A 58,807-nucleotide genomic window follows, 5' to 3' on the forward strand; every position below is an offset into this window, starting at 1 on the left:
AAACCTCGGGAGTTCACTGTGTGACCATAGTAGACTGGGCATCTACTCTTTCATATGGCCCATTCATTGTAATAAGGGGTTAATCCTATCTGCTGGGACAAGTTAATATATTACTGTCCACCACCCACACGTTGGAGTGGAGACAGAGGACAGTGAGTGCTAGGAGACATCACATTTCTCTTTATTTTTGCAGAGACTTTCAGTTTTTTCAGTTAAGATTGCAGTGATTGATCATGCTACGCTGGAGGCTACCTTATACATTCATTGCCGTGTTTTTTTTTACTAATAGAAGCTGCAAACAGCATGTCTGGCATTGTGATTTCTGAACATTTACTTTATTATTGTTTATATAGCACCAACAAAATCCACAGCGCTCCACACTCACAGCATGGGGATAACTGTCAACAAGCAATTTACAGGCCAGATAAAAATAGACAAGAGGTTAAGGCAAACCAGCTTACAATCTATGAGGAAGAGAAATAAGTAAGGATGTGCATGGGCAAAGAATTCGGTTCGGAAATTCGGGTAAGTAAAAAATGTTGGCACTTCGCCAATTCAGTTCGGCACTTCCAAAATTCAGGAATTCGGACATTCGGAAGCATCCCTCTCTTGCCACCACAACCACTTACACATTGCATGGCTCCCAGTGCCAGAAATTAGCTTATTGGTCTAGCTTCCTGTCATCATTCATGTAATTTTCCCTCCCACTCTTGTTTTGTCACTTTTCAGAAATCCGAAGCACTTCGGCACTTCCAAAATTCGGACATTAAAACTGACTTCCCGTGCGGATATTTACACAGATTTTTAAGACGACCTGTTAATGTCTTGTTTCTATCACTAGCTGCTCACCCATTGCCATCATCTGGATTTTCTCATTGAGAACTGCTGACCCCATATTTTTAAGAGTTACACAAGTCAGAAAAAAAATATTCACTATTATAGAAAACTATTTGAAAAACGTCACCTGAGAGGGGATATGATAACATTTTACAAATATATCCGGGACAAATACAAACCATTGTGTGGAAATCTATTTACAAAACTGGACTTTACATAGGACACGGGGCCATGCGTTTAGACTGGAAGAAAGAAGATTTTGTCAGAGTCTGTACAGATGTTTAAACAGTAACTAAATGCATAAAAATAATGTTCTAGGATGTCATTTTTTAATGTAGGGTAATAGCTTATTGATCCAAGGATAAATCTGACTGCCATTCTGGGGTCAAGAAGGAATTTTTTTCCTAGTTTGTTGCAAAACTGGAAATGCTTCAAACTGGGTTTTTTTGCCTTCTTTTGGATCAACAGCAAAAACCAAATGTGAGGAAAGCTGAACTTGATGGACACGTCTCTTTTTAGCCTATGTAACTATTGAATATTTAAAAACATGAAACCCACTACTCACATTGTTTCACTTCAACAAATATTTAACCTAGAGCTTTGTAAGGTGAAGCAATTTTCCTGAATATCTATCAATATATTAACCCTTTCTGAGGGGATAGTGAAACCATGCTCGTGAATCTCTGCCACCAAAGATACTCTATACTAATATGTCCTGCAACTAAGCTGGGCACTGTTGGCCAATCAGCCCACGCATTGAAGATTATCTATCTATTATTTTCAGTAGGGGATGCGGGGCTTTAAGGCTACAGGGTATTTTTCTGCCATGCAGTGACTCCAAGCTAGGGGCCACCCTCCAGCGCTGTAGATTGGGGACAGATGGTAAAACACGGGCTGAGACACCCCACCATTTCACCACATATTTTAGGAACAGGATTTAAAAGTCAAAGACCATTTCCTTAATGTTCAACAGTAGTAGGATGGTATTTAGAATTTGTTTTAGCTGAATGGTAATTGTATACGGAATAAAACGTGTCCACCCGGTTTATGGTTTTACTGGTTAATGAAAGATTACAATGTACAGGCTGATATAGGAAATCCATTAGTATTTTTCTGATGTATGAACCTTTACTATTCAGTGTATACAATAACTGATGGGTATGTTCTAGCGGTTAATGCATCTTACATACCGGGTGTTACTGTACAGCGCCCTCTCCTACTGCTGGCTGAAACTACCTACCTACCCCTTGTGTTTAGCTAATGAAGTTAACACGGTCACATTAGACATGTCTTACTTCTGGGTTTAATAAGAGTTCTGTATAAATGTACACATCCAGTAGCAGACGGACAGATTCTGTTCTATTCCTTCTGCATACAAACGTTATTTAGTGAAATGAGACAGGCAGACATCACCATTGATGATTTTATGTCCATAGTGTGTTCTTGGTTTTGCAATAAAATGAGGATTGGAAGTGATTTTGCAGGTTGATTTTATAATGTGAAATGTAAATATTTTGTGCCGGTAGTGGTTTATGGACAGTTCCCTGTAATCTCTCTGTAAAAATCACTAGAACGTGCAGTTATTGAATGAGACTGCAGCACACAAGTCAGCAAAATGACAGGAATGAATGATGATGGCCTGAAGAGCTTACAATCTATTGACAGAGCTGATGTTGACAAGTATTCTGTAAATTTTACAATGACATGGATTGTTTGGGGTAAAGACAGCAGGTCTAAAGACTATCAGCTACGAAACAAAATCAAAATGTGACAAGTGCGTCTCTCTCCTTCCAGTCTCCAAACGGCACCACTACGTTTTAATCCCTTAAAGGAACACTATAGTCACCTAAATTACTTTAGCTAAATAAAGCAGTTTTAGTGTATAGATCATTACCATTCGGGAGACGAATCCCGCTGCTTGCCACCAGGGTAACGAATCCCAGTACTCCAGGTGAGTACCTCTGTGAAGAATCTCCCAAGTTCCAAGCGCAGTAGTGATTAGTTGTGAATATAGCTCCCAATCCCCCAAACATTAGCCTAGACTTAATGAAGGGGTAAAACGATCTGTTTAATCCAGGCTCAATGGCCTGCTTTTATACAATACAGGGAACGACATTATGTCCCCCCCAAGCCCCAAAATTATAATGGGGGTGGACCCACTGTCCCATCCCCATTGGAGATTAGACCTATTGCCCCCACTCCCTCTACCCATTGGTGGCTAATACAAATTATTCTCCATCGTGACTAAGGGTTCCCATGCTCCTTATCACCCCCCATAAATAATACCCACCTATCGCCTTCATCCTAATAATAGTGAGGGAGGGGCAAAGTGCATTTGAATCTGAAAAATCAGAAGCATCTTAAGAAGATATAAGGAAGCCAAGACATGCATTCACAATTGCCTGACCTTTTAAATCCTTCAGACGGACCCACCCTCTTGCTGGGCAGTGCCAGTGTCATGATTTACACCACTGGTCTACCTCATTTCACTCAGTCTACCAGACACTGCTGTTAGGGGGTATGGATTTGGTTGAGAGATGAAAGTGAGATATTCGCATTGGGTATGTGTTTTCTTATAGATGCATACTGCGAGGTTTACAGCACCACCTCCACCAGACACATGACACTTGGGAGGTATGACTATTTTAGTGTTTTCTGTCAATCAGATTCTGTATGATCAGAAAAAGATAAAGCGGAAACCACCTTCACAATAATAATAAAATACAACCTGAGGAATATATCCAAAATTGGAATATTCTCTATGAATATGTTATACAATCTGAAATAAAAAAGTGTATATCATAGCGTAACACAGTAAGATAATAATAATAAAATGTGGAGTAAGTAATGCACTCACAAACAAAAGTGTAAATCAGGCCTCTCACCCCCCTGGGGTATATGTAGTATGGAACTTGATAGTAGATCCAGGTGTTAGAATGTCTTCAAAGATATGTAAAGAAAGAGCCATACATAGTGAAAGTACGTAAAAAGTATCAAAAGAGAATTTATTGGTACACTTACAAACATGAAGTGGTTATAGGCACTAGATTCTGTATGATTATTGACATTATCAGTACTGGGTCCAATGGGTTCTTAAGCCACCCCATGCCAAATTATTCCTACATTGTCTTAGCTTTTAAAAAGGAATACTTAGCAAATACATACAGTAGGTGGAACACACGTCTGTTGGTTCTACAGAGAGAGACAAAACATAGTATAATAAAGCCAATAGAAAGAATAAAAAATAATATAGATACCAAACATGGAGCCCAATCTATACATATGGCTCTCATGGGTACATAGAAACATAGAATGTGCGGTCCAACTTCCAGCTAGCCTGGAGGCAACCGTAACAGGTGTCTTGTTTGTTTGTGTTACTATTTCTTTGTTTATAAGTCAGTAATTGTTCTCTTGGAATATTTCTTGCTTCTTCCATTGCTGTGGTTAAAACGACATCATCATATCCCTTTTCAATAAATTGGCCCTTGATCTTCTTTGCCTGGTTCATGAAATCTTGTTCATCTGAGGAATTATGCCCAATCCTTAATTGTCCCTTAGGTGCATTACTGAATCATGGTTTATGGTGACAGCTGTTTCTTTCGATATATCCATTAGCGTCTACTGGTTTTTAAAAAAAATTCCTTGTCTTTATTTGATTTTCTTTTATAAAAATGTGTAAATCTAAAAAATGTATATCTGTTTGACTGTGGGTAGTAGTAAGGATGATTCCCCGTTCATTCTCATTTAAAAAGGATAAAAAGATCAATGGAATTTCAAATAAAAAGTATATCATCTATATATCGGTGCTCGGACACCAAATTTGCCACCCATGTATGTTCTGAAAATATAAAAACTTCTCAGTATGCCATTAAAAGGGTTGGCATAGCTTGGTGCAAATTTGGTGCCCATCGCCGTGCCTCGAACTTGGAGGTAAAAATCTTGAAACCAAAAATAATTATGGGTTCAAATCTGTAAAATACCCTCTAAAATGGACCCGGTTCTTCTTAAAAAATTAGATTTCATTAAAAAATGTTTTACAGCTTTCAGGCCAGTATATTGGGGAATATTACTATATAAGGATGTGACATCACTAGTGACTAAATTATATTCTTTGTCCCATTTGATTGTCTCCAGGAGTTGTAGCAGATGAATGGTGTCCTTTAGATGAGCTTTTTTTTATTTTACTACTAGAGACTGTAACAGGGTATCAATGTATTTTGAGACTCTAGAAGAGATGGAATTGATCCCTGATATAATTGGGCGGCCTGGTGGATGTAGAGGGTTTTTGTGAACTTTAGGGAGGTAGTCCAAAACATTTGGACTTGTTTGTGCTATTCTGCACTTTTGGACCTTACACCATTATCTTGGACTTTTTGTCCATGTCCGAAAAAAGTTGTTTTTTTTTATTCCTGCACATAGTTCACTGTGCTTATTAAACCAATAAAGGGTTATTTTACCAGAGAAGGATCTCTCATTCAGTCATCACTACAGACTACATAGATATCAGCTGGATGAAGGATTGAGGACATCGTTTTAAGAGTCCCTCTGCACTACCCATGAGAGCCATATGCATAGATTGGGCTCCATGTTTGTGATCTATATTAATTTGTATTCTTTCTATTGGCTTTATTATACTATGTTGTGTGTCTCTCTGTAGAACCAACAGACGTGTTCCACCTACTGTATGTATTTGCCAAGTATTTTTTTTTTTTTTTTTTAGAGTGATATGAGGGGTTCCCACTCAGGCGGTTCATCACAGTTATTGATAACATACATCCATATTCTGTGTATTCTATTTCTTTACGATTTTATAAAGGAATAGCTTATATTTAATAAAAAAAAAGTGGACAGATTGGGCAAGAGGAAAAGAAGAAGAAACAACAGCAGAAAGGCAAGCTTTAGGTGACAGAGCCACTTTAAATAACAATAGAATGCCAAGGCGAGGTGAAGATCAGTTACATAGCTGAAAAGAGACTTGTAACAACACAGGTGTAGGCGCTCTCTAGAATGTATGGATGGACGGCAGCAGTAAACCAGCAGGACTTCCCAGTACCTGCTATTACCCAGAAAGTGCAGAAAACAAAGTGGTAGACCGCGCCACACGATAAAAAACAGTATAAACAAAATTGTACATACATACATACAAGTAGTCCCAGTATTGAGGTAGTAAATGTAAACCTTAAAGGATAAAAATAAAATAATAGTGCAATATGCCAATGTAAAGAGATACAATAGTGCTATAATATAAAGAACCAGTAGAAGGGCCAACTCACACTTTACAGAGCTGCTAAGAGCTCTGCTGATTAGCGCCTGGACGGTATGATCCCCGTCTAAGGATATGGTGGTGGTAACTGGTATCCAAGGCTCCACAGGCGTGTATAAAATAGAAACACAGAGAAAATCCAATAGTGTATTATGTATAAATATTGGAATAAAAAACAAGGGGTAAATACCCTACTTACAATTTCCAGAGCACTAAACTTGCTCTGGTGGTGAGTGCTTGTGGTGGTATAATCCCCACCAAGGGATATAAGCAGGATCCAAAGTGCACAGGAATGAGAGGTAGATCAAAAAGCTGGAAACAAACTGCAACTTTATTGTAAAATAAAATAAAAAACCTTTGTATATAAAATCTTCGGTAAAAATACAATGTCCAAAATTCAAAGTCCAGACTTCTTGATCCACTTTACGCGTTTCGCCCGAATAGGGGCTTCTTCAGAAGTGTAGATAGTGGGGAATGGCAGTTCCGTCCTTATATAGGGCATCTGTCTTGTAATCCCAGTGTGTGCACTCTTCCTGTTTCCGGCCGGTCGCGTGCGCCAACCGGAAGTGACGTAACGCATGGCCTACATAGACGTCAATAAATTCGTACGTAATGCTACTTTAAAGAGATTCTATATGGGTAAAGATAATACTACAAATAATAAAATTCTAGAGAGTAAGGAAAACCATACCTATGTAAACAGTTTTCTCAAGAACAAGTCTAAATTTTACCCATCGTATTGCAAATCTAGTGCGATAGATATGTTTGAAAAAAAGGTAACTAGAAGCATAAGAGAACTAAATGATAAGAATAAAGGTGACAAGTATAATTTTACAAAAAAAGAGAGAGAGGGCCTGAAAGAACTACAGAGAGATGAAACAATAGTTATTAAACCGGCCGACAAAGGGGGGGGCCTAGTGGTTTTATCAGCAGAAATGTATGAGGAAGAAGCATTCAGGCAACTAAATGACAATAATACATATACAAAACTATCAAAAAACCCTACCCCGGAAGTTAAAACTCTATTAGAAGATTTCCTCAATCGAGGAAAAGAGAAGAATATACTAAGTGTTGATGAATATAACTACTTGAATAAAAAATGTCCAAAGATTCCAGTCATATATTTCTTGCCAAAAATCCACAAAAATGTTGAAAAACCACCTGGCAGACCCATTGTCTCCGGTATAGACTCTGTTCTTTCCAACGTATCTGAGTACATTGACATAATGTTACAGCCATACGTCAAATTGAGTCAATCATATCTAAAAGATACGATACACCTTCTCGAGAAATTGGAAAGTATAGATTGGAACGAGGAATATATGCTAATCACCTGTGATGTGCAATCACTCTACACTATCATTAAACATAATAAAGGATGTAGAGCTGTAAGAAAAATATTAGAGAGAAATGATAATATGAAACCAGAGCAAATAGATTTTATAATTGAGGGAATCAATTTAATTCTCAAGAATAACTATTTTTGGTTTAAGGACTCTTTCTACAAACAGAATAACGGTACAGCAATGGGGACCAGGTTCGCACCCAGCTATGCCAACCTCTTCATGACAGAATGGGAAGAAAGAATGGTATGGAATGGACATGGCTGGGTGGGAAACCTGGTTTCCTATTTTCGCTATATTGATGACCTCCTCTTCATATGGAAAGGTCCCCCTTCTACCGCTCATTTATTTTTAGAATTTTTAAACGATAATGAGGATGGTATCATTTTAAAAGCAGATTTTAGTAAAACCAATGTTACCTTTTTAGACCTTGATATCTATATTAAAGACAATAGCATCCACACTAAAACCCATTTTAAAGAAGTACACGTTAATAATTTTATTAAAACAGATAGTTGTCATTATAAAAGCTGGCTCCAGAGTGTCCCTAAAAGCCAATTACTGAGACTCAAAAGGAACTGTTCAGAATGTAATATCTTTGAGACTCAAGCTAATGAGATGAAAGAGAAATTTATTGAGAAAGGGTATAATAAAGGAGTAATAGAAGATACCATAAAAGAAATATCAAGTATGGACAGAAATTCTTTAATCAAAAAGAAAGACCAAAGTAAAAAAGATGGAAAAGAATTCATGTTACCGATAGTCTTAGACTACAATAATAAAAATAAACAATTAAAGAAAATAATAAAAAAGAATTGGCATCTACTAAAAGAAGATAGAATATTAGGGAAAATTATTCCAGAACAACCGAGAATAGTATTCAGAGGGGCCCCTAATTTAAAAATGCAACTCACAAAGAATTACACCAAAAGAGAAAACTCCAATGCTCCTAATAGCTTTTTAAGTAATAAGAAAGGATTTTTTAGATGCAATTGCTGTGTAGCCTGTAAAAAAACCCAAAAAATTAATAGACATACTATGGATTTTAAATCAAATAAAACTAACAAAAAGTATGAGATCAAAGACACTATCACATGTATGAGCAAGAATGTCATCTATTTATTAGAGTGCCCATGTGGTCTACAATACGTAGGAAGGACTATAAGACCTCTAAAAACGAGAATCGGGGAACACTGTAGGAATATAGAAAAGGGCTTCAAAAATCATCTTGTATCCTCTCATTTTGCACTCCACAATAATGACCCACGCCTACTTAAATTTATTGGCATCACAAAAGTATCCCAACATTGGAGAGGTGGTGATATGGTTAATAAATTGGGTAAAAAAGAGATGGAGTGGGTGTACTTTTTAGATACACTACAACCCAATGGACTTAATGCTGAATTTGACCTTTTTAATTTTTTATAATTTTTTACATATATATTTTTATATACATTTCTTTTTTTATATTTATATATATGTTTTTATCTTTTTCTCAACTTTTAATGATACCATACACCGCTCATGTTGCCACTATATACAATTTCTCTTGCACATATAATTCCTAATGTGATTGGTGTTTTTTCACTGTTTACAGTTCTTAATATATACCTCTATGGCCATATATACTGGCCCTTTAAGAATCTGCTATACATGTATGATATCCTGATTACTATATGTTTAAGTGTATACCTCTATGGCCACATATATTGACCCTCTAATAATCTGCTATATATCTATATAATCCAGTTCACTATATGTATAAGTGTATATTTCTGTGGCAATATTTACTGGCCCTTTAAATACTCGTTCATTCAGAATTCCCTGACCACTATATGATCAACTTATAAACTTCACTATATATACAGTCATGTAAACAAATTAAGATTGAACAGCTCTCTATAAACATTAATGTATATGTAATTGCTTTTTTTCTCATTTGTTTGAGGATGCTGTAAAGGGTAGTGTTTAAAACCACTCCCTCCACAATGCACCGCTAGTCGCGTGACGTCATTTCCGGGCGACGCACGCGACTACCGGAATTAGCAACAACATTAGAACTACACGTCCCATCAGCCCCTGCTGATTGCGTTACGTCACTTCCGGTTGGCGCACGCGACCGGCCGGAAACAGGAAGAGTGCACACACTGGGATTACAAGACAGATGCCCTATATAAGGACGGAACTGCCATTCCCCACTATCTACACTTCTGAAGAAGCCCCTATTCGGGCGAAACGCGTAAAGTGGATCAAGAAGTCTGGACTTTGAATTTTGGACATTGTATTTTTACCGAAGATTTTATATACAAAGGTTTTTTATTTTATTTTACAATAAAGTTGCAGTTTGTTTCCAGCTTTTTGATCTACCTCTCATTCCTGTGCACTTTGGATCCTGCTTATATCCCTTGGTGGGGATTATACCACCACAAGCACTCACCACCAGAGCAAGTTTAGTGCTCTGGAAATTGTAAGTAGGGTATTTACCCCTTGTTTTTTATTCCAATATTTATACATAATACACTATTGGATTTTCTCTGTGTTTCTATTTTATACACGCCTGTGGAGCCTTGGATACCAGTTACCACCACCATATCCTTAGACGGGGATCATACCGTCCAGGCGCTAATCAGCAGAGCTCTTAGCAGCTCTGTAAAGTGTGAGTTGGCCCTTCTACTGGTTCTTTATATTATAGCACTATTGTATCTCTTTACTTTGGCATATTGCACTATTATTTTATTTTTATCCTTTAAGGTTTACATTTACTACCTCAATACTGGGACTACTTGTATGTATGTACAATTTTGTTTATACTGTTTTTTATCGTGTGGCGCGGTCTACCACTTTGTTTTCTGCACTGAAAAGAGACTTGTGTCCATCAAGTTCAGCCTTCCTCACATATGTTTATTTTTGGGGTTTTGTTTTTTTGTGGTTGATCTAAAATAAGGCAAAAAACCCAGACTGAAGCGCTTCCAATTTTGCAACAAACTAGGAAGAAATTCCTTCCTTCAGTCGTTTTGCTAGTTTTTAAGGCTATTTAGTCCAGAGCTCGGCTGAAGTGAGTCTGTTCAGCTTGGCTGCCAAGCTCCGCCCCCCCTTCTCTGGAACTTTTAATAATAATTACATAGTTACATAGCTGAAAAGAGACTTGCGTCCATCAAGTTCAGCCTTCCTCACCTTATGTTATTGCTGTTGCTCTAAAAGAAGGCAAAAAACCCAGACTGAAGCGCTTCCAATTTTGCAACAAACTAGGAAGAAATTCCTTCTAGACCTCAAAATAGCAGTCAGATGTCTCCTTGGATCAAGCAGCTATTACCCAACTAATTAGAAATGATATCCCTGTATGTTATGTTTTTTGCAAGTATTTATCCAATTGCAGTTTAAACATCTGTATGGACTCTGATAAAACCACCTCATCAAAAAATAAATAAAACAAAAAAAAAAACACACCTTTCTTTGCCTTAGATGAAATTTCCTTTCTTCCAGCCTAAATGGGTGACCTCGTGTCCTATGTATAGCTCTGTTTGTTCATAGATTTCCAGATAATGGTTTGTACTGGCCCCGAATATATTTGAATAACGCTATCATATTTCTGAGGCACCGTTTTTCCCAAATTAAAGATTTAAATGTTTTAACCTTTCTCCAAAACAAATGCTCCATTCCTTTCAAATTTGTATGCCCTTTTTCTAGTGCCATATCCTTAATATCCAGTTAGAGCTATATGAGCCCAATAAATTAAAATTGGTATGTCTATACTATGACCCTATAGCATCAATAAATCTGGTCATGCAAGCGGTATTGTCAGGAAGCAAATCTGGGATTTAAAAAATAGTGACACTGAAATTCTCTACAAAAGAGAAAAATGTAATAAACCGCAAATCTGTTGCACATGTTGGTGATAAAATAGGTAAATTAAAAAAGTGTCAAAAAGCACTGACAGATCCTGTACTTTCTACAAATGTCCTTTTGTGTAGTGGTTTTAGATTCTAGTGCAGAGTTGGAGAATCGCCAAAGTGATGCTGGAAGATGGGCTTCCATTAAGGACGGGACCCGATTAGCAATATTCCTGCTCCCTGCCAGCCACGTGTAGATCCAGAGCACAGTGTGGGTGTGGCAGCGGTCAGAACGCTAGCTGTACAGACCAAGAAGTAACGTTATACACAAAATAGACCTTTTATTGAGCTGTATACTTGTATTCCATTTGCCTTTACAGATATTAATTTTACAAGTAAATAGTCTTTCTACTTATGTCTTTTTTTTTTAATAAAGCTAGAGGGGAAGGCAATCTTTTTCACTTTTACTCCAGATGGCTCGATCCTGTACAGCAGTCAGCTAGTGTAAACCTAAATCAGAGGCTGGATAAATCAACATCTACAATAAGCAACTGTCTCCAGCGTTATTGAGAACCGCAAGATACAAAATATTTAGTGAATAATTTGTGTAAAGGAAGGAGAAACCCACGCTGTCAGTTTCACAGATTACTGGGGTAATCCTATACTGAATGAAAAATAATACATTGATTTGGGGGACAGCAACTTGAAGTCAGTAGCTAAATCTTAAAGCCAACATTAATAATGGCTTCATTTACAGTATGATCAGGCACTTATTAAAATGTTATACAGACACCTCCCCCGTCCATTATTAAACCACAAACTCTTCCATAAAGGAGCCATACAGGCCAGGAGAGCACACCTTCAGCCAGCAGTTAATGGAGTCCTTGAATTGTGCAAACCCCTGTATGACCCGATTAGAAGACAAACCATTGGGCATTATCCACTTTATCACAGATAACTTTTCTGGAAGCCAGTATAAAGGGATCTGTTGCTCCTTATAACAAAAGGTCATAGCTGCGTCAAATTAATCATCTCTGAAAATCTAGCGAGGAGAAACACCCGTAGGAAAGAAACCTTTAAAGACAGCAGTTATTTCATTTACATACCCAACAGGGACTCCAACATTAAAAATAACCAATTTTAACGTTACAAAGTTCCTTAAAAAAATAAAATAAAAATAAATAATCATCATAAAAAACCATTAAATGTACTAGTTCTGGTGGTTAGTGTATTCATTTAACATGGAACCCATTTCAAAAGTCAATCATACCACACTACATTGTACAGAGAAACACATTGTATGGTTAGATCACAACAGCTGGCTCTTATCCAAACACACTGCCAAAACAAAATCAGTAAAGCAACTCTTCTAGTACCAACACAGACTCTGTTGCAATGATGGCCCCGCTCAGTTCGGTAGCAGCAGGCATGGTGGTTTCCCGGTAAGCAGAGAGCAGGATAGTCCCGCTGAGTCAGGCACTAGCTGGGGGCTGTAGCGTGTTATAGACTGTACAGACAGAAGAAGTGTACTGGGTCTAAACGGCTTGATCACATGGAGCAGTCTCATCTGAGATTAAAGCACACGTTGATCACCAACTAAAAGATCGCTGTGGCTTGGCTACATTTCAATTTATTTATATTTTGTTTAATAATTAACATTACGGTTTATACCTTACACCGTAGCCCTGGCAAGGCAGGGCAAATGACAATTATGTTACCGCTGTATTGTACCGCACTCATACATTACTACTGAAGGCAAGACCACGCAAACCTGCATTGACACAGCTAAGCAATGCCACACTGAAAACAGGAGAGGAGCAGCACAGATAATTTCCCTTACCAGAGCAGCACCGCTGTAGGAGCTATATTAGCATTTACTGGGCTGGGGAAGGAGACCGTGTCACGAGCAGAGGAAAGACGCACAGGGGTAAAATAATAAACGTGTTTCATAGTACAGAAAAATCACCAGTTCTGTTTCAACGTCACTGAACATTACATACAAATGACAGAACCTAGCACCCCTCAACCGACAGCAAAAGTCACATTTCACCCTACCCAAAATATGCACCTGTTCAGCTATTAAGCTGCTACCTGAAACAGCCCAAAACCCCTTCATACAGTGAGCAATCTGTGCCCATTATACATACAGCAACTTTCACAGTCCCAAAATGTAATGCACGTCACATATTTAGCAAGTGAGAACAGTCCAACAGAGAAATAAATCCTTAAAGCTTGTTTTCATCCCGCGTTCCACATCTGAAGCAAGCCAAGGAGGGGCCAGTTTGGCTACCAGAACAGTGCCAGGATGCAAGATACACTGCTCCACAAGAACATGTGTGGCGGCATTTCATGTGTTCAGCCAGTGGCTGGTCCATCTCACTACAGCTTCCACCGAACATCAGTTTAGAAAAAATAAAAAAAATCTACAGGTACAGACCAAATTGTTAAAGCTTTGAATATAAAAAATAAATATCTTATGATATATTTTAAATAGTTCACTCATGATCTAAAGTATCACACTTGCTGTAGAAATTCAGCACAAACCAAGTCTAAGCGGAGTAAAGCTGTGGCATGCTCTCGCACAGCGGCCACTAGGAGGCGCTCCAGGTGTGATTCCAACTGCCATCACCAATCCAGGCTTTCCTGCTGGTATGAGAACTGTGGGCTGTTTTCACTGTAAAACTGTGAATACCAGCGTCTGTGCTTCTGTATAGCAGCATCCTCCTTCACCAACAGAGGTTTGGAGACATATTTCTTATTGTTCCAAACCATGACGTCCCTCTCGAACTGGGAAAAGAAAACATACGCAGGATTTAAGTTTGACAGTTTGAAGACCATCATGTGGTCAAACCAGGAAGCGCTCTACATCCACCCCACACAGCAACCAACGGGAGGCGCTCTACATCCACCACATAACTGGCCATGGGGAGACACGGCAGCCTTCACATTCTCAGAGTAGCAAAATAGTGACTTTAAACTTCACTGTCCCATGAGAAATGGCTCACTCGCTAGAGCCAGGGATAGGCAACCTTTGGCACTCCAGATGTTGTGGACTACATCCTCCATAATGCTTTTACACCCATAATGCTGGCAAAGCATCATGGGAGGTGTAGTCCAAAACATCTGCAGTGCCGAAGGTTGCCTATGCCTGCGTTAGACCCTCAGGTGAATTAGACAACTGGAGCTCTGATCTTGTCCTCCCACTAAGCCAGGTCAGATCTTACCTGAATACACTCTGCTTTCAACATTAACTTGGGGACCAGTGTAGGAATGTTTCTCTGGTAGTAGATGATGTGAGTCACTTTCTGCAGCAGAGGTTCCACCGGGGTAACAGACTGCAAGATTACTCCTGTACCAAGAAAGTTATGATTAAAGGTCAGGAACACAATCCCAGGTCCGACCTGTAAAAATACACAAGAGAGAATTAAGGACGATGCTGGACACCGGCATACCATTTATAAACACAGGGTGATCACAGACTAAACCTGTGATAGCCCATCCCAAGTAATATTTATACACAGTCTCTTAGCTCAATATAAAACATTAGCAATTGCATCCACCCGTGTAAGTTGAAGTATCCCTCTTATCATGACTCCTGCTGGGCTCACTCTTCCGCAATATTGTGCAGCACATGATGGCTACGTCAAATATCACGGAAACATCGGTAAGCAATGCACAATTATTCAAATAGAAAAACAACTTTATTGCTGCAATTTGAAATTTCACAATATGACAGCAGGCTTCACATTTTGCATTCTTTCTTTACTGAAGGCTCCAATAGCAGCAATACAACCGACAAACAATCAGAAGGGGGGGAAAAAAAATCAAAAATCAAAAAGGCATATTACACCACTTCCTGTTTCTTTTCTGCTCCGCCTCCAAATACAGTGCTGTTCTTCCACATAAGTGGATATTTCTTGTTTAATTTGCCTTTAGTTATTGGACATTGTGTATAAAAAAAAAAAAAAAAAATATTATAGAGATTACTGGAGACATTTCTTCCACTGAGAGTGGGATTCCCTAATTAGTGGGACTTTGTTTTCTGTATATTTTTCCTCTCCACATGGTTCTGGTTGGTTGATAGTCCCTAGTGGTGACGGATTGCAGCACAGCTGTGTCCTTGCTTCCCAAGCCTTGCTTCAATATGCCATCCTAAGACAAGGTCAGGGCAGATGTCCCTCTCCCAGCCGACGGTTAATCACCGTAAATGGTGTTACAGGTGTTTATTTGGCAGTGTGTGCCAATATTATTGCACCTTTAAAAAGATATGCTTGTCTTCATCTTTTAGTCCTATAAGGAGGCCCCCACGATGTATAAGGAGGTGGCAGTGTATCCTGGTACACAGTGTTTTAAGATTTTGAAGATTTTAAATAAAGTTAACATTTTAACTTTGCTCCACAGAAATGTTTGCAATTAATTCACAATGTGATTCAGACTTATTCTGTTGGCTTCCCACTTTTAACTTCCCTACTTTAAGCAGACCCTTCATCAACTTATGTTCTTGTAAGCTAAATGTCCAGAATGTATTTGTATGTCTTGTCCACCCATTGGATGAGAAAAATATTGAACAGGGATCCATAAAAAAATAAGATATAGGTGTCTGCCCACTTTATACAAGGTCTTACCATTACCACCACAAGGATGGGAGAGAAGAGACTGGTTACATGTTAAAACCTGCTGTGCAGCTTTGCAGGGACAGTCCACACAAAACAAATGCTAAAATTAAAGCCATCAGATTTTTCATTCTCTAGGACCACGGACAGAAGACCAGGCTTCACTCACCTGTCTGGCAACTACATTAAAATCCAGCATGGGGACATGCTTTCCAAAAAGGAGCAGCTGGTGAACTAGCAACATCTGGGAGCAGTGTTTATTGGGAGGTGGCTCCAGCATCCACTGAACCTGAAAAACAGCACAGATATCTTCAGTTACCAATGGTCAATGTGTCCCTCAATATTTCTGGACATTCTAAATGAAAAATACAAGTAAACATTTAAAACACTGATAAGCACAAAGTTTGCTCCAGCTGTGTGTCCCCAGGTGTCCAGCAGGTGGCAATATTGCACCTATGAGTATATTTCAAGTTTGTGTTCTCGTACAGTGAATTCTTACCTCACTACCCTAAATGTCCTGTTCTATCTTACAGAGGTCATGAGTGCAGTAAGCTGGAGTAAAAGGGTTACAGAGATCACTGTTCTAGTTTAACCTGTGCCCCATTAGAAAAAAAAAAGATACACAGTGTGAAGCACAGCTAGCTGATCCAAGTCAGACCCATTTCAGAACCCAGTCCAGGGGCGATGATCCCGATCCATAAGCACTTAACACAGTAAGGGCACACTGGAAATATCTACAAACCCACCTTCCATGTATGTTTGACAAAGTCCCATATTCTTGACTTTGTGTATCTCAAGTCTGTGCCAGTGATAATGCCCGGCTCATGCAGAAATGTCAGGTGTGCAATATCAGCAGCATTCTCCGGAATTTCCTGCAAGACACATAACAGCCCACCCATCAGACATTGTGCAAAGGAATCCCTAGTTCGAGTTACAGCTAACATGCAACCTACCTCGATGTGGGCATTGACGAAGTGCTCAGTGCGGCCGCGATATACCCACTCCTTGGCTGTAATTTCAGGCTGTTCAGGTACAGACCACGTGGGCTCAACACCATCACAGTGAAACCATACAAATATCATTCCGTTTATCTCACAGGATGGCCACGTCTTTATCTTGGCAAAATCCGGAACTGGAATTCAAAGGGAGATTAAACAATGGCATTCTCAGCTCCATTTACACACTTCAAAACGTGTACAGCATGACTGCTCCTGCTGCCACATTAACATTAGTCTGGCCATCGTTGGAGGAATATATTACATCCCACCACCTACAGCTACCCTGCCCCCAGTGTGCTCAGCCCATCCCTGCTGCCAACAGTTTATTCTGAGTAGCAGACAAGGGGCTACGCTTTAGGTGACAGCAACAATGTTTGACAAACCGTATCAAAAACACTACAGCTTGTTGTGGTTATGTGCAGAGGGGTCCTTAAAATTATTACCCACTAGGTAAATAGACTAGAGCTTGGTAAGAAGAAAACAATCAGCTGAATAACTCTCCCCAATCCAAGTAAAGGTTTCTAGCAGTTTAAATTGTTACCTGGTGTCTGCTAGCATGGCACTGCTTCTCAGAGTCGGACACTCTCTGCCTGAGCCCAGAGGACTCCAGGTAATAAGTGACCACTTACATGAAAGGGGGCCCTGGGCACTCTTATCACAATAACCACTACAGTGCGTTGTATAGATTATAGTGCTTGGAGCTTTCCTTTAAAGACCAGCTCAGATCACAGAAGCCACACATTTATCTGTAGTCGGGAATGATGGATGAACCTGCCTTTTTCTGCATACGGGATCCGAGAACATTTCCCGTCTTCTCCACGGAACTGCCAGCCATGGAAAGGGCACTCTATACAGTCTCCCACCACTTGACCTCCTATGGCCAAGTTGGCCCCTAGGTGAGGACAGTATGCATCTACCACGTACACCCTGCCATCCTGAGTACGGTACACAGCAATCTGCTCACCTGCAGAGTAAACAAAATTGATTAAAACATTAACATTTAGTTACGAAAAAAAGTTTTAAAAATTTTAATCTCTGCAGTTTGTAAAAACAGCACCTCAGAGGGGATATGATAACATTAAACAAATATATTCGGGGCCAGTACAAACCATTATCGGGAAATCTATTCATAAACAGGTCTATACATTGGACACAAAGTCACGCATTTAGGCTGGAAGAAAAGATTTCATCTAAGGCAGAGTAAAGGTTTTTTTACAGTAAGAGCAATAAGGATATGGAATTCTCTGCCTGAAGAGGTGGTTTTATCAGAGTCTGTACAGATGTTTAAAGGAACACTATAGTCACCTAAATTACTTTAGCTAAATAAAGCAGTTTTAGTGTATAGATCATTCCCCTGCAATTTCACTGCTCAATTCACTGTCATTTAGGAGTTAAATCACTTTGTTTCTGTTTATGCAGCCCTAGCCACACCTCCCCTGGCTATGACAGAGCCTGCATGAAAAAAAACTGGTTTCACTTTCAAACAGATGTAATTTACCTTAAATAATTGTATCTCAATCTCTAAATTGAACTTTAATCACATACAGGAGGCTCTTGCAGGTTCTATCAAGCTATTAACATAGCAGGGGATAAGAAAATCTTAATTAAACAGAACTTGCAATAAATAAAGCCTAAATAGGGCTCTCTTTACAGGAAGTGTTTATGGAAGGCTGTGCAAGTCACATGCAGGGAGGTGTGACTAGGGTTCATAAACAAAGGGATTTAGTAGTGAGGCTGCAGGGGCATGATCTATACACCAAAACTGCTTCATTAAGCTAAAGTTGTTCAGGTGACTATAGTGTCCCTTTAAACAGCAATTGGATAAATACATTGCAAAAACATAACATACAGGGATATAATTTCTAATTAGTGGGGTAATAGCTGCTTGATCCAAGGATACATCTGACTGCCATTTTGGGATCAAGGAGGATTTTATTCCTAGTTTGTTGCAAAATTGGAAGCGCTTTAGACTGGGTTTTTTGCCTTCTTTTAGAGCAACAGCAATAACATAAGGTGAGGAAGGCTGAACTTGATGGACGCAAGTCTCTTTTCAGCTATGTAACTATGTAATTATTATTAAAAGTTCCAGAGAAGGGGGGGCGGAGCTTGGCAGCCAAGCTGAACAGACTCACTTCAGCCGAGCTCTGGACTAAATAGCCTTAAAAACTAGCAAAACGACTGCAAAAACTGCAAATTCTAAGCATTTCAACCCCAAAGTCAGGGGTCTACTATCGAGACGATGTACTGCCGAGTCCAGGACAGAAAAAGGCGACCACTTCCAGGGAATGGATCTGAGGCCTACCTGCGGACTAGTCAGAAAGCATGGGGGAGACGGCCGATCCCTTAGCCGACTGCAGCCTGTTGTAAGGGATGTCTACCCGGAACAATCTCTCCTCCTCCCCCTCCCCTGCCGGTGAGGGATATCCCGGCAACCAAAGCAGGCAGATCAGGACAGAGACACCGACCCCAGCTCACTTGTACTGCCGGACCGCCGACACACAGCATGGCGGACGCCACGTGGGTTCCAGCACCAGAGCCCTGTTTACCCCCACTGTCGGAACGACTAGACCGCCGATTCAACGACTTTTGGGCCAAGATCGCCAGCCGCAGAGACACCTCGGCGAAAGCCCCACCGACACTAGGCACAAAGGATACTGCACGGAAGCCGGCAATAACGGTGCGGACCCTGAGAGGGACCAGGATAGCGGGGAGAGGAAGGCGGAAGAACCGTCGACCACTGGTGAGTTGCCTAAAGCCTCAACAGAAACGCTCTCCGGGGCTGCCCCCTCACCACACCTCTCTCCCGCGTAAAGCTCCTTCTAAGAACCAGCCCTGCACCAGCAGACAGGACTCATCCCAGAAAAGCACCCCTTCAGGTTTACAGTATCACACAGGACTTCCTAACACTCACCAACCTAACCCATCAGGAGACCCAGGGACGGTACGGGGCCAACGCAAAAAAACAACAACAGGGACACTGTCACCTAACTCCCCCAAACGGTGGTTCCCACACCAGCATGACTCCAGGGTCACCAGGGAAAGGCCCACCAAACGGGCCCGCAAGCACACCGACCCCCCAACATCTGGCATACCATCATGGGAATCAACGGCCGGGACTCTCCTCACTGGGCCAGCTACCCCAAGACGCCACGCAGGACTATACCTTTTCTACGCAGGGAATAGGCTGACCACATCATGAAAACACCAAGCCTAAGGTCCTGGGAGGTACACTGTCTCTAACACGTATGGGACCTGAGTATACACCTCCAAGCACACGCCGAATAACTGTCCTTGTTCTACTACTGTTGGTTATATTCTTGTATTAACACTATACCTACTGAGACAGCTGAAGCAAGTATAGGGCATTGGGGGGGATGTAGGGAAAACTCATTATTGACAAGCATCACAGCCTGATAATTCGCTAGACCACTGTTATACCTACCTTTAGAGGGGTAAAGGAGGGGAGTGTCTGACAACTCCATTAGTATTATCTGTCTAACCCGTTTGTTTTTTTTATATTTGCCAGCGATAGCTGAACCGGTTCATGAATAAATGCATGATGTTAATGCTTTAGACTCCTGACTTTCACACACTCATGCCCATGTAGCATGACTCACAGCGACAAGCCCACAGACTAACCTGCAGAGCATAAGCCATACCTTAATAACAACAACAGCACACACAATGGGAATAGCACACCGTGCAATACTTTAAACGGGCCCAAAGCGACATAGTACAACAGCGAGGCACTAGCCTCATTGAATATATCACACTCTACTCACTATCATCCACTTCAGCTTGGCTATAATATGCTAGAGTTAATTGACACCTCAAAAAAAAAAAAAAAAAAAAACTTGAGGCATTAACAATCTGGAAATGTAATTAACTAAATATTTTGCTGTATTAACCCTACGATGTAACTCATACATGCATTTTCCTATCTTCGTTCTGTATCCCTCACGTATGCCTTACTAAAATAAAGAAGAATTAAAAAAAAAAAGTTCCAGAGAAATGGCAAGCATTACAGATACACATTACCATTACCCTCATCACATGCTGGCATGACTGTTTTAGAACATACCTCCCCTTTATTAACTATTATACATCACCTGTTCTGATTTATTATCCCTTCTAGCTTTCAAGGACCTTATTTCAGTCTGAAAGCTCCCCACCTTCTCTCAGGCCATGGAGAGGCCCCACATTTTAGACTCCTTACGTTCAAGCCTCACTTCCTTTCACGGTTACAACTACTGGAGTATATTCGAAGCTTGGGCTTTAATATTTTTATTAGTGATCTTGCAGAAGGTCTTGATGGTAAGGTGTGTCTTTTTGCTGATGATACCAAGATATGTAACAGGGTTGATGTTCCAGGAGGGATAAGCCAAATGGCAAATGATTTAGGTAAACTAGAAAAATGGTCAGAGTTGTGGCAAATGACATTTAATGTGGATAAGTGCAAGATAATGCATCTTGGACGTAAAAACCCAAGGGCAGAGTACAGAATATTTGATAGAGTCCTAACCTCAACATCTGAGGAAAGGGATTTAGGGGTGATTATTTCTGATGACTTAAAGGTAGGCAGACAATGTAATAGAGCAGCAGGAAATGCTAGCAGAATGCTTGGTTGTATAGGGAGAGGTATTAGCAGTAGAAAGAGGGAAGTGCTCATGCCATTGTACAGAACACTGGTGAGACCTCACTTGGAGTATTGTACGCAGTACTGGAGACCCTATCTTCAGAAGGATATTGATACCTTAGAGAGAGTTCAGAGAAGGGCTACTAAACTGGTTCATGGATTGCAGGATAAAACTTACCAGGAAAGGTTAAAGGATCTTAACATGTATAGCTTGGAGGAAAGACGAGACAGGGGGGATATGATAGAAACATTTAAATACATAAAGGGAATCAACACAGTAAAGGAGGAGACTATATTTAAAAGAATAAAAAACTACCACAACAAGAGGGCATAGTCTTAAATTAGAGGGACAAAGGTTTAAAAATAATATCAGGAAGTATTACTTTACTGAGAGGGTAGTGGATGCATGGAATAGCCTTCCAGCTGAAGTGGTAGAGGTTAACACAGTGAGGGGGTTTAAGCATGCGTGGGATAGGCATAAGGCTATCCTAACTATAAGATAAGGCCAGGGACTAATGAAAGTATTTAGAAAATTGGGCAGACTAGATGGGCCGAATGGTTCTTATCTGCCGTCACATTCTATGTTAACTTTCCAAATTTCTACCATTTCAACACTTAAGTCTGTTCCATCATACAAGATGTCTGAGCATTAGAAGGAGCCTGTGGACTATACCACCACAAACCTATTTTAGTCTAGTTTCCCCAATTAATGGCACATTTAAATAGTTTGCAAATAAAAAGAAATGAAAGATTTTATTTTGGCCTTTAAGTCTATCATTCTATAACCAATTTTAAATGTCCCACTACTGCCTGTTAAACAAGGTCCATTGTCAATTTTGTTTTTAAATAATGCAGCATTTACTCATACTGACATTAACGAGAAAAGTACGCAATCTGCAAATTAGACGTGTGGAAATACGGATTTTAAGCAATTAGTTTGAATAAAATGCCTGATAACAAAATAAGTCATTTTACCTGTGATATCAATTTGCACTGGTAATAACAGAAATTTTATTATGATGAATCCCCCAGCCACCACTGCACAGCTTCCAGGGACCGTCCACATCCTGATCTAAACCTCTGGATGTGCTTATTAGAAAGTTATAATTCCACGACATACAATGGAAAAACAACAAATAAGTGGTGGAAACGTAGGTGATGATGAGGATGTGGTGACAGGAGCCATGCTTACATTACAGGAAAGTGCCATTTATGAAGAGAGGTACAGTGCGTAACTGGCAGTTCCTACACCTCCAAGCTTGGTAATAAATCGCTACATACTAGCCACGTTTATCAGAGCACTGTAATGAGGGGAAGAATGTGCTGGACCATAACTTTATAAAAGGCACTGAGAAGGGCTTGAACATGTCCGTACTGGGCTGGCGTCCTAATATATGAAAAGTAGAGACTCCCTCGGGGTATAAATATCAAATAGCAGCTGTGAGTTAATGTCACAGCCACACCAGCGCAGCATTCAGTCTTAACAAGACAGCCGAATAGAAATCATATATACCTGCCCAAGGGGTAAAACAATAGTCTAAGTTACTTGTCCTGACAAAATTCATTAAACAACAAGTTAAACCTGTGTGTAAATAAAGGAAAAATGGAGGGGGGCGGGGCCGGACCGCCGACGGGATCAGACACGTTTTGTCTGAGCTCCCGCTTTGAGGCCCGAAAACGGAGCAAACTGGGGGCACAAATCTTAATAGCCACCCGCACCAACTACCACCCTGATCCCCAGAACCTGGGGTTCGAGGGGATACCCCACATGCTGCCCTCCGTAACCCGATGAAGGCCCGAGGCATGAGGAGCTTGAGCCGGGACGAGACGGCCGCTCTCCCGGGTCTCCAGCCGGTGTCCGGTGTCCCCCCCCCCCCCTCTGGACCGGGGGGGTCATCCCGGTCTGCCCGCACAAGCAGCAGCTACTGTCATGTATCCGACACGCGGGGACGAAACAACCACCCTGCTGCAGACAACTCACCAGCGGTATTTCCCAAAATGGCCGACGCCCGCCGGCAACAGGTACGAGCTGGAGAGATCAAAGCTGACTGACGGGAGGCCCCCACTGAGGAGACTGATCAGGCGGTGCGGTTCAACGACAGGCAAGCTGGCGCAGAGGCATTAGCTGTCACAAGTGGATCCCTTTTAACCACTCGGCATTTCTGGCCTCCACATGCGCCCAAAGTCCTAACCCCACAAGATGGCGGATCATCGTGCAGGTGCACCACAAGACACCCAGACGCAGTGCAGCCTCCTACTCTTAAGAAAGGTGCATATCTGCATGAAACATGCCCATTGCAGAGCGATCGACAGGATCAGTGTGAGGACCTCACACAAGCCCAGCTCCCACCAGCAACCGTCTGACACTACCTGACAAGCCACACCACGACATCTTTATTATGACAGAGCTGAAAAACACAGAACTGTGGCCTGCCAGTGATGGGAGTTAGCTGCTCTCTGCATGAGGACTGGGGCTGCCTACTCTCTGCCTCCTGAACGGCTTCAGTCAGGATCAAGTTCCCCTCTCCTCTGGGAGAGGAGTCTCTGTCCAGAACCCAGGGCTATTTGTTACTCACGGTGGCATAATTTTTCTTTTTATATTTTAAGCAAACGCCAACCGTGCCATATTGCCTAGCATATTTGTTTTCCTCACCTAATCTACTATAACTATGCTTTAAGTTTTTGCCTTTGTTCCATCTCTCAAGCCTGTTATCAGGCAGCGAAATGCAGATTTAATATAAGTAACCTAACAGCTAAGCAAGACTAGCCTGCAAAAGATTGTGTTATTCACAGATTAAAATGCAAATATGATTATACTGCATGTATACATTCTGATAGCTTGTGACACAGCATGCCAATTATGAGTTTAGATAGAGCAGCGAGGTTACCATATGTACCAAGCAAGCCTCGGATATTTTCAGCTAGCATGTTATTCCCTAGGCTGTAAGATTAATCAGTATACTGCATTACTAAACTCTGAGACAGGCAGATTTTTTGTGAAACTATGATCCATTGTTTAACCTTTAACTTGTCTCTTATCTTGAATATAAAAAAAAACTGTGCTATGTATTTCAATGCCATACCTATGTTAATGTATGTTTTCAAACCTGCTTGCACCTGCTATTGTGGCGGTGCAGACATGATTGTTCAAGCCATGCACAAATAAAATAAAGAATTAAAAAAAAAAAAAAAATAAAGGAAAAATGCAGAATTGAAAACATTTCCCAATTTAGCTAGATTGACAAATTGGAACGCTCTGCTTTAATTTTGCCATTCAGACTTCATTTGCAAAAATTCAAAGTTTACTGAATACGGCTTAATATTTCACCCACTGCCTCCCTACAATCAAACATTCTGTCCCCCCATAGTGCGATGTGTGTAATATGTGCTCTGGATGTGCAGAACACGTTCTGGCAGTACCCAATGTGTGTGGTGGAGCTCTGTCTGGTGTTCCCGTGTGAGAGCGTTCAGACTGTACCTCCAGTGGGTGCAGACCACAGTAATTGCTCCCACACTTTCCCAGCACCCATCAAGTGAAAATACAGACTAGGGAAAATATTATAAAAAATGGTGGCTGCTCTGACTTGTCAGTCAGCATCAGGACTGTCAGGGAGCAAGTACTGTAGTCTGCACCTGCCGGAGGTGCTGGCTTCATGCTCCATATCTGCCTGCCCTGTGCCAGGATCTACCTGTCCCAGGTGTCACATTTCATACCACAGATAAAAGGTTACAGTGAGATACATTCCATGAGATTCCACATGAACTAAACGCAGCATTAACCAACACTTCCCAAATTCAGTGTTAAGGGTCTGGCCAGTGGCACAGAACAAGAAGCTAGAGTGAATGCACTGCCACCAAGCCCACTAGGAGCAGCCATATGTGGTGACTTAATTCGGTCACTTCCCCTGGCACTGTGACATGGAAGCCCCAATCGTACATATTTGGGTATATCTTTAAAGAAACATTTCAAGAACCATAACAACCCCATTTACTAGCTCACTTCCATGACTTGTTACTTAAGGAATGCCCGCTGTGCCTAGCCATGCAGCGATCGGCAGCCATGCTAGCACCTGATTAGAGCCATATTCCAGGCTAGATATGGCCTAACCGTGCAGCGATCGGCAGCCATGCTAGCACCCGATTAGAGCCATATTCCAGGCTAGATTAGGCCTAGCCGTGCAGCGATCGGCAGCCATGCTAGCACCTGATGAGAGCCATATTCCCTTTTAGATTTGGCCTAGCAGTGCAGCGATCGGCAGCCATGCTAGCACACGATTAGAGCCATATTCAAGGCTCGATTTGGCTTAGCCGTGCAGTGATCAGCAGCCATGCTAGCAACTGATGAGAGCCATATTCCCTTTTAGATTTGGCCTAGCCCTGCAGCGATCGGCAGCCATGCTAGCACCTAAGTAGAGCCATATTCCAGGCTAGATTTGGCCAAGCCATGCAGTGATCGACAGCCATGCTAGCACCTAAGTAGAGCCATATTCCAGGCTAGATTTGGCCAAGCCATGCAGTGATCGACAGCCATGCTAGCCTGATTAGAGCCATATTCTAGGATAGATTTGGAGGGCTTTATATTAGAAGGAGTGCAGGGTAAAGCCAGGGATCAATAATGCAGCCCATTTACCCCAGGGGCATTACTGGAGGCAGACTAGCCAGGAAAAGGTGACATGGCGAAGTCCTTCACCTGCTGTCCATCAGGGCTGTACAAAACAGTACAGTAGTGACTTGTTTGTTATGAACTGGGGTCAGGAAGCAGGTGACATTCCAACGGCTGAGATTTTATCAGCCCACAGTATGTGCAGCACTGCACAGCCTGCAACCTTCCACTGAAATTCCATTCAAAACCGGTTCGAGAATGGGCTCTGAATGCCACCATACCCGTTTTACCAGTCAGAGCCGCTCGGTATGTGCAATGTGACACCGTTTCCACGGCATCCTATAGTACATCTAAAGCAAAACGGAGAAGATAGATCGGCTCACATGGACTTCACTAAGCTGACATTCACAAGGAACGCACATGTTTGTTCTAAAATTGGTAAATAAAGCTTGAGTAAACCGAAATCTAACAGTATAGTGCCTACCAGAAACGCAGCCAGATACCAGCTCTCACTGACCCCTGTCTCCAGACACAATACGTTCACAGGGTATGTCTTAAGACCTGTACAATTAATGAAGAGCTGTCCGCGAGTTTTTTATATTTTGCCACAAACCATTAACTAAAAGCTATTTTCTGAATCTCCAAGTAGAATCACGCAGGTTGGATCATTGTGGCTCAATCATCAGAAACTCTGCACTGGTTTCCATAGTGACTGCTCCACTTTACACACATTTGCCAACAATGACAAGTGGTCATTTTAGCTTCAAAAGAGGCCCAAACACCACGGCTCGCCTTACACAGCAATCTCAGCCCAGAATAGGACTGTTTAAAACCCAATCACCTGTCCATTAAACACGGCTTTAAAACAGACACTCTGTGCTTTGGTGCCACACACAGACAATCCAGTTCATACCACTGAGGTCACCAACACCCTTAACCACACAAAAAAATACAAACTAAATCATGGGCCGCACGGACCTGCCGTGTGTAAAGTACAGGTAGAAATAAATGCACCATCCGGTCTTAAAATGCAGGTCAAAGCCACCTCGCCTGCGTTCTAGCAATGACAGCCAAGGAGAATTCAGTATAAAGGGCAGCACGTCCATCATGTTTTAACGCAGATTCTGCCCTCGCCAAGCGTTCTGTAATACATTCACAGTAATAACAATGTGAAGATAAACCAAGAAGAGCATTGTGCCCCCCCAATAACCAATACACCCCATACAGCGCCGAGAATGCAGATTCAGGCAGGAAACATTTATAGAGCAGACAGCTTCCAGCCATGTGTAAAACATGCACTTCAGGTCTACTCTATCTATATCGCCACTCACACAGTCACTCCGTCTCCCCCCTGCCACACAGAGTGCTCGCTCTCCCCCCCCCCAGTCACACAGAGTGCTCGCTCTCCCCCCCCCCCAGTCACACAGAGTGCTCGCTCTCCCCCCCGTCACACAGAGTGCTCGCTCTCCCCCCCGTCACACAGAGTGCTCGCTCTCCCCCCCGTCACACAGAGTGCTCGCTCTCCCCCCCCAGTCACACAGAGTGCTCGCTCACTCCCCCCCAGTCACACAGAGTGCTCGCTCACTCCCCCCCAGTCACACAGAGTGCTCGCTCTCCCCCCCCCCAGTCACACAGAGTGCTCGCTCACTCCCCCCCAGTCACACAGAGTGCTCACTCTCCCCCCCCAGTCACACAGAGTGCTCACTCTCCCCCCCAGTCACACAGAGTGCTCACTCTCCCCCCCAGTCACACAGAGTGCTCACTCTCCCCCCCCAGTCACACAGAGTGCTCACTCTCCCCCCCCCAGTCACACAGAGTGCTCACTCCCCCCCCAGTCACACAGAGTGCTCACTCCCCCCCCAGTCACACAGAGTGCTCACTCCCCCCCCAGTCACACAGAGTGCTCACTCCCCCCCCAGTCACACAGAGTGCTCACTCCCCCCCCAGTCACACAGAGTGCTCACTCCCCCCCCAGTCACACAGAGTGCTCACTCCCCCCCCAGTCACACAGAGTGCTCACTCTCCCCCCCAGTCACACAGAGTGCTCACTCCCCCCCCAGTCACACAGAGTGCTCACTCTCCCCCCCACCCCAGTCACACAGAGTGCTCACTCTCCCCCCCACCCCAGTCACACAGAGTGCTCACTCTCCCCCCCACCCCAGTCACACAGAGTGCTCACTCCCCCCCCGCACACTGAGTGCTCACTCCCCCCCCGCACACTGAGTGCTCACTCCCCCCCCGCACACTGAGTGCTCACTCCCCCCCCGCACACTGAGTGCTCACTCCCCCCCCGCACACTGAGTGCTCACTCCCCCCCCACTGAGTGCTCACTCCCCCCCCGCACACTGAGTGCTCACTCCCCCCCCACTGAGTGCTCACTCCCCCCCCACTGAGTGCTCACTCCCCCCCCACTGAGTGCTCACTCCCCCCCCACTGAGTGCTCACTCCCCCCCCGCACACTGAGTGCTCACTCCCCCCCCGCACACTGAGTGCTCACTCCCCCCCCACTGAGTGCTCACTCCCCCCCCACTGAGTGCTCACTCCCCCCCCACTGAGTGCTCACTCCCCCCCCGCACACTGAGTGCTCACTCCCCCCCCGCACACTGAGTGCTAACTCCCCCCCCACTGAGTGCTCACTCCCCCCCCGCACACTGAGTGCTCACTCTCCCCCCCAGTCACACTGAGTGCTCACTCCCCCCCCGCACACTGAGTGCTAACTCACCCCCCACTGAGTGCTCACTCCCCCCCCGCACACTGAGTGCTCACTCTCCCCCCCAGTCACACTGAGTGCTCACTCCCCCCCCGCACACTGAGTGCTCACTCTCCCCCCCAGTCACACTGAGTGCTCACTCCCCCCCCGCACACTGAGTGCTCACTCCCCCCCCGCACACTGAGTGCTCACTCCCCCCCCGCACACTGAGTGCTCACTCCCCCCCCGCACACTGAGTGCTCACTCCCCCCCCCGCACACTGAGTGCTCACTCCCCCCCCCGCACACTGAGTGCTCACTCTCCCCCCCAGTCACACTGAGTGCTCACTCCCCCCCGCACACTGAGTGCTCACTCACCCAGTAGAGTAGCAGGGCGGACTCCCCCGAGTGGGAGCTCACAGGATAGCAGGACATTGTACCAGCCGTTGGGGTACACCGGGGGCAGGTCCCCCTTCTTTCTCCGTCTCTGTACCATGTTGGCGGTCTGTGCTCGGCTCCTGCCCGGCTCCGGGACGTACCCCACCTCCTCCGGGGCCCGCAGCAGCAACAGAGGGGCCCCCAGGAGCCGCCACACCCACACAGCGATGGGGATCCCGGGGAGCAGCAGGAGCAGGGCCGCCCGGGGCAGGACTGAGGGCAATCCGGCCAGAAACAGAGTCCCAGCCCCGGCCAGCAGCCAGGCTCCCAACACACAGACCGCGGCCATGCCGAGCGCGCAGCGCACAACCAGCTCCATCCCCGCCGCTCCTCGGACTGGCGGGACACGCCCCCTGCACGACCTTATATAGCGCTCCCTAGCAACCGCCACGGCGCGTCTGTCACCAGGGGCCACTACCTCCAAGGCAACTGCATCTCCGGCGCGTGACCCGCCCAGCCTTCCCGCCAAATACAGGGCACGTGCTGCCAGAGTACCACCCAGCCCAGGCGGCAGACCCCCGTCACTACTACTACCGAGCTTCATTAAATACATTAATAATGCACCGTGTGAGACCCTGTACCCCTCCTTAATAATAAACTACACTGTGTGAGACCCTGAACCCCTCTGTAATAATAAACTACACTGTGTGAGACCCTGTACCCCTCTATAATAACCCTGTACCCCTCTATGATAATAAACTACACTGTGTGACACACCGTAGCCCTCTATAATAACCCTGTACCCCTCCTTAATAATAAACTACACTGTGTGACACACTGTACCCCTCTATAATAACCCTGTACCCCTCTATAATAATAAACTACACTGTGTGACACACCGTACCACTCTATAATAACCCTGTACCCCTCCTTAATAATAAACTACACTGTGTGACACACCGTACCCCTCTATAATAACCCTGTACCCCTCCTTAATAATAAACTACACTGTGTGAGACCCTGTATCCCTCTGTAATACCCTGTACCCCTCTATAATAATAAACTACACTGTGTGACACACCGTACCCCTCTATAATAACCCTGTACCCCTCCTTAATAATAAACTACACTGTGTGAGACCCTGTATCCCTCTGTAATACCCTGTACCCCTCTATAATAATAAACTACACTGTGTGACACACCGTACCCCTCTATAATACCCTGTACCCATCCTTAATAATAAACTACACTGTGTGACACACTGTACCCCTCTATAATAACCCTGTACCCCTCCTTAATAATAAACGACACTGTGTGAGACCCTGTACCCCTCTATAATAATAAAATACACTGCGTGAGACCCTGTGCCCCCTATAATAACCCTGTACCCCTCTATAATACCCTGTACCCCTCTATAATAATAAACTACACTGTGTGAGACCCTGCCTGTACCCCTCTATAATAATAAACTACACCATGTGAGACCATGTACCCCTCTATTTTAACAAACTACACAGTGTGACACCCTGTACCCCTCTATAATAACCCTGTTCCCCTCTATAATAACAAACTACACTGTGTGAGACCCTGTACCCCTCTAGAATAATAAACTACACTGTGTGAGACCCTGTACCCCTCTATAATAACCCTGAACCCCTCTATAAAAACCCTGTACCTCTCTATATTAATAAACTACACTGTGTGACACCCTGTACCCCTTCATAATACCCCTGTACCCCTCTATAGTAATCCTATACCCCTCTATAATACCCTGTACCCCTCTATAATAACCCTGTACCCTTCTATAATAACCCATACCCCTCCATAAAAACCCTGTACCCCTCTATAATAATAAACTACACTGTGTGACACCCTGTACCCCTCTATAATAACCCTGTACCCCTCTGTAATAACCCTGTACCCCTCTATAATAAAAACGAATTGAATACATCTTGCTTAGGTACACTACAGAGAAAGGGGGATAACCCCTAGTAGAAATTAACACAAATAAGTGGGGATAGTGTACCAGTGTAAAGGGTACTGGGATCAACTGAGGAGGTGTTATAGATATACTGAAATGCCAGTAAAGGGCTTAAGAATTGAAAACAAAAAAAGAGTTTATTGAAACGATATAATATTAAAAATTGTATAAAAATGGCAATCACGGGGGCGTGGCCGAACCGTCGATGAACACGGACGTGTTTCACTAGTGCTCCGCACTCACCGCGCCTTAAAGCCCACTAAAGCGACCTATCTATACGCAAATTACCCCAAAACGGGTCCCCAGACATGGAGAGGAGGATAACGAAAAAGCAGGGGGAAAAAACAGCGGAATCCGGGGCCTCCGTCCTCGACCACTTCGCCATGCAACGGCCTGGTCGGACAGGGAGCCAAGATGGCGACGGAGGATCTCCGCGCACCCCGACCCGGGCCGATACTGAGGCGTCGACCGCTGAACAGGATACTGTCCTGGCCAAGCTGGCTGAAGTCAGGGCCTTTCTGGCGGGAGAAATAGCCAGATCCACGGCTGTACTCCAGGCAGATATCGGGGCCTTGGGGGAACACACTGCAGCCCTGGAGGACCGCATGGATACCACCGCTCGAGCCCACAACGACGTAGTCGAAAGGGTGAATCGGATGGCGGCCCGCATGGTTGATACTGACCTGGCACTGGAGGACATGGCGAATAGGTCCCGGAGAAACAACCTCTGCCTTAGGGGACTCCCTGAGGTGCGGCACGAAAATCTGCGGGAGACCCTGCTTACTCTCCTACGGCCTCTCCTCCCTGACCTCCCTGAAGAACAGTGGCACATTGAGCGGGTGCAGAGAGCCCTGCGAGCCCAGAGGGCGGACATCAACACCCCGCGGGACGTCATTGTACGCTTCCTCTACTTCAGCACCAAGGAGACCCTCATGAAAAGAAGCCGAGATGCGCCCATCCAGCACGAGGGGGCTGTTGTCTCCCTATACCATGATCTGGCGCCCTCGACACTGCAACGCCGGAGGGAGTGGCGGCCGATCACTGAGGCCTTGCGAGGAGCAGGCCTGAAGTATGCCTGGGGCTTCCCTTTCAAGCTGCAGGTGTTCCGGGGTGACCGGGCGCACGTTCTATCACCTGGCGGCGATCCCCAGCGTTTCCTGCGGAGCCTTGTAGTTCAGCCGCCCTCAGAGATCCCAGACGTCTCCCTGTACATCGATGACCTCCCTCAGCTGCCGAACGACTGGAGTGCCGCCGGAGCCAGGAGCCATCGCTGAAGGTCGCAGGGTATTGTATGTGCCTTACCCACACCGTACCCGGGGGACTCCTGCCTTTCGGGTCCGTCCCCGGAGAGGTACATTTTTTGCTTTCCCCCTTGAGGAGGGGGGCTGATGGGGGGGGGGGTCCACACGGGTCGGGGAGGCTGTCGTCTTCCCTTTTGGGTGGGGGTACGGGTTATGGGGCTGGGGCTAATGCTGGGCCTTTTTTTTTTTTAAAGCCCTGGCCGGGTCCAGACCAGCGGTGCCTTTTTTGCCACCCCTTCTGCCTCTATTTGATGCTTTCACTGCGGGACTCCTCTGCAGAAACACTTGTTACCCCCAGTTGACTGTTTCCCCTTCTTTAGTGTATGCCACTTCTGCCACGGACGGAAGTTTTTTTTTTTGGCCGCCCGGGTACCCCTCACTTGGTTTAGGGGGGTTCGAGGCTGGGTGTCTATATGTGTGGGCTTTTTCAGCGGGTTTGGGTCTCTGACCCGAAGTCACCGGCCTACTGGGCATCCTGTTCCTGCCCTGTCTGTCCCTAAGTTAAACTACACCAGGACGGAACTGTAATTGTCACGTTTATTGTAATTAGCTTGTAATTGTATTGCTATGCCACTTATGTTTTTGGATCGTTGTGCCCCCTCCCCCTTCTCTCCTCCCCCCCCTCCCCCCTCCCCTCCCCCACTCCCTCCTTCCCCCCGAATTCCCACCCTCCCCTTCCCCCCTCCTGCCTTCCCCCCCCTCCGTCTCCCTCCCCCACCTCGCCTCCCCCCCCCCCTCTACCTCCTATAGGATTCAGTGTATAGATGCCTTAGGAAAGGGTTCGGCACTTTCTCCGCCTAACACACACATACAATGCCTCCAAAATCACAGTTGACAGGGGATACACTAACTCCTTAACACCGAAAGCACAAAGCACAAATCATACACCAAAAAAAAAAAAAAAAAAATCAAGTGTACAGGTGTTTGGACTTTTGATTCTGACAAAGTTACAAAATAATTATAAAAAAAAAAAGAAAGAAAAATAATTAAAAACTGTTAAAAACACCAAACACAGTATGTATATTTAGATGTTTAACTTAGTAAAAAAGTTTAAAAAAAAAAAAAAAAAAAGGGGGACTATTAGCTCAATCGGGACAAGTTGCTCTGGCCTCAATTTCATACGTGTCTCCCCGCCACTGTGTACCCCTCCGTCCCTATGTTACGGACAAAACGAACTTTTTGACTTAAAAAAAAATATTTATATATATATATATATGTAAATACTTAGGGGAACAGATATGATTAGTATGCTGGTATCTGTATAAGGGCATCAAGTTGACCGTTGTTTTGATTTTTGTACATGGCTTCTTACATTGTCTAGCGTTGTATCTAGGTCGAGGCTCCGCCTCATTAAAGGGATTGAGGGATGTCATTTGGACCCCCTGACTTGCAACTTACAGCTTGAAAGTTTATTGGTACAGGCCTGAATATAGCCACATGGTATCGGTCATGACGCGGCCGGTTTCACTCCGGCTGCTGGGCCCAGTGGTTGCGCCGTCGGCATGCGGGGGGGGGGGGCCCTGCTTTTCCTGTCTCATATTTTTACCTTATACTTCCCCGCATTGCGGGGCTTTCCCCTTGGGGGGCGTGGCGGCCCATGGGTTGATTTTGTGGGGCTTGCCCTGCTTCTTCCCCCCCCCCGCATGGCGATGGCGATGGCGCTTCATCCAGACATGGGCTGCGTACTGTTGCTAACCTTGCAGCTTTATTAAAAGTACTTACACTATATGCTCTGTACACACGTTTTGACATATATGTTTATCACTGTTTTATGCTCATTCTTATTGGGGTTCACATTTGCAACTCTAGGTATAACTTGCGGTGGGACCCCTATACATGTTGCTCCGTTGTGGATGCTGCGGGGTTGTAGACGGATGGAGGAGCGTAGCGGATCTCCCCACGGGAGATACTTTCGGACTCCGGTCCCAGGCCCGCCCATACGGTCTGACCCGCCCTGACCTAGCTCAGGCCCCAGACGGGGGGAGGGTGGACACCGCTCCGCGGGCCCAACAGACGAGACATAGACAGATGACTGATCAGGGTACCACAGTGGCAGATTTCATGTCTCAAATGGTTCAATAACCGGTGGGGGCTCTACTTAGGCCCATTTAGGTCCATATAGGTCTTAGCGGGCGCGATCGAGTGGGAGCTCAGGGATCCTTGCTCCCTTATCGCGTTGATCGTGGTGGGGGATGAGGGAACACGCTACCCACAAAACACTGGCTACTGGTGAGTTCAGTGCTTCTCTGCATCCAATTGGGTTTGGATGCCCTGGTTCTTCTCTCCCTTTTCTTCTTTCCTTTTTCTCTTTCTTTGTTCTCTCTTTAAGAGGTGCGGAGCTGGGGGGCGGGGGTTGTGGGGGGGGGCCTTGCTGGGGTCGCGGGACCCGGGGGGGAGTGGGGATCCGAATGTCCCGGTCTTCAGAAGCTGGGAGGACCGTGACACACGATGACACTTAAAATCACTACTTTGAATGTCAAGGGTCTCAACTCTCCCAGGAAGCGTTGCCTATTGTTTAAGGAACTCAAGAGGCTACATACAGATATAGCATTTATACAGGAAACACACCTCCCTAAGCAGGCCAAGTTTGGCCTGAAGGACCATGTCTTCAAGGGTTCTTATAAAGCCAGGTCGCTCCGTAAACGCAATGGAGTGGCCATCCTGGTCAAATCCAGCTGCCCCTTCAGGAGAACGGCCCAAGAGTCAGACCCGGAGGGGCGGTACATTATAGTCTCAGGCATCTTGCACTCGCATACGATTCACCTCATCAACGTGTATGCCCCTAATCAACCGGACCCCGCCTACTGGCAGAATCTCCAGGAGAAAATTGCGACATTGCCCCATGGTATGGTTTATGTCGGAGGGGACTTCAATGCCACTCCGAACCCGGCAGTAGACAGGAGCACTAGGGACGGTACCCCGAGGTCCCAAGGCCGAGGGGGCCAAGATCGGTTGCTTAACCGGTTTTTGACGGACTCGGGCCTGGTGGATGTCTGGCGCGCCCACCACCTGGGGGATAAGGAGTACACGTACTATTCGGCGCCGCATGGTACGTATTCACGGATCGATCTCTTTTTCGCCAATGCAACGGGGATGCCCAGGATAGTCGACTCGAGAGTCGGTAACATCTCATGGTCCGACCATGCCGACGTGACCATTATTTTGGGCAGCCTTTGCGGGGCCTCTCCATGGAATTGGAGGTTAAACACATCCTTGCTACAGGACCCCGCTTAGAGGGAACAGATCCGTCTGGAAATCCTTGAATATTTTGACACGAACGATACCCCGGATGTCTCCGCGAGCACGATCTGGGCAGCCCACAAGGCTGTCATCAGGGGCTCCCTCATAAAGTTGGCTACCAGACGAAAGAAAATGAAACATCTTCAATTGGAAAATCTGCTGGAACGGCTGAGGACCCTTGAACTGAAACATCAAACGGCCCCAGATACGGTGACATACGAACGATTGGAGGTTGTTAGGAGGGACATCCGGACTTTGCTGCTAGACGATGCGGCGCGCTCCATGGTATGGTCGCGGCGGTCTTTTTACGAAAAAACCAACAAAATGGACTCTCTCCTTGCCAGGACTCTGCGACCCAGACAGGAACGCTCTCATATAACAGCCATAAGACACCCAGACGGCTCGACCAAAACGAGGCCCGACGAGATCGCTCGGGTGTTTGAAAACTTCTATAAACAATTATACAATCATACGCCGGATCAGCAGACATGTGATGAAGGTGAGGAAAAGATCATACTTGAATACCTTAATAAACTTGGGATGACCAAACTTAAGAGGGAGGCCGTGAGTACTCTTGCGGGGAAATCTCCGAGGAGGATGTATGTAAAGCTATTCTACCTTGAAAGGCAATAAGGCACCGGGACCTGATGGTTTCGAGGGCTCTTATTATAAAATATTTAGGGAAGAATTAGTGCCTCCACTGACCAGGCTCTTTACCGACCTCCGGCAGGGAGGTCGGCTGGATCCGACAATGGCCCTCGCTACAATTGTACTGATACCCAAACCCGATAAGGACCCACTCGCACCTGAAAACTACCGGCCTATCTCGCTGATCAACCATGATCTTAAGATCTTGGCGAAAATACAAGCAGATAGGCTAAACCCGTTACTGACCTCTCTGGTACACGCCGACCAAGTTGGCTTTATTCCGGATAGACAGCTGTTTGAGAACACTCGGAGGAATATTGATTTGATCTGGCAACAAGTGACCTCGAAAGTACCGACGCTGGTGGTAGCTATCGACGCAGAAAAGGCTTTTGACAGGGTGCGGTGGCAATTTCTATTCACGGTACTGAAACACCTGGGGTTCCCGGATGAATTCATAACAACCACGAAGGCCATGTACCACGACGTTCAGGCACAAGTGCGGATCACAGGAGCCCCTATGACGCCGTTTCGGCTGTTTAACGGTACAAGACAGGGTTGCCCACTCTCCCCCCTCTTATTTGTACTGGCTCTGGAACCTCTGCTCCAAGCTATAAGGCATCATCCAAACATACAGGGAGCACGGGTGGGGGATAGTGAGTTCACCGTATCGGCATACGCCGATGATATCCTCCTTACCGTTACCAACCCTCTGGACTCCATGGCCGCTCTACAAGGAGTCATCAGTGAGTATGGTGCGACATCGGGTTATAAGGCCTACATGAGCAAGACCAGCGCAATGCCGATTCATTTGCCAGATGCCACCGTTCACCGCATTCAAGAGACCAACGGCCTCAAAATAGAAAGAGACGCCCTGAAATACTTGGGTATACAACTTACGGCTGACCCTCTACGCCTATACCCAGCTAATTATGACCCCATGATTCGCACTCTGACCGGAGACCTGGAGAAGTGGACGGACAAGCCCATCTCCTGGATCGGACGGAGTAACTCGGTTAAAATAAACATCCTCCCGCGCATCCTGTTCCTATTCCAAGCCTTGCCGATCCGAGTTACAAAAACCCAACTGATACCGCTACAAAGATCAATCGGCGCATTTATATGGCAGAATAGGAGACATCGGATATCTTGCCAAGTCCTCTACAGACGTAGGGATAGAGGGGGACTGGGCCTACCAAACATCTACTTCTACTACCTGGCAGCCCAGTTGACTCAGGTTGCGATGTGGCACTCGTCGACAGGGGAGAGGCGATGGGTGGAGATAGAATCCAGGATGACGGGGAGAGACGTCCCCCACTTTATCATGTGGGTCCAGAAGGAATACAGGCCCCCGACACGGGCACTTTGCCCGTCCATCCAGAACTCGCTCCGCATTTGGGACGAGAATAATTGCAAATACGGACTGTCATCTTCCCCCTCCCCCTTGACCCCGATTCTCCAGAATAGGGAATTTCCGCCGGGTATGGCTCCTAGAGATTTTAGGAATCTGGAAGGATTAGGGTTAAGGCGGATTCACCAACTTTACCACAACGGACAGATAATCCTGTTTGACGACCTTAGACGGGACTCCCACTTAACACCATCAGACTTCTTTCGCTATCTTCAGATTCGGGACTTCGCCAAAAAGCCCCATATAAAGGAAGCTGCGCACACAGGGATGACTTTCTATGAGAAGCTGTGCCGAGAAGGATCCGTCCCTAAGGGTATGATAACACTCTTGTACGCCCACCTTAGCTCGGAGAACAAAGAATGGGGCCGTCTGGCCTACGCCGACCAGTGAGAAGCAGATCTGGGAGAGGTTCTGGAGGGAGTGGAATGGCAGGACATATGGGAGGCTAATAAGAACTCCTCCGTCTGCGTCACTCTCCAGGAACAATCATGGAAGACTATGTTCCGTTGGTATATCACCCCTGTCAAACTATATAAGATGCACAAACTGGATACCGATGATTGCTGGAGGGGATGTGGTAACCAAGGTACATACCTCCACATGTGGTGGGATTGTCCGAAACTACGTAGCTTCTGGAAGGCAGTAGAGGACCTACTGACACAGACCTTTAACAAACCCCTACTACTGGATCCGTGGGTATACTTACTGAACAGACCCCTTGACGGATGGACCAAACGGGAGCAGACATTGGTACATAAACTAACCCTCGGGGCTAGACGTACTATTGCGAAAGCATGGCTCTCCCCGGAAGGCCCGGAGATCTCAGGCGTGATATCACGGATCCGAGACTGCCGATTGATGGACGACCTGACGGCACGGGTGAAGGGTACGACAGAGAAGTTCATAAAACTTTGGGAGCCCTGGGATAATAGCGTAGCAGGATCTGCGTAAACGGAACATGTTCACCGGGAAGATGGGGCATGGAGGGCTCCTAGGCTTTCCCACTGCCGGTCCCGCGATGCCCCGGGCTGATTGCCCCGCTCTCGCCGCGTCCCAGTTCCAGCGCCTTACCTCTTCTTCTCTTCTCTTCTTCTGAATTTTTACTTCTCTTTCTTCTAGGACCACCCCTGATTTCTCGGTGACGCGTTTCGGGGGTAGGTCTTTTCTTTTTATTGAAGGTCTTATTCTTCTTGGTTCCTCACTTTGCCTGTCTACCCAACATCTCCTCAGGTACGATCGGTGCGATAAGGGAATGCGGAGATATCGTATTCTCCGGATACCATTTTCCTGACAGGACCCTTGTAGGACAAAGGGTAATTCCCCGAGCCTTATAAACTTCCTCCAACTAGAGTCAGCTGACCGTGACGACCTGTACAGGGAAGCTCGGGATGGTTTAGCTATGGCTATTAGGTGACTTCTTGTATCACTACTGTTGGTTACCGCTAACCGGACACGTTACCTTGTGTTCCTGGTCCTCTAATCGAATAGAAATCGGAAGACAACAGCCAAAACGTATAGCATAATACCAAATCCCTGATGGGGATCAGGCGCCATGGAAATTAGGGATAAGCGTGTCTGGAGGACAGCTGTCGATAAGATTGTTTTCCTCAGACCGATCTCTTCCACTGAGGCTTCTAAGCAGGACACCCAATAGTACCGTTCCTGTTATGACACCCTCGTGCAAAAGTGAGGAATTTTAATACTTATGCTGTATAAACAATATAAAACCCTCGATGGGGGGCAAGTTGTATAGAATTATCAAAGTGGCTTGTACTATATGCTGTTGTTGCATTGTTGCATTTACAAAACTGTTTGTGTATATTTTGGCTTCTGCGCAAGCCTTCAAGTTGTATGAATCTTGCCTTAACTATCGTGTGCAAAAATAAAGAATTAAAAAAAAAAAAAAATATGGCAATCACCCAGAGTGTAACACTCACACTAAAGAAAAAGTGAACACCTAAAATGAATGAACTAAATAAATAGAAATGTAATAAATGAAATGCACGGTCTGGTAACTTAGAATAAGAAGATTATAAAGTGCGTTATATATATTATGTACTTAAGCACACATCTGTGCATACCGGGAAACTGTCTGATAAACATCGTAAAGGGGGCATTCAGTATGAGATAAGGATATTCAGTGATGCCTAGAGACAGAGAAATGAGTGACAATATGTCAAAAAAGGTTCTATAAGGCTGTAGCTGATATATTGTAACACATACGATAGTTACTTTGTCAGGTAGCAATTAGTAACAAGTATAAGAATACCTGTCGGTGGATGTTGAAAAAGCCTTCGACAGGGTCGGGTGGGGGTTTTTGAGGAGAACTCTCTCACAATTCGGTTTTGAGGGGTGGTTTATGGATGCAGTTGGGGCTATTTATTCGAACCCTTCAGCTCCTATCGTAACTCGTGATATATGCTCAGACTGGTTCAGTATTAATAATGGGACAAGGCAGGGGTGCCCTCTTTCTCCCCTACTATATGTGTTATCAATAGAACCTTTGGCGAATAATATCCGACAAAATGATAGGATTAGAGGAATGGGTACACAAGATGATGAATGGAAGATATGTTTGTATGCAGATGATATTTTAATTTCTATTACAGAGCCTCATGTTTCCCTCCCATATTTAATGCAAGAATTTGATAACTATAGTAGTGTCTCAAACTATAGCTTGAATATGAATAAAACAAAATCTATGTCTATCAATATACAAAGAGACAAATTAACATTATTAAAGAAAGATTTTGATTTTAAATGGACGGAAAAAGAGTTTCCATATTTAGGGGTGATTATATCTGCAGATACAAAAAGGACTATGGAAATAAATTTTTTGAAATTGTTAAAAGAAATTAACGCCGGGGGCGGGGCCGGGCCACCGAGCCGAGCGGCAGCCATCTACACGAGCTCCGGCTCTTAGCTGCTTAAAGCATCAATAAATGAAAAGAGAACCCACCAGAACCTGGTGAAAAGATGGATAACTATGTGGGGACATGCCCAGGAGCAAAGGGACATGCCAATTGCCACGCTGGCAGCCCAAACCTGGCGGAGAAAACCCCTGAGGCCTGGGACAAACAAAGACTGTAACACGCAATAAAAGACCGAAGGATGGGGTCCCGGCCTGGCCCTGCTCCCCCCCCTGGCCGGGGGGGTGATCCCGGCCCAGGAGTCCAAGCTTCAAAAACTGGAGGATTACCCGGCGCGTGGGGCTTGCCCGCGCAGGATTAAAATGGCCGCCGGACTACTCACCCCGACACATGGTGTGCCACATGGTGTGCCACACTTACAAATACCAAAGTACCACCCTGAGACACCTCGGCCCCCGAGGTGGTGGACCCCGCGGCTGAACTCCCCCGGGTGGCAAACTGATCGGCATGGAGCCGGCCCCGGTCCCTGGATTAGGTGGTGGTCTGGGAGAACATGCCCCTACCTCTGTGAGCCCTGTGGACCTGGGATGCACGGGCCCCCCGGCGGACCGGTGGCCGGGTGGGCGCGTGCCGGCACCAAGCATGAGACCGGAGGCGGGTGAGGCATACCGGAGCTGGAGCTCCAGGGGGGCTCCGATGCAGCTGGGGAGGTGCAGGAGACGGGGGTTCGCTATATTGGGGGTGTCTGGGGGACTTGGATGTGGGTAACTTGCCCAGCATGAACATGCATACCTTGTGTGGACTAGTGGTGCGGCTAAATCGAAGAGCAGCATACAGAAGCATATCTTGCCTCAACGCAAGCAGAAGTCATATCACTGGGAAGTCTGTAGGGGTGGTCGGGAGGCTGATGACCCCGGGCGGGATGGCCCCCGCATGCTGGGCGATAAAACGCCTCCTCCAGTGAAGTGACTCCAGTCTACATAGTGAGCTGACCGGTTCTACAGTTCGCATTTATTTTTCTTTACTTTATTATTTTCACGCATGCATTTAATTTTTACACAGTTAGCATCATTATACAGGCCCTTTAAGAATTCAGGGAACGTTAGCTGGCCAGTTAAGCATATAAACTGCTTCCGTAACTTCATAAATGATTGCACACTCATTTTATGGCATACCTATGTTGTCATTAATGTTAAACTGCATGACCTGTCTGCACCAGGCCTCTGAAATCCGATAGATCAGGAAGCCTTAATATCTGAGATTGCGCTACCAGGCCGCTATGCATCGCAATATATCTTTATTCTTTAGTTAGGTAATAAATGCTTAATTCAAAAGATAACCTTACTATTTACATTTCAGGGCCCTCTGGGGCAACCACTTAATGCCGTTTATTATTGTTAACTTGATAGCCAGACAGATGTCATATATAACGTTTGTTGACATGCTTACACTTTACCTTAGAGCGCATGCACCTGGCTCGAGAAGAGCCCGCTTCACGCATACAGACCTGAACATTTGGTCACGCAATTAAGCACATCCTGCACTTATCGACTATTTCATACTTAACACCCGCATATCAGATGCACAACTTTTATTCATAATTAAGCTTCCCTTTTGGCAGTCCTATGGCTATGGTCCTTTAAGTTTTATCTGCAGCCAAAACGGATCTCGCACAGTTAATGTATACTTAATTTCCTCACCAGCATGTTTATTCCTGTTAAATGCCCTTGTTATACCAAATCTTGCAGAGTCTATGTACATCCGATTTACTTTACTTTCTTGCGTGTCTCATCTGATTTATATGCCTCTGCGCAGGCAACCAAATGTTATTTTTAGCAATTCAAAAAAAGTATGCCTACGCTTTTTTTTTGCGACTCTAATAAACATATTTAAATAAAGGGTTTTGGAATATAAAAAAAAGAAACTAACGCCCGATTAAAAGAATGGAGAGTGCATGAAATCTCCTGGTGGGGAAGGATCAACACCATTAAAGCCTATATAATCCCAAAATGGGCTTATCTCTTTGGGATCCTCCCTCTCTCGATATCTACACACTGGTTAAGTATGCTACAAAGTAGTATTACATCATATATTTGGAGAGGGAAGAGACCAAGAATTAATACGTACACCCTATCTAGGAAAGCCCAACAGGGGGGATTAGGATACCCCTTCATTACCCAAATATATCAGGCCAATATGCTGGTACATGCCAGCAATTTACAACTAAGTGATTCTAAAAATGAAGCTTGGTACAAGATCGAAGCAGCTAGAATTGTACTAGATAACCTTGAACTTCTCCTTTGGAGAGAAGCAAGTCACAATAATCAAATGGCTGAGATTCCATCTCAATATCCTCTATCTTTATTACAAACACTAAAAGAATGGAATATTATAAAGAAAAAACTAAAATTCAACAAAAAAACTTTATGAGAACTTGGATTTGGCAATTTCTATTCCATTCAACATTTGGTGTAAATCCTTAAGGGTGACTAAAAAAGACATACACTGTTTGAATATTTTAGAGACCTTTACCAAAATTATGTACAGATGGTATTTGGTACCGATTAGACTAGCAAAAATATCCAACTCTAATCCGTTAAATTGCTGGCGGTGTTTCCAACAGGACGGCTCTATGCTCCATATCTGGTGGGCTTATCCCAGAATTAAGCCTCTGTGGAATATTTCATTCAATCTAATATATAGGATCGGAGGCCCTAGATTGGAGCATAAAGCAGAAATTGCCCTTCTCCATATTATGGGTGAAGAAATAAAGGATGCTCGCGAAATTGTGACTATACATTGTTTATTAGCAACTAAAATTCTTATCGCGAGATTCTGGAAAAGTACCTTGATCCCCAATAGAGACCAAGTTAAAGCCCAATTATTATATCAACTAGAGATGGAAAAAGGGACCATCCTTATGAATGATCACCCGAATGTTGATATTCTGATATTATACTCTAATCTTGTTGATATGACTAAAGGGCTGGTTTGAAACATCTGGATAAATGTAATGGATTATCCATAGACTTTTCCGAAACCCAGTACTGGATATTATCTTATGGGCTCCCGGACCATATACTGACCATATATTGATAATAGTGCTACTTTTTGCTTTTATCTTTTTTTTATCTTAACTTTTTCTTTTTTTTATACGGAACTCTCGACCTGTTATTTTATGTCAATATCTCTGACCAGTTATATTTGTCTGATATGTCTTATCTCTTTGGGTAGTGGGTTTCTCAGAAATGTGATGACTCGACTTATTCATATTGTATCTCAAACCTATATGCATTGGAAGAGTTATATCTTAGATATATATGACTTAATCTGATATACCCTATGTGTTGTAGTCCTGTAATACCCCTCTCGGTTGTTGTATTGTATCTTCTTTGTCGTGTCTGTTTTTATTGATATAAAATTTAATAAAAAAGAATTAAATACGAAGAATATATTTAGCAGTAGACCTCAATGGTCACACAACGGTGCATATCTGTATTGGGCACCTAAATCCCACCCGGCTTGTCAGAAAACATAAAAGAAAATAGAGCGCGAACGTTAGAAAAACATCATCCTGTTAGTATATCAGGCTGCGTGTTAGATCCCTTGACGCGCGTGTTTCACCCGACCAGGCTCGTCAGAAGGGAACCGGTCGGTGTGAGACACTCCGTTTATAACGGGGAAAATCACTTGTGATTGGTCCTTAACGAGTGAATGTGATTCGTTAGTTACAAAAACGTCATCGGGATTGTTCTGCCCATTGAATGACGTAGGAATGTTAACCTTTAGTATGCCAGAAAAAAAGGAGATTCAAAGATTAGTTAATCAATATAGTATAAACAAAATATTACATTATTGCAGAATTCTTACACAGAGGAATATGTATTTGTGACTACAAATCATTATATCCTTGTAGTAATAGAAAGATAGATCTTACCAGCTGTAATATACACACTAGTTTAAAGAAACAGATGAAATAAATAGTACTAACTGGGATAAAAACTTATGAAAACATTAAGAGGAGATATTAACCCTTCATTCTCCAATAAACCAAGATTGGTATAAGAGAAGATGAAATACACGGACAGTAACCAAAGGATGCAAAATATTTCATGCAGGATTTTAGGTTATTTGCAGAATAATAATTGAATGGAGAGGTAGTAAAATTGCTGTTTTCTGTAAGAGATGCCAAAAATAAATATGAATATTCTCAGGTGCCGTGTTATGAAAGATTTAAAGAAACGGATAAAGTGTTGCTTCGTATGGGCACTAGTAATGGATGTAACGCATGAGTCCAAAGAAGTATATTAATAACGGACTAAGGCTAAATGTGTAAATTTGAACATAGTGATTAGTGTTGTCGCGAACATAAAATTTTCGGTTCGCGAACGGCGAACGCGAACTTCCGCAAATGTTCGCGAACCGGCGAACCGGGTGAACCGCCATAGACTTCAATGGGCAGGCGAAATTTAAAACCCACAGGGACTCTTTCTGGCCACAATAGTGATGGAAAAGTTGTTTCAAGGGAACTAACACCTGGACTGTGGCATGCCAGAGGGGGATCTATGGCAAAACTCCCATGGAAAATTACACAGTTGATGCAGAGTCTGGTTTTAATCCATAAAGGGCATAAATCACCTAACATTCCTAAATCACAATGGATTTGGATTGACACCTGACATATGACATATTGACACCTTGACATATGGATTGACACCTGTCCTCAGAGACCCTGATACACACTGACACAGAGCAGAATAGGGACTGTTCCCCCTACATAGGGTCACTTGGCAGATATGGATTGACACCTGTCCTCAGGGACCCTGATACACACTGACACAGCGCAGAATAGGGACTGTTCCCCCTACATAGGGTCACTTGGCAGATATGGATTGACACCTGTCCTCAGGGACCCTGATACACACTGACACAGAGCAGAATAGGGACTGTTCTCCCTACTTGGCAGATATGGATTGACACCTGTCCTCAGGGACCCTGATACACACTGACACAGAGCAGAATAGGGACTGTTACTCCTACATAGGGTCACTTGGCAGATATGGATTGACACCTGTCCTCAGGGACCCTGATACACACTGACACAGAGCAGAATAGGGACTGTTCCCCCTACATAGGGTCACTTGGCAGATATGGATTGACACCTGTCCTCAGGGACCCTGATACACACTGACACAGAGCAGAATAGGGACTGTTCCCCCTACATAGGGTCACTTGGCAGATATGGATTGACACCTGTCCTCAGGGACCCTGATACACACTGACACAGAGCAGAATAGGGACTGTTCCTCCTACATAGGGTCACCATTTTTAGCCCAAGGCAGCTCATCTCATCAGGCCTTTTTTAGTCGAATGTATCGCCCACTGTCAGTCCCTTCGGGATCCATCCCTCATTCATCTTAAGAAAGGTGAGGTAATCTAGACTTTTTTGACCTCACTCTTCTCAGTGACAATACCTCCTGCTGCACTGAAGGTCCTTTCTGACAGGACAATTGAAGCGGGGAAGGCCAGAAGTTCTATCCCAAATTGGGATAGCTCAGGCCACAGGTCAAGCCTGCACACCCAGTAGTCAAGGGGTTCATCGCTCCTCGATATCTGCAGTTAAGGTGAGGTAGTCTGCTACCTGTAGGTCGAGTCGTTCTCTGAGGGTGGATCCCGAAGGGCTGTGGCGATGCGTAGGACTTAAAAGGCTCCGCATGTCCTCCATCAACAACACGTCTTTAAAGCGTCCTGTCCTTGCCGGCGTGGTCGTGGGAGGAGGAGGATTACTTTCACCTCTTCCCCTGTTAGATTCCCGTTGTGCTGTGACATCACCCTTATATGCTGTGTAAAGCATACTTTTTAATTTATTTTGCAAATGCTGCATCCTTTCCGACTTCTTGTAATTTGGTAACATTTCAGCCACTTTCTGCTTATACCAGGGGTCTAGTAGCGTGGACACCCAGTACAGGTCATTCTCCTTCAGCCTTTTTATACGAGGGTCCCTCAACAGGCACGACAGCATGAAAGACCCCATTTGCACAAGGTTGGATGCCGAGCTACTCATTTCCCGTTCCTCCTCCTCAGTGATCTCAATGAAGGTATGTTCTTCCCCCCAGCCACGTACAACACCACGGGTACCAGATAGGTGACAACGAGCACCCTGGGATGCCTGTTGTGGTTGGTCTTCCTCCTCCTCCTCAAAGCCACATTCCTCCTCTGACTCCTCTTCCTCACAATCCTTTTCCAGCGTTGTCGCAGGTCCAGCAAGCGATTTCTGTTTCTGTTTCTGGTGGTGATGGTGACCACAACTCTTCCTCTTCACGCTCATCTACGGCCTGATCCAGCACTCTTCGCAGGGCACGCTCCACGCTGGATATCTGCAAAGTGCGCCATGGCCGTGTAGGAACGCCTGAAATGGCCACACACCTTCCTGGCCTGCTTCAGGACGTCCTGTAAGCCTGTGTACTTATGCACAAAGCGTTGTACAATCAGATTACACACATGTGCCATGCACGGCACATGTGTCAACTTGCCCAACTTCAATGCCGCCAACAAATTTGTTCCGTTGTCACAAACCACTTTGCCGATCTCCAGTTGCTGCGGAGTCAGCCACTTTTCCACCTGTGCATTCAGGGCGGACAGGAGTGCTTGTCCGGTGTGACTCTCTGCTTTCAAGCAAGTCAAACCCAAGACGGCGTGACACTGCCGTATCCGGGATGTGGAATAGTACCTGGGGAGCTGCGGGGTGCCGTTGATGTGGAGCAAGACGCAGCAGCAGAAGAGGACTCAGCCGAGGAGGTTATGGAAGAGGATGGAGTAGGAGGAGTAGAGGAGGTGGCAGCAGGCCTGCCTGCAAGTCGTAGTGGTGTCACCAACTCCTCTGCAGAGCCACGCATTCCATGCTTGGCAGCCGTCAGCAGGTTTACCCAATGCGCAGTGTAGGTGATATACCTGCCCTGACCATGCTTTGCAGACCAGGTATCAGTGGTCAGATGGACCCTTTCCACAACACTGTGTGCCAGACATGCCATTACTTCCTTTGCACAATCGAGTACAGGTTGGGGATTGCCTTTTGTGAAAATAAATTTCGTCCGGGTACCTTCCACTGCGGTGTCCCAATAGCCACAAATTTTTTGAACGCCTCAGACTCCACTAGCTTGTATGGTAAAAGCTGGCGGGGTAAGAGTTAAGACAAGCCAGCTGTCAGACGCTGGGAGAGGGGGTGACTTTCTGACATTGGCTTCTTACGCTCAAACATGTCCTTGACAGACACCTGACTGTGGGCAGATGAGCGGGAACTGCTCAAGGCGAGAGGCGGACTGGCGGATGGTTGAGAGGGGGCAAGGAGGACAGCAGTGGTTGACGTGGCTGAAGATGCTGGACCAGGAGGAGGATGGCGGCTTTGAGTTTGTGTGCTGCTTGTACTCATGTGTTGATCCCATAGGCGTTTGTGATGTGCGATTATGTGCCTACGCAAAGCAGTTGTACCTAGGTGGGTGTTGGACTTCCCACGACTCAGTTTCTTGTGGCACAGGTTGCAAATGGCATCGCTGTTGTCAGAGGCAGACACACAAAAAAAAATGCCACACTGCTGAGCACTGCAATGACGGCATTCTGGTGGTGGACACAGCATGCGTTCATTGGCGTGCTGTCGGGCTGACCCCGGGTGCCGATGCATGCTGTCTGACTGTGCCACTAGCTCCTTGCGACGACCTCCCCCTGCTTCCAACTCGTCTCCTCCTCCTCTCTGTCTCCCCATCTGAACTTTCGCCCTGTTCTTCTTCTTGCCGAGCGGGCACCCACGTGACATCCATGGACGCATCGTCATCATCAACCGCTTCACTTGTATCTGACAACTCAGCAAAGGAAGCAGCAGCGGGTACAACATCATCATCATCACACCGTACGTCCATGTGTGTAATGCTGCCTGACTGAGACATATCCCTGTTATCTACATCCTCTGGCAATAATGGTTGCGCATCACTCATTTCTTCAAACGGATGTGTAAATAACTCCTCTGACAGATAAAGTGAAGCGGCTGTGGTGCTAGTGGCGGCAGGCGGGTGAGTGGTACCTTGAGAGGTGCCCGAAGCTAAGCTGGAGGAGGATGGTGCGTCAAGGTTCCGAGCGGAAGCTGTAGAAGATTGGGTGTCCTGTGTTAGCCAGTCAACTATGTCCTCAGAACTTTTCAAGTTCAGGGTACGTGGCCTCTGAAAATTGGGCATTATTCTAGGGCAAAAGGGAATCACAGCACCACGACCACGACGGCCCCTGCGGGGTGGCCTGCCTCTGCCTGTCATTTTTTTTTGGATTAGTGGTTCTATGCGTGCAAGCTACTGTGAGACCAGATATGAGTGGCAATGTGCACTGGCAGAGGTTGGCAGAGTACACGCTGTAGGCCTGACACACCCGCTTGAAGACAAGTAACTGCTATTCAATCTATAACAGTGAAAAACGTTTTTTGGGTTTAAATGCACACTATTGTGACACCAGATATGAGTGACAATGTGCACTTGCAGAGGTTGGCAGAGTACACGCTGTAGGCCTGACACACCCGCTTGAAGACAAGTAACTGCTATTCAATCTATAACAGTGAAAAAAGTTTTTGGGTTTTAAATGCACGCTATTGTGACACCAGATATGAGTGGCAATGTGCACTTGCAGAGGTTGGCAGAGTACACGCTGTAGACCTGACACACCCGCTTGAAGACAAGTAACTGCTATTTAATCTATAACAGTGAAAAAAGTTTTTTGGTTTTAAATGCACGCTATTGTGACACCAGATATGAGTGGCAATGTGCACTTCCAGAGGTTGGCAGAGTACACGCTGTAGGCCTGACACCCGCTTGCAGACAAGTAACTGCTATTCAATCTATAACAGTGAAAAAAGTTTTTTGGTTTTAAATGCACGCTATTGTGACACCAGATATGAGTGGCAATGTGCACTTGTAAGAGGTTGGCAGAGTACACGCTGTAGGCCTGACACACCCGCTTGAAGACAACTAACTGCTATTCAATCTATAACAGTGAAAAAAGTTTTTTGGTTTTAAATGCACGCTATTGTGACACCAGATATGAGTGGCAATGTGCATTTGTAAGAGGTTGGCAGAGTACACGCTGTAGGCCTGACACACCCGCTTGAAGACAACTAACTGCTATTCAATCTATAATAGTGAAAAAAGTTTTTTGGTTTTAAATGCACGCTATTGTGACACCAGATATTAGTGGCAATGTGCACTTGCAGAGGTTGGCAGAGTACACGCTGTAGGCCTGACACACCCGCTTGAAGACAACTAACTGCTATTCAATCTATAACAGTGAAAAAAGTTTTTTGGTTTTAAATGCACGCTATTGTGACACCAGATATGAGTGGCAATGTGCACTTGCAGAGGTTGGCAGAGTACACGCTGTAGGCCTGACACACCCGCTTGAAGACAACTAACTGCTATTCAATCTATAACAGTGAAAAAAGTTTTTTGGTTTTAAATGCACGCTATTGTGACACCAGATATGAGTGGCAATGTGCACTTGTAAGAGGTTGGCAGAGTACACGCTGTAGGCCTGACACACCCGCTTGAAGACAACTAACTGCTATTCAATCTATAACAGTGAAAAAAGTTTTTTGGTTTTACAGTAAATGCATGCTATTTTGACACCAGATATGAGTGGCAATGTGCACTTGCAGAGGTTGGCAGAGTACACGCTGTAGGCCTGACACCCGCTTAAAATAAATATATATGTAATACATTTTCTAAATTAGAAAGTTCATACATTCCCACCTGTTCTGCAGGTCCTGCAGCTCCGATGATCCGGAATTTTTTTGCCCAGCATTAACCTCTTTCTTCATTCTAATAGAGTAGGATCATAGAGGTAGTGAGTACCTTTGGAAGACATTTAGTAAAAAATAGATAAAAATAATGTTAGTTAAAAAAAATCTAACATTGTAACATAATTAAATACTCGACAAATAAAATAAAATACTCACATTGTGCGGGGTTAGGAACTAAATTGTGCAGGAGTCTACAGGGTTGGAATAATTCCCATCTCTTCATGTGAAGGAAGCTACTCTGCACAAACAATCAATTAACAGAGCATTAGAACTTCTAAAGTAAACACACTGTGCTAAGATAGGTTGAGAAATGAAACCTTCTACAGTAGTAGTCATGGTTTCAGAAGTATCATCGTACCCTGACAAAGTATGTGTTACGGAACCGGATTGGTGCGATCACGTATTTGCGCCTGATCAGCATGTCCAATCCGGACTGCCTACCATGCGGCTTCATCTCCTTGTGGCATTTGGGTAGACACTGGTTGCTTCTCGACGGAGCTTCGTTATAGCTCCACCTCCTAGCATACAGTTAATGACGTAAACATGCACGCATGTTCTGACGTCACAGGGACTGACCAATATCTGAGTTCCTACGGATATTTAGGCCCCCTGTTATGGCTTTTCTTTTCTGCCCGTTTATTGGTTGTCAAAGCGTGTATTTATCTTATATTTCTCTTTTCTAACTGTGACTTGTTTTTGACTATTCTTTCTATAATCCTTGACCTTTTGGTTATTTGCCTCATTCTGTATCCCTGACCTTGGTTGGTGTCAGACGTTAAGTCCGGCCACTCTGAGACCCGGAAATACGTATATTTCACCAGCATTGATTTTACCTTGTGTCAGTACTTAGGCACTGCCTGTTGTATTCATAGTTTATCCTGAAAGTATTTAGTCAAATCGTTTAAGAATGGTTTGACAACTTAACTGGGGTCCACTGGACAATAGTCACCTCCTCCTCAGCAGCTGGAAGTTCTTGTATTGAGCTAAGCCCAGCAGTGCATGGTGCGTTCTATGGATGAGAGTGCTCAGTGACACTCTCAGCCTGTGAGACAGCTGCATGTTAGGGATTAGTACGGTGAAGGTAAATTAAGTTCCTTGCTGGAGCTTCCAGCTCCAATGGAACCGCAAAAGAGTTACCTGGTAGACTCCAAGTAAACAATTGCTAAAAAGTTCTTTAGCGGGATGTAGTGGTTATGGTGCGTGGTGTGCTTCTTTGAACTAGAGTGCTTTTGGTGATTAGATTAACCCTTTAAATTTAGTGTTAGTCTATCTGCTGATGGAGCATTGACTATGTGTGATATCTTTTTACGCCTTCTATGCAAGATCTCACTGGAAGGCAATTCCATGTATCTACTACCCCTTCGCTCTGCTTTCTTTGTTTTATTTACCTCCCTTTACCTCTAGATTTTAGCTCTCACTCCCCTACCTCAAATCCTTTCAGCTTTACCTCCTAATAGATGGTCACATTGATGATAGGTGACACAGCAGATATTTCAGAGTTAACCATCACAGCTCCAACTTGGCTGGCAAATTATTGCTAATTGATTGATATGTCCATTAATCTGTCTCTATTGAAAGGCCATTTACTTGACATGTATTGGATTCAGTGCTGCTGTGAGTGAATTTGCAAATACTTTCTAAAAACAAGATCTGCAAATAATAAGGTAATTAAATACGGAGCAACCTTTTTACATGGTGCCTTTGGCGGTCCTACACTATCGTCCTACACTATTGGCCTTTTTTCCTGTTATATCATTTATTTTGATCCCTCGTTACCTGACTACAATATGCCCAGTACATTCTTTTATTTTTTTTTAATTCCAGCCACCTATAAATATACCTCCTCTTTCATTTTCCTATATTACAACTTGATAAAGGCTGAACGTGACATTCAACTAGTTTGAACGTCTGGTTTCTGACCTAAAACTGATTTTAATTTATAGTTGGAAATGGCACTCTCATGTACTTTTAATCAAGTAAGGAGAGACGTTTTTTGGATTTTCCACTGAGATTTAATAGCAGTGATACGAAAAGATTATTTGTATGAACAGGGTCGTACTTCTATTCCTTGTGTGTCCTAAAAGTTTCTTGTTACAATGGTGGCCGGGGATTCCACCAACATGATACAAAGTGTATAGTGATTGAACTAGCGGACAACCACGCCTTGTCCCATTTTATGCAAAGAGTGAGAAGTTCTATAGTGAGTCGGTTTCTTGACATTCCTGGGACAATGTGTTTAACACTTTTCTGTAAAACAAGGCCATCTTTGCTTTATTCAAAAATTCCTACACTTAGTGGATGAAAAGTAAGTCACTGGAAGGTTGTTCTAGGTACCTACTACCCTTTTAGACAGTCTGTGGAAATACCACCCATCTCTCTCTGCGGAAAGTTGTGTTTCTGGTTAACCCTCTGAGAGCCAGACAGGTACATTATCTATCTCTGGCATGCAGAAACTTTTAGCTTTGTAGAAATTTATTACAAAGGTTAGCAATTAAAAGCGTATTTGTTTGGCTCATTCCAGAGAGTGATCTCTCCGAGTGAATAGTCACGTAATTTACTGAAACCATAGAATTACTCTGATGATTTATTTACTTTGCTAGCTGCTTTAGTCTTACACTTTGGTTAACCCTTTGAGTTGAAGAGAAGAGGTAGTGCTATTCTCCCTTTCTCTCTTTATTGTCAGTGATGATTATTCCATATGTGACTAGTATTTGTCCTTCTGCTCTGTATGAGATTTAATCCAATTCACCCCATCCTCCCCATTTCACAGAAGCCTCACCTTGTTCTCATTCATAGTCTCACATGTACCTTGATCTCCCTCCATTATACTCACCGAGCCTTCTCCTTCCATTATCCTCACCGTGCCTTCATCACCTTCCATTATCCTCACCGTGCCTTGTTCTCCTTCCATTACCCTCACAGTGCCTTCTTCTCCTTCCATTATCCCCACCGTGACTTGTTCTCCTTTCATTATCCTCACCGTGCCTTGTTCTCCTTCCATTATCCCCACCGTGCCTTGTTCTCCTTCCATTATCCCCACCGTGCCTTGTTCTCCTTCCATTATCCCCACCGTGCCTTGTTCTCCTTCCATTATCCTCACAGTGCCTTCTTCTCCTTCCATTATCCTCATCGATCCTTCTTATTCTTCCATTATCCTCAACATGCCTTCTCCTTCCATTATCCTCATCGATCCTTCTTATTCTTCCATTATCCTCAACATGCCTTCTCCTTCCATTATCCTCACCGTCGTACCTTCTCCTTTTATTATCCTCATCGTGCCAGGTTCTCCTTCCATTATCCTCACCGTGCCTTGTTCTCCTTCCATTATCCCCACCGTGCCTTGTTCTCCTTCCATTATCCTCATCAATCCTCCTTTTATTCAATTATCCTCAACGTGCCTTCTCCTTCCATTATCCTCACCGTCGTACCTTCTCCTTCCATTATCCTCACCGTGCCTTGTTCTCCTTCCATTATCCTCATAGTGCCTTCCTATTCTTCCATTATCCTAACTGTGGCTTTTCCTTCCATTATCCTCACCATGCCTTCTCCTTCCATTATCCTCACTTTGCATTCTTCTCCTTCCATTATGCTCACCGTGCTTTCTTCTCCTTCTGTTATCCTCACTGTGCCTTCTCCTTCCACTATCCCCCACCGTGCCTTTTTCTCCTTCCATTATCCTCACCGTACCTTCAATCTGCTTCCGATATCCTCACTGTCGCGCCTTCTACTTCCATTATCCTCATCGTGCCTTGTTCTCCTTCCATTATCCTCACCATGCCTTCTTCTCATTCCATTATTCTCACCGTGCCTTGTTCTCCTTCCATTATCCTCATGGTGCCTTCTTATTCTTCCATTATCCTCACCGTGCCTTCTCCTTCCATTATCCTCACCGTCGTACCTTCTCCTTTCATTATCCTCATCGTGCCAGGTTCTCCTTCCATTATACTCACCGTGCCTTGTTCTCCTTCCATTATCCCCACCGTGCCTTGTTCTCCTTCCATTATCCTCCTTTTATTCAATTATCCTCAACGTGCCTTCTCCTTCCATTATCCTCACCGTCGTACCTTCTCCTTCCATTATCCTCACCGTGCCTTGTTCTCCTTCCATTATCCTCATAGTGCCTTCCTATTCTTCCATTATCCTCACTGTGGCTTTTCCTTCCATTATCCTCACCGTGCCTTCTCCTTCCATTATCCTCACTTTGCATTCTTCTCCTTCCATTATGTTCACCGTGCTTTCTTCTCCTTCTGTTATCCTCACTGTGCCTTCTCCTTCCACTATCCCCCACCGTGCCTTTTTCTCCTTCCATTATCCTCACCATACCTTCAATCTGCTTCCGATATCCTCACTGTTTCGCCTTCTACTTCCATTATCCTCATCGTGCCTTGTTCTCCTTCCATTATCCTCATCGTGCCTTCTTATTCTTCCATTATCCTCAACATGCCTTCTTCTACTTCCATTATTCTCACCGTGCCTTGTTCTCCTTCCATTATCCTCATCGTGCCTTCTTATTCTTCCATTATCCTCACCGTGCCTTCTCCTTCCATTACCCTCACCGTGCTTTCTTCTCCTTCCGTTATCCTCACCATGCCTTCTCCTTCCATTATCCCCACTGGGCCTTCTTCTCCTTCCATTATCCTTACCGTGCCTTCAATCTACTTCTGATATCCTCACCGTGCCTACTTCTCCTTCCATTATCCTCACCATACCTTCTTCTCCTTACATTATCCTCACTGTCGTGCCTTCAATCTCCTTACATTATCCTCACTGTCATGCCTTCTCCTTTCATTATCCTCATCGTGCCTTGTTCTCCTTCCATTATCCTCACTGTGCCTTGTTCTTCTTCCATTATCCTCACTGTGCGTTCTTCTCCTTCCATTATCCTCACTGTGTCTTGTTCTCCTTCCATTATCCTCATTGTGCCTTTTTTCCTTCCGTTATCCTCACCATGCCTTCTCCTTCCATTATCCTCACCGTCGTATCTTCTCCTTTCATTATCCTCATCGTGCCTGGTTCTTCTTCCATTATCCTCATGGTACCTTGTTCTCCTTCCATTATCCTCGTCGTGCCTTCTTTTTCTTCCATTATCCTCACCGTGCCTTCTCCTTCCATTATCATCACGTGCCTTCTCCTTCCATTATCCTCACTTTGCCTTCTTCTCCTTACATTACACTCACCGTGCTTTCTTCTCCTTCCATTATCCTCACCGTGCCTTCTTCTCCTTCCATTATCCTCACCGTGCCTTCAATCTTCTTCCGATATCCTCACCGTGCCTACTTCTCCTTCCATTATCCTCATCGTACTTTCTTCTCCTTCCATTATCCTCACCGTGCCTTCAATTTCCTTCCATTATCCTCACCGTGCCTTCTCCTTCTATTATCCTTATCGTGCCTTGTTCTCCTTTCATTATCCTCACCATGCCTTCTTCTCCTTCCATTACCCTCACCGTGCCTTGTTCTCCTTCCATTATCCTCAACGTGCCTTCTTTACCTTCCGTTATCCTCCTCACCGTGCCTTCTCCTTCCATTATCCTCACTGTCGTACCTTCTCCTTTCATTATCCTCATCGTGCCTGGTTCTCCTTCCATTATCCTCATCGTACCTTCTTCACCTTCCATTATCCTCATCATGCCTTGATCTCCTTCTGTTATCATTGTCTGCACCCTGGTCTTGTTCTGCAGCCTGTCTTCCTCTTTGTCTCCTTCTCAAAGCGTCCACTGAGCTCTTGGCCTTTCACAAGCCTCAGTTATTCTCATTTCATACTTACTGGGGCTGCAGACACTGCTAGATGTATAATGCTAGCCATAGAACTTTAACGGGAACTCCCACATCGGTCTGCTTAGAGGCCTACAATGGGTTGTGGATAAGCTGTCTGATGAAGATAGTTCCCAGAGAGGTGTTGGTTAATGCACCAATTGATTTACAGATATAGGGCTTGCAGACATCATGTCATGTCCTCTGAGACACCTCCAAGCTCTGCTTCTCCTGGAGCCTATGTCTGTTGGCTTCAGCGATGACATTTCATTTTCTATGATAAGATCACCACTTAGTACCAGTAACATACTGCAATCCTTCTCTCAATACAGCGCCTTATTGAAATATTTCCTACAGGCTGCCCATCCCCCTCCGTATATTTTAATTTATATATTTCTATTATGAATTGTCTTTTCATTGAGAGCGAGCATACTGCTGGTAACGGTCTGATCTTTCAGTGCAAATATTCCAACATGTTCCTTAGCAACAGGCCTTCAGCTCCCTAGCAACCGCATCCAACAAAGTACTGAAAATCTGGGGTAAAAAAATGATAATGCTTCTCATCAAAATCTGGGTCTCTATATAAGGAACATCAAATTTTACCAAACTCTCGTTGCAAATACATGTCAGTGATTTGAAAGAAATTCAGTATTTTCCAAACGGATATTAACGGTTATTAATAAAATGGATGAGGTCTGGTACATTTTATTCTAAGCCTTGATTTATCAGTTATTGTTAATCATAAATCCTCAATTAGTAAGAAGAAATGTTTGTTTATGCACCTTTTATCAGTTTACACATCCATTACTTTATTTATTTTATAAATCTCAATAACCAATAATCAATAACCTAATAATGGGCAAATGTGATCTCATTATTTCATATTTCCTTTTGGTTACAAAATGTCAATTTGTCATTTTATCAAGTCTTAGAAGAAACAAAGTATCCCAGAAAGGGACTATAGGTGTGTGCAGGGGAACCTAGAAGGGGGGTAACCCTTAAAGGTAAATAAACTGAGAAATACATAAATGTCCAATGGATATAAACTCCAACGGACACAAAAGGATCCCTTGAGGAATATAAAACTAATATAATTTTAGACACTATCTACAATGAGGTTGATTTATTAAATATTTTGTGATGAAAAAAGAATATATAAACCCATTAAAAAGAGCCCCTATTGAGGACTCTGTATAGAAGCAGTAGGGGGAAACTCTATAGTAGACTAGATGGGATATGAGCTGAGGATAATAGGAGTGAGAGTGGGAGAACCTATTGTGGTTACAATGAAAGGGGATCACAAACCCTATAAGTCAGCACCGCTATTATAGGTACACCAAATGAATAAGATACAAAAAACAGCAGCATTTTTTGCAGTTCTCAGTTCTCGGGAACCTTGAATGCAGTGTTAACATGAATAATCCCTTATCCATCTGTATTTACTAAGCAGGGAATGGTTGAAGGGTTCTAAATTCAGATTCCCGCGATCGCTGTGACATCTCGATGTGAAATCTGATTTAACGGAAAGATTAGAAGCACATACACAAAGAATCAGAGTGCGGTGCGCAGTGACGCCATCCTGGAACATGTGTGTCCTTTATCAGCGTTCCGCGCACCTGCCGTCTTACAACTGCTGCCCAGTGGGGGCTTTTAGAATGCGACACAATGTATCCCAGCAGACGCCATTCATGTTTCCAGCACTGGCTCTCTGGCAATAGATGGAAGAGCCGGCTTTTATGTAACAAATACAACTCACAGCAATCAGATTATTTCGGGGTGGGTGGAGAGGTCTTTGTTTTTATTTTACCTTTTGCAGATTCAGTTTTGTTGTGTGTCAGAGCAAGACCAATTACAGAGGATCGAGCGCGTTTAAACAAGTCGCCCTTTATTACATTAACAGACAATGCTGGTCGCTCACTCTGGAAACCAGTCTTGTTGGAGACATTAATAGCGCTGTACACCTTTAAACGGAGGGAATGACACCCTCTCAGAACATGTTATTCATCGAGGGAGAATATCCAAAACTCGTCTATACAAACACAGTGACAAGGAGCGTTGCAAACACACATGAGTGACAGGTCATTGCCGTTCCTTCACTTAGTACAAAACATCCCAAGAATTTGCTCGTATTGAGAAGATATATTGGAACCTGGTTGAACTCACATTAGGTCACAATCTGTCAGAGGAGTTCAATGCTCGCCAGGGTTTGCCACTTAACTTCAAAACTTCCAAATAATCCCCAGTCTGTCTGTCTGTCTATCTATCTATCTATCTATCTATCTATCTATCTATTATCTATCTATCTATTTATCTATCATCTATCTATCTCTATATGTCTGCCTGTCTATCTGTCTATCATCTATCTATCTATATGTCTATCTATATATCTATTATCTATCTGCCTATCTATCTAGCTATCTATCTATCTATCTATCTGTCTGTCTGTCTGTCGATCTATCTGTCTGTTTATCTTTCTATCTGTCTGTTTATCTTTCTATCTGTCTATCTATCTATTTATCTATCTGTCTGTCTATCTGTCTGTTTATCTTTCTATCTGTCTATCTATCTATTTATCTATCTATCTATCT

The 58,807-nt window shown here is 44.4% G+C and overlaps 1 protein-coding gene across 4 annotated transcripts; it reads right to left on the bottom strand.

Moving 5' to 3' along the window:
* Positions 1–11,594: 11,594 nt before the first annotated feature.
* Positions 11,595–53,431, bottom strand: LOC134573384 (cholesterol 7-desaturase nvd-like). Of its 4 annotated transcripts, none has more exons than XM_063433121.1 (9): positions 53,300–53,431; positions 50,623–50,704; positions 50,417–50,485; positions 17,660–17,848; positions 16,840–17,018; positions 16,633–16,758; positions 16,056–16,175; positions 14,498–14,674; positions 11,595–14,060 (listed from the first exon to the last, which is right to left on the bottom strand). In XM_063433121.1, the coding sequence occupies exons 3-9, from the start codon at positions 50,466–50,468 to the stop codon at positions 13,899–13,901; spliced, it is 1,005 nt and encodes a 334-aa protein (XP_063289191.1). In that variant the 5' UTR covers positions 50,469–50,485; positions 50,623–50,704; positions 53,300–53,431; the 3' UTR covers positions 11,595–13,898. The 4 variants fall into 4 exon arrangements, with proteins under 4 accessions (XP_063289191.1, XP_063289190.1, XP_063289192.1 ...); XM_063433120.1 differs by having other exon boundaries at positions 50,417–50,518; XM_063433122.1 differs by lacking the exon at positions 50,623–50,704.
* Positions 53,432–58,807: the final 5,376 nt, after the last annotated feature.

The sequence above is a fragment of the Pelobates fuscus genome, chromosome 9, assembly GCF_036172605.1.
Source record: "Pelobates fuscus isolate aPelFus1 chromosome 9, aPelFus1.pri, whole genome shotgun sequence".
NCBI lineage: Eukaryota > Metazoa > Chordata > Amphibia > Anura > Pelobatidae > Pelobates > Pelobates fuscus.

Bases quoted from the DNA above. Each gene is read 5' to 3' on its own strand.
- LOC134573384 (XM_063433119.1), bottom strand. From the start codon at position 29,568: ATGGAGCTGGTTGTGCGCTGCGCGCTCGGCATGGCCGCGGTCTGTGTG. The intron at 16,759-16,839 runs GTAGGTTGCATG...TGTGTCTTGCAG, and splicing joins TCGTCAATGCCCACATCGAG to GAAATTCCGGAGAATGCTGC. The intron at 16,176-16,632 runs GTGGGTTTGTAG...GCTGTTTTTCAG, and splicing joins TTGTCAAACATACATGGAAG to GTTCAGTGGATGCTGGAGCC.